The sequence below is a fragment of the Carassius carassius genome, chromosome 50 (genome assembly GCF_963082965.1).
Source record: "Carassius carassius chromosome 50, fCarCar2.1, whole genome shotgun sequence".
Taxonomy (NCBI): domain Eukaryota; kingdom Metazoa; phylum Chordata; class Actinopteri; order Cypriniformes; family Cyprinidae; genus Carassius; species Carassius carassius.
In genome coordinates this window covers 6,910,707-6,969,743 of record NC_081804.1, presented here as the reverse complement: position 1 = coordinate 6,969,743, position 59,037 = coordinate 6,910,707, and the positions used below count along the sequence as shown (strand labels likewise).

General features: G+C 38.2%; 6 protein-coding genes across 13 annotated transcripts; 4 read left to right on the top strand and 2 right to left on the bottom strand.

Moving 5' to 3' along the window:
- Nucleotides 1-588: 588 nt before the first annotated feature.
- On the top strand, nt 589-25,371 carry LOC132133617 (cytoskeleton-associated protein 5-like). Of its 5 annotated transcripts, none has more exons than XM_059546501.1 (46): nt 589-733; nt 1,995-2,081; nt 3,474-3,667; nt 4,538-4,744; nt 4,865-5,036; nt 5,197-5,329; nt 9,504-9,607; nt 9,730-9,843; nt 9,924-10,028; nt 10,156-10,245; nt 10,337-10,501; nt 10,609-10,737; nt 11,240-11,392; nt 11,484-11,582; nt 11,696-11,806; nt 11,908-12,000; nt 12,090-12,275; nt 12,682-12,776; nt 12,873-12,930; nt 13,443-13,568; nt 13,872-14,008; nt 14,132-14,306; nt 14,453-14,566; nt 14,704-14,832; nt 15,064-15,258; nt 15,483-15,615; nt 15,861-15,958; nt 16,255-16,341; nt 16,849-16,974; nt 17,703-17,852; nt 17,933-18,136; nt 18,240-18,375; nt 18,471-18,664; nt 18,768-18,934; nt 19,122-19,145; nt 20,930-21,103; nt 21,198-21,318; nt 21,448-21,627; nt 21,822-22,009; nt 22,152-22,227; nt 22,794-22,982; nt 23,068-23,205; nt 23,281-23,364; nt 23,466-23,628; nt 23,714-23,856; nt 24,617-25,371. In XM_059546501.1, the coding sequence occupies exons 2-46, from the start codon at nt 2,025-2,027 to the stop codon at nt 24,830-24,832; spliced, it is 6,132 nt and encodes a 2,043-aa protein (XP_059402484.1). In that variant the 5' UTR covers nt 589-733; nt 1,995-2,024; the 3' UTR covers nt 24,833-25,371. The 5 variants fall into 5 exon arrangements, with proteins under 5 accessions (XP_059402484.1, XP_059402487.1, XP_059402486.1 ...); XM_059546502.1 differs by lacking the exon at nt 589-733 and adding an exon at nt 763-903; XM_059546504.1 differs by lacking the exon at nt 16,255-16,341.
- Nucleotides 25,372-29,572: 4,201 nt separating this feature from the next.
- LOC132133214 (phospholipase A2 group XV-like) lies at nt 29,573-36,129 on the top strand. Of its 2 annotated transcripts, none has more exons than XM_059545991.1 (6): nt 29,573-29,887; nt 33,190-33,346; nt 33,926-34,044; nt 34,149-34,226; nt 34,321-34,545; nt 35,502-36,129. In XM_059545991.1, exons 1-6 carry the CDS (start codon nt 29,755-29,757, stop codon nt 36,011-36,013), a joined length of 1,224 nt encoding a protein of 407 aa, XP_059401974.1. In that variant the 5' UTR covers nt 29,573-29,754; the 3' UTR covers nt 36,014-36,129. The 2 variants fall into 2 exon arrangements, with proteins under 2 accessions (XP_059401974.1, XP_059401973.1); XM_059545990.1 differs by having other exon boundaries at nt 29,574-29,887; nt 34,128-34,226.
- A 2,369-nt stretch (nt 36,130-38,498) lies between these two features.
- On the bottom strand, nt 38,499-40,525 carry usb1 (U6 snRNA biogenesis 1). Of its 2 annotated transcripts, none has more exons than XM_059546593.1 (7): nt 40,090-40,525; nt 39,801-40,009; nt 39,547-39,730; nt 39,223-39,276; nt 39,010-39,115; nt 38,841-38,924; nt 38,499-38,710 (listed from the first exon to the last, which is right to left on the bottom strand). In XM_059546593.1, exons 2-7 carry the CDS (start codon nt 39,910-39,912, stop codon nt 38,606-38,608), a joined length of 645 nt encoding a protein of 214 aa, XP_059402576.1. In that variant the 5' UTR covers nt 39,913-40,009; nt 40,090-40,525; the 3' UTR covers nt 38,499-38,605. The 2 variants fall into 2 exon arrangements, with proteins under 2 accessions (XP_059402576.1, XP_059402575.1); XM_059546592.1 differs by having other exon boundaries at nt 40,095-40,525.
- A 588-nt stretch (nt 40,526-41,113) lies between these two features.
- LOC132133679 (zinc finger protein 319-like) lies at nt 41,114-47,473 on the top strand. The gene is made up of 2 exons (XM_059546590.1): nt 41,114-41,438; nt 42,986-47,473. Exon 2 carries the CDS (start codon nt 43,270-43,272, stop codon nt 45,094-45,096), a length of 1,827 nt encoding a protein of 608 aa, XP_059402573.1. The 5' UTR covers nt 41,114-41,438; nt 42,986-43,269; the 3' UTR covers nt 45,097-47,473.
- A 65-nt stretch (nt 47,474-47,538) lies between these two features.
- Nucleotides 47,539-49,943, bottom strand: LOC132133680 (coiled-coil domain-containing protein 113-like). The gene is made up of 8 exons (XM_059546591.1): nt 49,804-49,943; nt 49,421-49,538; nt 48,981-49,136; nt 48,738-48,893; nt 48,419-48,655; nt 48,106-48,213; nt 47,810-47,965; nt 47,539-47,731 (listed from the first exon to the last, which is right to left on the bottom strand). The coding sequence occupies exons 1-8, from the start codon at nt 49,923-49,925 to the stop codon at nt 47,621-47,623; spliced, it is 1,164 nt and encodes a 387-aa protein (XP_059402574.1). The 5' UTR covers nt 49,926-49,943; the 3' UTR covers nt 47,539-47,620.
- Nucleotides 49,944-50,392: 449 nt separating this feature from the next.
- LOC132133117 (casein kinase II subunit alpha') lies at nt 50,393-58,735 on the top strand. 2 transcript variants are annotated; one of them, XM_059545843.1, is made up of 12 exons: nt 50,393-51,307; nt 53,783-53,894; nt 54,171-54,272; nt 54,846-54,896; nt 55,286-55,345; nt 55,453-55,536; nt 55,760-55,870; nt 56,303-56,404; nt 56,543-56,643; nt 57,263-57,411; nt 57,497-57,596; nt 58,244-58,735. In XM_059545843.1, exons 1-11 carry the CDS (start codon nt 51,204-51,206, stop codon nt 57,571-57,573), a joined length of 1,053 nt encoding a protein of 350 aa, XP_059401826.1. In that variant the 5' UTR covers nt 50,393-51,203; the 3' UTR covers nt 57,574-57,596; nt 58,244-58,735. The 2 variants fall into 2 exon arrangements, with proteins under 2 accessions (XP_059401826.1, XP_059401825.1); XM_059545842.1 differs by having other exon boundaries at nt 50,395-51,307; nt 57,497-57,579.
- The last annotated feature ends 302 nt before the right edge of the window (nt 58,736-59,037 follow it).

Below are 59,037 nucleotides of genomic sequence, written 5' to 3'. Positions count from 1 at the left end.
GAAAGTGCGCGATGGGTGGAGTCTGGCTCTCATTTTTGAAAAATGCCTGCCTGTGTTTCGTCAGTTTTTGTTGACGCAACCGCGGCCATGGAAACCCGCGCATGCGCAGCGCAGCTGTTTTACTGCGTCCATATGGCTGGCCATTTAAATACTAATCCACGAGGATCTGTAATTATTAAGTATTTTTGTGCTGACAGAGTTCGTGTACATATCAGTTCCAAAAGCACTCTAAAAGGATATTACAAAGGTACATTTTGTTTATCGCAGAAATGTAATACTATAATTCTTAATAAAGAAAATGGCATTATATATATATATATATATATATATATATATATATATATATATATATATATATATATATATATATATATATATATATACAGCTAAGTATTATAAATTACTTATTACTATTTATTATGAATTTATATTAGTTGTTTTGTTTTGTTCCAACACCATTTACTGAAAACGTGATAAGATGTGAATATGAGGATTAAACATGAACATTCGGAATTGCTTGCTCACCTAATTGATACACAAACATATTCAAATGTTTAATATCATGACAATACACCATAACAAACGAAGCGGTGGTTTGAATGAGAGCTGGGCGTCTCCTCCTCCGTCTCCCCGTCCCGCCCTCGGAGGCGTTTACTTTCAAAGCCTGGAGAGTAATGACCAAATATCGGTCCCAGCTGATGAAGATCGCACCGTCTTCCCTCTCTGAAAGCAGGTAACTAAAATTTATATATTTACTTGTGATCGGGAGAGCTCGGAGATTATTAGGCGAAAGCCGTTTTAAGCTTTTTCTGCCTCGTTGTAGGTTGCTGCGTTTTATTTGAGGGCCTCGGTTTTAATGACGGACTGAATCAAGCCGCTTTTATATCCGTGACAAACAAAAGTGTGAGTCGGGTTTTTCATTTTATCGTCACGTATCAGGTTAGATGAGGTTGCAAAGGGGGATTCTGACATTTTCAGCGTTGTTTTTGTTGGAGAACGTGAATCGCGTGATGGTTTAAGCTGTTGCAGGGCTAACAGACAGTCAGTCAGGGCCGCGTATGTGCTAACAGCTAACCGGTATATTTAAATTTAACCATATTTACACATCGAAGATAAACAAACCATACACGGAAATGGTTTTTATAAAGCTGTAAGGAGTAGATTTGCATCGTCCTGATTGAAGTAAAATCGTATTTAAACGTCTTATCCTGCAAAAAGCGACGGCCCAAGAGACAGCAGCTGCGGGTTACTAACGGCTCTGCTGCACCCCGAGAGCTTTCCACATGTGATGCGTTGCAGAAAACTAACGGTTTTAAAACCCTCAAACTACATAATCTAGAATTATTTCAGCTGCGAACTCATTTAATCGTTTGGTATTTAAATGCCAAACGACACTCCTTATTTGCTCTTTTATGTTTGTTTTGGGCGGGCTGAATTGGCGGCGGTTTCTGCACGCGTCATTCTTCTACACGTTTCTTGGGTATAAATGATTTTAAATGGTGTTTCTCACTTAAAGCCTGGGCTTTTGTGTTTAAGGATTTATTTTTCAGCTCGGATCGATATGTAATCTGAAACCAGCCTCTTCTGGGAGATGCATTAGTGGATGTTGCTCTGCTTTGGCTGCAGATCTGGATGATGTGTGCATTTGCTGTGAAGTGAATCGAGGCATTTCTTCTGTCTGGCTGGAGGGGGTTGTTGTTGAAATGCATGAGGATGATGATCTTGCAATGTTATTGTGAAAAGCTAGTCAGGTTCCCCTTGCCATCCTAATTTACATTTGTTTTTAATATTTTAGATGGTTGATGTTTGTTGCATACATCAGATGAGCTCAAACGTGTGTGTCTAAACTTCAGAACTTTATGTGGTCTTAAACTGTAACCTTTATATATTTAGTGCAGAATGCTGTGAAGAAGTGTAAAAGTTGGTCTGGTAGAGTTGTTTGTTCTGCTTTGTATGCCGTGCAAGCAACCAAAGTTTCCCCTTCTTTTGTTTAGCTGAATATATAAGACGGACAGAAAACAGTCATGGGGGATGACAGTGAATGGATGAAGTTACCCACAGACCAGAAATGTGAACACAAGGTGAGTGATCCTGGTTACTTTTATATTTTGGCCCGTCCAAAATTCCCCTGATGTAAGAAGCACCAGCTTGTGGATGTAGAACTAAACAGTCAGCGAACGCCTCACCCTAATTGTTGCCTTTAGAGATGAATGCATGCAAAGCACTGAATTAAACGCAAGCAACGTCTTTATGGAAATAACAGCCCTGTTGTCAGCAATTTTATTTACAAGGGAAAAACCACCTTCCTATATGGTTGTCATTTTGCGTCACTTGCACCCTAAAATGCTTGGAGTTTTTTAAAAAGGAAAAAGACTAGGATTTCAGACATACGTTTTATTTTTTTTACTCCAAGCCACTGCAAATCTTGGACACTATAAAATTATTTTTAGATGTTTATTTGATAGAATTTGATTTTAAATATATTATAACGCATGTTGTTCAAAAGTAATGTTGTTAAAATAAGTCTTTCTCTCACCAAGCCTGCATTTATTTGTTAAAAAAATAAAGTAAAAGAGTAAAATTGCTGAATATTTTTTTCCAATGTTAATATTTTACATTATTTTACCTATTCCTGTAATGGTAAAGCTGAGGTTTCAGGACACATTACTCCTTCAGTGTCACATGATTCCTCAGAAATCAATCTAATATGCTGATTTACTGTTCGAGAAACATTTATCAATGTTGAAAAGAGTTGTGCTCAATATTTGTTTTAATATTTTATCAGGATTCTTTGAATAGAGTGTTCAAAGTTCAGAATTTATTTGAAATTGAAAGCTTTTGTAAAATTAGAAATGTCTTTACTGTCACTTAGTCATCAATTTTATGTATCCTTGATAAACAAGTAATTTTTTAAAATGTACTAAATCCAAACTTTTTGAAATGAATAGAATATATAAATGTATTGATGTGTTTTCTTGAGTTAATTTTCCTAACTAGTTAGTAGAGAACTTTACTGAGGTGAATATCAGGGGGTGACTGGTTGTTTACATGTGACGTCATCCCACAGTTTAAACTGATTGGATGATTGCATGATAGATTTCATCCAGTTGTTTTGCTTCTTTCATCATACCCTCTGATGTTCATTCATTTTTATTCATGCTGTAACTTGTAGTAAAGAGGCGGGACAATCAGGGGGAGATGGTAGTGAGCAGTGCTGCTGTTGGAATCTTTTAGTTCATTCTGACAGATTAAATTGTGGATTGTTAAATTGCTACATCAATTGCTCACACCACATTGAAGAGCAACACATCTTTTGCTCGAGTTTCTTAATAATGAATGAATAATGAGTCCCTTTATAATGAATAATGGTTGTTAAATATATATTTCAGCCCCTGAAGAAAGTGGGTCAGTTCAACAAGTAACAAGCTCATTTATTTGGTTGTTCGCTGTCATGATCTTCTGGTTTCCCTTAGATTTGGAAAGCAAGATTAAATGGATACGAGGAAGCGTTGAAGCTCTTTCAGAAGATAGAAGACGAGAAGAGCTCAGAATGGGGGAAATACCTTGGACTTGTCAAGAAATTTGTAACAGATTCAAATGCTGTAGCCCAACTCAAAGGACTGGAGGCAGCACTAGTTTTTATCGAGAATGCACATGTGGCTGGCAAGTAAGTAGATAATTTTTTTTTTGGTCCCAAAAATGGCACAAAAAACATCATAGTAGTAGGAACAGAAGTCTTTGAATATATTCCTAGTCATGTGTTTAACAAACCACTGATTTGTCCTTGGAGGATTGATGACAATGTTTGCTTTTTCCCTTGATCCCTGAGCAGCTCTTTGTGTTTCTGTGACCTGTTTTATATGGAATAATGCTTGGCAAGCTTTTTTTTTTTAACAACGGAGTTATGGAACAAAGCAGAAACTTGATACCTGGTAAAAGTCTATTTCTGGATTGAGTGAGTCATCGGACAAAAAAAGTGTCCTGTTTAGTAACACTGTAGTTTTAGCCCATTCAGAAAATATGTATGCCAAATTTCCTAGTTTCCATGAAGAACACTGATTCCTTGCATTGAAACAAGCATCTGAGGGAAAGAAGTCAATTTCTGCTGCTCTCTGTACCTTTTGTTTTTTTTGAGTTGATTGAGTGATTGTCTAAATATAGCTGGATAGAATCTAGTCTGTCATTGTTAACGGTACAATAAACTCTTTTGTAGAGTATTGATTGTTTTAAATGAGCTTGGATGGAGCGATGTGAAAACAAATAACAAATGATTCCATGATCTTTGTGTTTTGATGTGGTTTACTCTTTGCTGTAGAGATACAATCTACAATTGTCAGATTGTACAATAATATTTTCTGTTGAAGTAAGAGAACTTATTTTTAGCTATCTGTGACCAAAATTGTCCAATTTGGTGCTTTAAACAGGGAACATGCTTGGCACAGTATAGAAGAATTTTCTTGATACTGATAGTGTTGATTTGTGTGGCCTTGTATCTATAATGTCCTAATGGGATCTAATGGAAAGTCTTGTCTTGCAGGACAACAGGGGAAGTGGTTTCTGGAGTAGTTGGCAAAGTCTTCAACCAGCCCAAAGCACAAGCTAAGGAGCTGGGGAGTGATATCTGCCTCATGTACATAGAGATTGAGAAGGCAGAGGTGGTCCAGGATGAGCTTATCAAAGGACTGGATAACAAGAACCCCAAGATTGTTGTCACTTGCATTGAGACGCTAAGGAAAGCACTTTGGTGAGTAGGCAATTTTTAAACCTGTTAACCAGAAGACTGAAGAAAATGCGGTAGTCAAATTATCACTTACTTGCTGGCACTTATTCAGCATAAAATGCTTTTACATTTTTTATTTTTCAGTGAATTTGGATCAAAGATCATTACTCTCAAGCCTGTAGTGAAAGTGTTGCCGAAACTGTTCGAGTCTCGAGAAAAGGCAGTTCGAGATGAGGCCAAATTGCTGGCGGTGGAGATCTATCGATGGATTCGTGATGCTCTGCGAGCTCCCCTTCAGAATATCAACTCCGTACAGGTGAGTCTGCTTCTGATGAAGTTTTCAAATACATAATGTTTCATTTAAAAATATGCATTGAGATTCATAAAGATTGGGTCTTTTGAGTTAAGTGGTATTCATATCTCAATGTCCAAAAAATGGTCCAAACAGGTTGAAATATTTGATGCTTTTCTTTTAGTTGAAAGAGTTGGAGGAAGAATGGGTGAAACTGCCAACTGCAGCTCCTAAGCAGACCAGGTTCTTGCGCTCTCAGCAGGACCTCAAGGCCAAGTTTGAGCAACAGCAGGCTGCTGGAGGAGATGAGGCTGACGGTGAGAATACAGCTTCTACACCAGTGCAAAAAGAAGTCAGTAGCTCAAGATAGTAGTGAAAATTCAGCATTCAATTTTAACTCTTATGAAGACAATATTAGTAGTTATATTCCTGCAGATTTATACATTTTCTCTCAAATCCTGTTTTTGTAACTGACAGTCCCTACTACCATTTTGTATGTAATGAAATCAGATCTATTTGTCCAGTTTGTGAATATCTGGTATATCTACATTGTGCTGGGTATTAATTCATTACTATGGCAAGCAAAGCAAGGAGACTTTCTAACTGTTAGTAGCTGTCAGTGAGGAAATAGTCAGTTTACTGACTCTTTTAACATATATAATTCCATATATTAGGGGTGGAATGGTATACAGATGTTACGGTTTAGTAGATTACTCAGTTTGGGGGTTACAGTTCGATACGATCTCGGTACAACAGGGGAAAAAAAAAAAATCTTCTATGCTCTGTTTCTTTTTATTTATTTTGAACAGACAGTATTACAAATTACAATTTTTTTTTTCACCTTGATGTGAAATTCTAAATATTACATTTATGTATGTATTAGAGCTGCAACTAACGATTATTTTTTTTCTGTCGACTAATCTAACGATTATTTTTATTACAATAAATAATCTAATGTTCTTTTTTTGATTAGCTAATGAATCCTTTGGATAACTTTACAAAAAAAATAAGTACAACTGCTAATGTAATATTTCAACCTTTTATTCATTTTCAACCAATGTGGTTGAAGTTTTTACAGTATACAAAAATAGAGGCAAAGAAAATTATTTTACTATGGTAAATATGAGTTTACGATAGCGCTTCTAATTAAACCACAGTAGCCAAAAATTTACAGTTGTCTGAGACGTCATGAAATGTTCTTTTAGCATCACAAACCATAAAATGTAGTCAGGGTTCTGCTATGGTTTAGCATGGTTTCCAGAGATCTGGAGCTGATTCTGGGTAGCTCCGTAACAACATTGAAAGCTCAGCTAAGATGAAGGTACTGCTGATCATAGCTGTATATGGATTGCCATTTTGAAATAAATTTAATAGCAGAGCTACTGCAAGTGAAATCCATTTATCCTTTGCTGAAATTTCCGCGTCTGCATGGATCGAGCACGTCATGGTTGCTTAGCAACGGCAGACATCCCAGGGGCGCAACTGCCCGAGCGCTTTGGAAAGGAGAAAGCGGCGCGACTAGCGCTTTCCACACGTTTTTAGGCGCGATATGTGAACGGCCCCTAACACGTGTTCGAAACCCGCGCCAACACACTTTATTTTTTATTTTATCCTTCAGCCGCTACGGGTGATCATAACAATAACTTGTAATCTTTACAAGAATATCAGAATCATGCAATGAGCAAGTCTGCGTTTATTAGACACTTAATGATATCACATCAGTTTCTACTTTTAGAATCGCCGAATCTGCTGCGGTCGTTCCATCACATCTGCAGCAGAGACCTGAACCAGGAAGTTGGTCACCAGATCACACGGTAACCAGTTAAACCGTAACACTGGAGAGCGCCAGGATGGCTCGTGCATCGCAGTTGTGCTGCCGTGGTACACCATATCAGTTTTTCAAAGGGAACAAATGGCCATTTTATTTGGCCTCTGTTTGAAGTATTCCCATACTTTTGATAACAGTGGTCTCTGTTTTTGTAATAGAATGCAACTTTCTCCATTCCCAGTATGCCATTACGCGAGATGTAAACAGTGTGACGCATCACGCATGTCACGCACGTGGACGTATTTTTGTAGTCGACGTAATCGATGACATCGTTGCAGCACTAGTATTTATGTATGTATGTAATGTGCAGTACATACAAGAAATTAATTCTTGAAAGGAGAAAAGTGCGCCACGTAACAGCCTATATGCTGAGTTTCAGTTCATTTTTGTGACAGGCTTCATTGGTTCACAGAAAGGAAACCCAAATGGCAGAAAGCACATCCTATTTGTTCTTTATTTTTAAAAACCACAATGTTTTATTTTCATTGTGAGTGTACACCGATAATAGCAGACCTTTATACAGTGATGCATAATTAATAAAACAATTTGATTCTGCTGGTTTAAGGAAACAGTTTAGTGATGGCGCGTGCACACAAAACACATCAGTTCCAGCATTGATAATTTGACAGTGTCGTTGGTATTTTATCAAAATAAAATACAGTAAACCAAACATCAGCGCGCCTGCCTCTGTGTCACTGTTGGAACGCAACTGAAACACAAAGCCTATAATTTACATAATAAATAATAGTTTAGTATTCAGATACATTGCAATTTACATCACAAATATGGAAATTATTTATATATATTATTATATATTTAATTAAATATTATAATTCGTGCTCTGCATTTAACCCATCCAAAGTGTGCACACAAACCGTGAACACACCCAGAGCAGTGGGCAGTCGTTTATGCTGCAGCGCCCGGGGAGCAGTTGTGGGTTCAGTGTCTTGCTCAAGGGTTCCTCAGCCGTGGTATTGAGGGTGGAGAGAGCACTGTACATTCACTCCCCCCACCTACAATTTATGCCGGCCAGAGACTCAAACTTGCAACCTTTGGATTGCTAATCTGAATGTCTAACCAATAGGCCATGACTCCCACGAAAATGCTTGTCGTCTTTTTTCAAAAAATTTTAACCATGTAAAATATTTTTCTCAGGACAGTACTAAATAAAAAAAATATGTGTGTGTGTGACAATGTAAAAAAAAAAAAAAAAATACAGAAAATCACATTGTAGGATTTTTAATGAATTTATTCGCAAATTTAGCTGGAAAATAAGTATTTGGTCACATACAAACAAGCAAGATGTCTCTCATAGTTGAAGTGTACTTAGTGGGTTTCGCTTTTCTGAAATTATTTGCCCCGCAAATACAGTAAAATTTCTTTACCCGACCCGCCCTGCGCATCAGGGACATCACAGAAGTTACGTTGCTACTTAGACATAGACGTATTGTAACCTTATCAAAAAACCCAATAAAATATGAAAATATTCCAAATATTTAATATAGGCTATAGGGAATTGTACTAGTGATGGTTTGTTTGTGAATGAATATTTTAGGTGAATGAATCGTTCTCGTTCATGTAATCCACTGACACATATTTCTCATTCCCTGAAGTTCCTCCCTCCACAGCAGCGCGTGCTGCGCGAGCTCTGCGCTATTAGAAGCGCATGCGCAGCTCGTGAACAGCTCTGTAAACCGTTTCATCCTGTCAAAGAGTTACTCAAGATGTGACGGAGCATGTGATTTGTTGAATGTAGTGAACAAATACGATATTCCCATTTGTGAACGAGTTGAATGAACTGATATATAGCTCGTTCGTGAATGAAATTTATGAGTATACCGGGTCAGTTAGCCAAGCATGTAAATCTCAATCAGCAGATACAAAGCGCAGTTATAGGTGCACATACGCTTGTTTTCATATTTAGCATACAGAACATAACTCCACGTTTAATCCACGATTTATTAATGTGAATATATTAAATATGAACAGTCTGACCAAACAATTAAAATGTTTAATTATGCAAGAAAACCTTGCGCTTTGTTCATCTGAACAACTTATTTAGACTATTTATTTAATGCGAACATGCACACACTTTAATAAAGCTAAATCAGTTTTTGTCACAAGTAAATACGTTCGTCTACTTAAGCCATAACACAAGACACTCTTTTTCGCCACCTGCTGTGGCGTACTTGTGTATAATATGAAGAAATGGTCACTGAACAAATCAGTGAACGAATCTGAATGAATCATTTTGGTGAACGAACTGAAAATCAACGAATCTCTTGAAATCAATTTCCACCATTAAATTTTTGTTTTTAGTGACCCGCCCCACAATAAAGTGCCAATTTCTTAACCCGCCCCAACTCGACCTGCGGGGCCCGCGGGTTATGAGATGACCCCGCATCACTAAAGTGTACCTATGATGAAAATTACAGGCCTCTCTCATCTTTTTAAATGGGATAACTTGCACAATTGGTGGCTGACTAAATACTTATTTTCCCCACTGTATGTATATGTCTGTGTATATATGTATGTGTGTATATATATATATATATATATATATATGTGTATATGTATGTATATATATATGTATGTATGTATACGTGTGTGTGTGTGTGTTTGTGTGAATTTTTTCTAATAAATTTAACTATTTCTAACTGTAGGAGACGATGATGATGAGGCTGAAGTTGCTCAGGTGGATCCTTATGAGCTTTTGGAAGCTGTCGAGATCCTTTCTAAACTTCCAAAAGACTTCTATGAAAAAATTGTAAGTTGAACAATATAACACTTTTATTATTATATTATATTATTTTATTATTTTATCTTTTTCAAATAATATTGGAATTTGTGTCAATTTCATTCCTGTGTCATGTCACTTTCTAATCACAGGAAGCGAAAAAATGGCAGGAGAGGAAGGAAGCATTAGAGGCAGTTGAGGCTTTGACTAAGAACCCGAAACTAGAGAACGGAGACTATGGGGACCTGGTTCGGGCTCTAAAAAAGGTAACGGTACTAGTGGGATTCTGGGTAATGGGATATCCTCTGTGTGCAAGGCCATTAGAAAATACTCCTTTTTGTTCTAGGTTATTGGGAAAGATGCCAATGTGATGCTAGTGGCCATGGCAGCCAAATGCTTGGCTGGACTGGCAGCAGGATTGAGGAAAAAGTTTGGGACATATGCAGGTCTTGTAAGTGCTCACTATGACAAGAAATTAACTCCATGGGAAAAGATAAGCAAATCATGATGGTGGTTCAATTTCAGACGCCTATATCACCTTTTTTTTTTTTTTTTTTTTTTTTTTTTGTTGTGTGAAGGTGGTGCCAACCATCTTGGAGAAGTTCAAAGAGAAGAAACCTCAGGTGGTTCAGGCCTTGCAGGAGGCCATTGATGCAGTCTTCCTTACCGTGAGTGATCAAAATGCATGGTGGCAATTTTACAGAAATGATTTAAAATTTGATAATTTAGCAATAACTTGGAAAATGCCAACTGTTGCAGACAACCTTGCAAAACATCAGTGAGGATGTTCTGTCAGTGATGGACAATAAGAACCCTTCCATCAAGCAACAGGCTTCACTGTTCCTTGCCAGAAGCTTCCGTCACTGTACCCCGAGCACGTTGCCAAAAAGTGTTCTGAAGCCCTTTTGTGCAGCATTCCTCAAGGTACATATTCCCCACCAGTCAATGCAGGGAAACGGTTTTTGAAACATGTCAGTACTGGTGTCTTTGGGTCTTGAAATGAGTAAGTTGTCCCTCTTTTCTCTGTGTAGCAAGTGAATGATTCTGCTCCGGAGGTCAGAGATGCTGCTTTTGAGGCTTTGGGGACAGCCATGAAGGTGGTAGGGGAGAAAGCAGTCAACCCATTCCTGACAGATGTTGACAAACTCAAGTTGGACAAGGTAAAAAGAAAAAAAGTTTTGCTTTGCATTGAGATTTAGGTTGCGGTCTTTAGAGGTACAATATTTGTAATATTTGGATGAATACTGATAAGCCAATAACCAACAAATGACCGAATTTAAAATTTCTATGCTGTTTTGGTCCAAAATTAAAAACTGTCAAATCTAGGCATAACATTGTGCCGTATGATTTGCCAAGGTTTTTTCTTAAAAATTGTTTTTTTTTTTTTTGAAGATTTAAGTGTTTTACAAAATGTAAAACTGAGAATGAAACTTAGGATCTCTGAGATATTCATTCAATTTAAATTGTGTATTACATTGTTTTACAAAAAGTAAAGTTTCTAAAATGGCATAAAACCAGCTAGTTGAAGGTGAATGACACACACTTCCTTTGAATTAACTTACCAGTTTTGCATGCAAATGTGTATCAGGCGGTCAGCCTACAGACTGTGGGTGGAACAAGTGCAAAAGTTCATGACTTATTTCATGTTTCATGCATAAATAGATAAAAGAATGTGCTGATAAAGTGGAGCTTGCTGGAAAGAAAGGAGGCGGCGGTGGGGGAGAGAAGAAAGCGAAACCTGCTGCAAAAGCACCTCCACCTGTTGAAGCACTTGCCAAACAATCCGGGGCTCCTAAGAAAGCTCCTCCTGCGAAGGTACAACCAGTTCGTATTTTGTTAAATCAGTTATTTTAAAGCAAGACGAATGATTTTGTACTGATTTGTTTGTCTCGTTCTTTATGAACAGGCTGCAGGACCTCCCAAGAAGGGCAAACCTGCCTCCGCTCCGAGTGCAAAGTCCAAGAAAGCTCCAGACACAAAGGAAATTGTCGAGACGGAGTTGTCTGTACGTCTCCAATTTTACATTGACACTTAATATTGTATTGAACTGAAGACTTGACCAAAAATAATGATATCATGCAAAATTGTCATGTTATTGTGATCTTATGTGTCAATCAGCCGGAAGTGTGTGAGGAGAAGGCTGCCGCTGTGCTCCCAGCCACCTGTATGCAGCTGCTGGACAGCGCTAACTGGAAGGAGAGACTTGCTAGCATGGAAGAGTTTCAGAGGGTGACTGGCTTTTGTGTCTCTACCTTTTGTGCTGTTTTCGGCTTATTTGTAATGATTTCAACTTGAGGAACATGCTCTAAACTTGAATGTGTTCTGTTCAGGCTGTGGAGCAGATGGACAAATCTGAAATGCCGTGCCAGGCTTTAGTCAAGATGCTGGCTAAGAAACCTGGATGGAAAGAGACCAACTTTCAGGTAGTCCTCTTTACCGTGTAGGGCTGTTCTCAATTCTAAATGTTTGGCATTCGATCTGGTGCTAGGTTCAAGTATCTTTCCATCTCCAGGTAATGCAAATGAAGCTCCACATTGTGGGTTTAATCGCACAAAAGGGATCGTTCTCGAAGACGTCTGCACTGGTGGTTTTGGATGGTCTGGTTGATAAGATTGGAGACGTGAAGTGTGGAAGTAATGCTAAAGAGGCTCTCACTGCGATCGGGGAGGCCTGTTGTCTGCCGTGGACTGCTGAACAGGTTGGCGTTTGTGGTGTGGGGCGGTTACCGCATTTTGGCAGGAAATTCGAAAAATAGTTTCCATTTTGCAAATTTTTTGAAAGGATTATTTGTGAGCTTTATTTTATAAAAATAATAGTAGTAGTAATAAAAAGACACGTTTAATGTTGTATCCTTATTTGAATGGCAAAATAGTTAGAATAAGTTTAGTATATGACTATATAATATATGTTCTATATAATAAATAAATAAATATATATATAAGTTTTTATATAAAAAAGTGTAAACTTGTTGTTATAGACATTTTTGTCTTTTTTTTTATTTTTTATTAATACTAATAGTGGTTTATTTAATAATGAAACCCCATGATGATGATGTAAAAAATTATTTTGGATTTAAATAATTGCCCTTGTTTCTTAATTCACAGGTTGTCTCGATGGCTTTTGCTCAGAAAAATCCTAAAAACCAAGCAGAAACATTGAACTGGTTGGCCAATGCCATGAAGGAGTTTGGATTTGCAGGGTGAGCAGTGTGTATATACATGGACTTTTTTTCTCTCTCTTCATAGTTAATCTTTTCCTTATTTTCTAAATCTGAATCCAATTCCTCTTAATTCAGAATAAATGTCAAGGCCTTCATCAACAATGTCAAAACTGCTCTGGCTGCCACAAATCCTGTGAGTAATTTTCTGATATATGCATATATTCAATATGCATAACCATACATCTCTCGTGCCTTTCAAGTGGATAGGCATGTTTGAAGTTCACTTCCAGAATGAAAATTGTCATCTACTCACCCTCCACTTACATACAAAAGAAGATATTTTGAAAAATGGCAATATCCAAACAGCTGATGGACACCACTGACTTCCATAGTAGGAAAAAAAATACTATGGAAGTCAATGGTGCCCATCAGCTGTTCAGATACTAACATTTTTCAAAATATCATCTTTTGTGTTCATTCCGGTTTGGAACAATTGGAGGGTGAGTAAATGATGACAGAATTTTCATTCTGGAAGTGAACTGATCTTTTAAAACTGCCTTTATGTGCAACACTAATGATAGTGATTTAATAAACATTCTTTGTATGAAATATTATGACTTATAGAGTTTTGCTTAAACTACACTGCAGATCCATTTGTCTGATTGTGTAATTGTGTATAATGAGCTGTGTTCGTGTTGATGTAAGGCTGTGAGGACCTCAGCGATCACTCTGTTGGGAGTCATGTATCTGTACATGGGCGCTCCTCTGCGCATGTTCTTTGAAGATGAAAAACCAGCCCTCCTTTCACAAATTGATGCCGAGTTTGAAAAGGTAAATATGCTCTTTTAAAATACACTAATTGAAAGTGGGCATTTCAACGAGTTGCCTTGATCATCAGTGGGGCTTGCATTAAAAACTGGTTTATGTACATAATCGTTTGAACCATTATTTTTATTTGGTATTGCCTGTCCCTCCCTACCTAGTTTGTTACATACATACATAATAGGGGTGTGTGTTTGTGTATATTATTACTGCTTCACTGTATGTATTGCCTGTGTTTGTCCATCAGTTATTACACCTTGTTTATCAAAGCAGATTGTTTCATAGTGCACATTATCCTAATTTCACCTAAAGATGCAGGGTCAGTCTCCTCCTGCCCCCATTCGTGGTACCAAAAGAGCAGCACCGGATGAAGAGGGAGATGCAGCTGAAGAAGAGGTGGACAGCGGAGCCGGAGACATCATGGACCTGCTGCCCAGAACTGATATCAGGTCTGAGCGAGTGTGGCAGTGCTTCAAAAAACGTTTTCTTTTCAAATTTGAAATTTATCAGGCAGTTTTGGGATCTCGGTGTGAACAAACAGTTCAGATTAAGAGTCTGATTCTTGTTCACAGTGATAAAATTACATCGGACATGGTGTCAAAGATCAGCGACAAGAACTGGAAAATCAGGAAGGAGGGGCTTGATGAGGTGGCAACAGTCATTTCTGAGGCCAAATTCATCCAGGCCAGCATCGGTGAGCTGCCAATGGCACTGAAGGGCCGTCTCAGTGATTCCAACAAACTACTGGTAATTCAAGTTACTTAAAATACACCATATTCCAACATTTTATTTCTGACTTTAGATAGTTTAAGATCTCTTCATTGCCATTCAGGCTTTTCAGTTGTAGCGTTCAATTAAAGGCATGGTTGTAATCATGTAAAATGTGTCTGTAGGTCCAGCAGACTCTCAATATTCTGCAGCAGATAGCTACTGCCATGGGGCCATCTCTCAAGCAGCACGTTAAGAACCTTGGAATTCCTGTGGTTACTGTTCTTGGTGACAGTAAGGTATGAACCACTTAAGAGTCTATTTGTTACACTTGTGGTGTGGCATCACGCACACCTGTGCTGCTTGTCTGGCTGTTCAGATAACCTACAGAAAGAGAGACAGTTGCTTGTAATTTGCTTGAAATTTGACTTTTCAGCCTAATGTCCGTGCTGCTGCCTTGTCAACGCTGAACACATGGGTGGAGCAGACTGGAATGAAGGAGTGGCTTGAAGGAGAAGACCTATCAGAGGAGCTTAAAAAGGAAAACCCCTTCCTCAGACAGGAGGTACTGCATTTGTGCTTTACCCTATAATGCCTAGCTTATGAAATAAGACCGTCAAATTTTTTTAAATGGAAGAATTTATTGAACCTATAGACAAAATATTAAAAAGTAGAATAGAATGGACCATAAGAGAATATGGAGCTCATGCTTATGGAAAAGACTTAACAAAAATAACCTTAAATGAATTGTATGTGATCAATGATCACAAGCTAAAATGCTGTTAAAATTCTACAGCTGCTGGGCTGGCTTGCTGAGAAGCTGCCCACCCTGCGTACAGTGCCTGCAGACCTCATGCTGTGCGTGCCTCACCTGTACACTTGCCTGGAGGACCGCAGCGGAGATGTGCGCAAGAAAGCTCAGGATGCACTTCCCTTCTTCATGATGCACCTGGGCTATGAGAAGATGATCAAGGCTGCCGGCAAACTGAAGGTAAGTGGGAGAAGTGTGTTCCATTATTTATATAATTGTCAAAGATTCATTTATTTATGCATGTCTTTACTGTCACTTTTTGATCACTTAAATTCATTCTGAATAAAACCATGATTTTCATTCAATGTTATTGTAGATGGTTCATAAGGCCAAAACGCATGGATCAACTTTTGACCATAGAAAAGCAGTCATGTAACATCAGTCTCCCTCTTGTCTTTCTGCAGCCGGCCTCAAAGGACCAGGTGGTTGGCATGCTGGAGAAGGCCAGGGCCGTGATGCCAGCCAAGCCTGAAGTTCATGTCAAAGCTGCAGCTTCCAAACCCGCCTCCAGTGCCCCTGCTGCAAAACCAGCCTCAGGTTCATGCACATTTAAACCTTTATATTTGCATGGTTGTTAATGTGAACATATGCACACCATAAATTTACCCTTTCTGCACCATACATTTACCCTTTGGGGGGGGGGGGGGGGGGGGGGGTTGTGTCTTTCAGAAAAATACAATTACTTTTTCGTTCTTTATTGGTTTAAGGAAAATGTAAAGTAAAAACTCAGATTTGAGATCTTTCAAAGATGCTGGACTCAACTTGATTGTCTTTATTTACAGCTCCAGCCAGGAACCAAAGTCCCTGTGAAGATTTCAGTGAACCAGAACCCAAACCAGACACAAAGAAAGCTAAACCAGCAGGTCCTGCAGCTAAAAAGGTGTGGCACATTTCAATGTTTCTGCTTTGCCTGCTTCGGTAGGGAGTTGCTTCTCATGAAAGATTTAAAACCTTTTTTCCCAAAATGTGATCTGAAACATCAGGTCCATAATACACGAGGGACTGCTCATGGGAAGACAATGACTGTTCTTTTGCCGTTCAAAAATAACAAGCCTCTATTAAATGTGAATTTAGATTTTGGCCTAATTTCTAAAGTATGAAGAGGCTAAGGTTGAATTGGGTTCTGCCTTTGTTTTAAATGAGTGTTGCTCTCTAAAGTGTAATTTTGTGCACTAGAGAGAGAGCATGGAGCTCAAGGTGAAAGGAGAGAAAGATAATGCTAAACAAAACAGGCTCTCAAGAGGGACCCCTAGCAGTGAGAAGGTATATTAGAATCTGGTATGAGGTGGCACGGTTTGGTGTGGAAGCACTGCATGTAAACTGATTCACAATCTTTCTGTAATCCCATCTTCCTTATTCAGCTGTAATGGTCCTATCCAAGTTCGGTAGTCAGCAGAAATTATTACAATTATTGTAATGAGAAACTATTATAAACCTGTTGCCAACAAAGAGAAGCTTTAAGGACTTCCTGCTGTTTTTAGCTAAAATAAAAGCCTGATTGATTGAATGAAATAGATATTTATGATTGTAGGTTATATAATTTCAGACAGCATTTTTATTAAAGCTTTGCTAATGATGAAGTTGCGTGTTAATATTAATTGTAAGAGTTAGAATCCAACGTGAGAAAATGAATATCCCTGAGATAAGTAGCAAAATTCTTAATTTTGAACCCATTTAGCAAACGGAGTCAATACTATCAAAATAACTTGACATGAAGTAACAGAACTTGAGACTGATTTAGTGTAACCATTGTTTCCCTGGCCCTTTTAGGGTGTTGTTGGTAAGAAACCTCCAGTTAAGGCTGGTGCAAAGGATGAGGAGGACAGATCTGGTCCCATCTTCATCCTCGTTCCCAACAGCAAAGAGCAGAGGATCAAGGAAGAGAAGACATTAAAGGTGAGCAGTTTTCGAATCATCCTCCTGAACATTTGTCAGAGCTGTTGACGCCTAGTCCACACGCAAAATGGTATTTTATAAACTGAGTTTTTCCTCCTTTTATTTGAAAAAAACAAAATACATCTCATCCACATGAAAATGCAAAAAAAATGCTATGAAGTGCTGTAAAGAGCATGCCAAACCAACAGGTAGCGATATAACCCTAACCGTAAAGTTATAGACACGCCTCGTGGAAATTGAAAGTCGTGACATTTGCCAAGTATGGTAACCCATACTCTGAATTGGTGCTTTGCATTTATCCCATCCAAGTGCACACACACACAGCAGTGAGAAGTGAACACACACCCGGAGCAGTGGGCAGCTATATATCCAGTGCCTGGGGAGCTCAAGGGCACATTAGACATGGATATTGAGGGTGGAAGAGAGCGCTGTTCATTCACTCCCTCCCAACTACAACTCCTGCCAGCACCGAGACTCGAACCTGCAACCTTCTGGTAACTAGTCCAAGTCTCTACCCATTAGACCACAGCTGCCAAGGGAGATGACAGGCACACTCTGACTTCACAAGCTAAAATCTCCTACACTGAAACTGGAGTTTTCAAAAAAGGTTTGGGTTTCGCATTGAAAATGCTGCAGTTTTAAAATACCAGTGTTTGTGTGGACGGGGCCCGAGTATCAACTTGAGGCTTTTTGGCATGTTTGGTGACCATTTCTCAACTCCTCTCCAGATTCTCAAGTGGAACTTCATCACTCCTCGTGATGAGTACGTGGAGCAGCTGAAGACTCAAATGTCGACATGTCTGCCCAAGTGGCTCCAAGACGAACTTTTCCACTTTGATTTTCAGCGCCACGTAAAAGCTATTGGAGCCATGATTGAGGTTAGTCATGTCGCAATTTGCGAGTCAAATCATATCAATCTATACAAAACTAATATCTTGCTTACAACTGTATTTTTCAGCACATGGAGCCAGAGTGTGAGGCTGTGATTGGCTGTCTAGATCTGATATTGAAGTGGTTTACTTTGCGGTTCTTTGACACAAACACCAGTGTGCTGATGAAAGCCCTGGAGTTCCTCAAACTGCTCTTCACCATGCTGAGCAGGAAGAACTACCAGCTCAATGACTACGAGGCCTCCTCTTTCATCCCCTACCTGATCCTCAAGGTGGGTCTTAATCCATCCAAACATTAGTTTTGGATAGCATGCATGTATTTTGTTAAAATAAACCACAGCCTAACATGGTGCTTTTTGGCGTCTTGCCTTTCAGGTTGGAGAGTCAAAAGATGGGGTGCGTAAAGATGTCAGAGCTATTCTCACAATGTTGTGTAAAGTCTACGCGGCCAGTAAAGTCTTCCCCTTACTTATGGAAGGAACCAAATCCAAAAACTCCAAGCAGAGATCTGGTAAATAGACATGGATTTTGTTTCTCAAACACAGAGCCATCTTTACAGTAGAAATGGTCTTTATCGTAACTGTTTACGTCTTATTCGATCTTAAGAATGTCTTGAGGAGCTCGGCTGCCTGATTGAGAACTTCGGGATGAATGTCTGCCAGCCGACTCCAGCCAAAGCTCTTAAAGATATCGCTGTACACATTGGAGACCGTGACACTACGGTCCGCAACGCTGCGCTCAATACCGTCTTGGCTGCCTACAACGCTTGTGGAGACCAAGTCTTCAAACTCATTGGCAATGTAAGATGCTAATTACCCTCATATGTGAACCTTTCCATTTTATTACCATCTTTGGATGTGATGTCGGGCTACACTCAAATTTGAACTTTTTATCATTGTCAAGCTGTCTGAGAAAGAAATGAGCATGCTGGAAGAGAGAATCAAACGTTCGGCCAAGAAGACGCCTGCAGCCTCAGCCAAACAGGAGCGACCACAGAGAGAGCTTCCTGCAAATCCCAGTGCAACCTTCCTGCGTAAGCCTGCTCAAGAGGAAGTGCCCAACAAGCTCAAGTATGTACTTATAATTGTCAAGTAACGCACTCTTAAAAGAGTCCTGGTCCATGTGTAATACTTTCTCTATACACAGTCTCATTCTGTCTCGTTCTGTCCTCTTGAGTCATTGCATGTTGTTTCTTAATCCTGAGCCTTTCTCTTCTCTTACTATTCCTTTCTTTTCTTCGCTGCCCTCCATGGACAGAATAATGTATCGCACTTACAGGATGTAAGTACTGCTGTAGCCACTGTTCACATGGCACCTGACATCCTGGAGGTCTAGAGTTCACTATAAAACTGGACTGAAATATTTGAGAGATTAGTAGATCATATAGATGACTGATATAACCAGATATTTTTCAGCCTCATATTTGATATCCCTATTGGTTTCACTCTTGTGATTTTTATAAAAGGAGTATATAATGGTACAAATGTATTTTGAAAGTAAATCATGTTTCCACACTTTCAGAAAATTAACTTGAAAAAAATTATTGATGCACCAGTATAAAAAAAATGTATACACTACCATTTTAAAGGTTTGGGGCACATGAAATTTGTATTTAATTTTGCACAAATGCATCAAAGCTGTATTTATTTGATTCAAAGTTAGTAATTCAGAATATTGCTGTTTTTATTCTATTACAATTTAAAATATATTTTAAAAATGTAGTTTATTCCTGTGGTGGAACTATTTTCAGCAGCCACATATTACTGTTTTGTTTTTTTTGTTTTTTTAAGGATTCTTTGAATGGAAAGTTAGAAGAAAAAAAAAAACTTTTATTTGAAATGGAAATCCATAGTAGCATTACTGTGAATATTCAGAAAGGACACATTAAAATTGATTACAAAAAATCTTACTTTTGATCAGGGGTCCGTTCTTCGTACCTCATTTTGAGATAATAATTTAAGTTTGATCAGGGGTCTGTTCTTCGTACCTCATTTTGAGAATAATTTAAGTTTGTGTGTTAGAAGCATTTAGAGATTTAAGAAGTGATCTGCATCTACCATCAAAGTCATCCGCATAAAAGCTTATTGTTCAAATTAATGCACGACTCGGACATACTCGATGTGTGACTGTAGTAAAATTGAATTATTCCTTCACGATTAAATATCTCAATGAGTAAAACTGGTCATGTCTATTATTATTATTATTATAGATTTACACAACATCTTAACTATTTTCAGAGTAACTTTTTTATTTTTATAAAATATTTTTCCTGGTTTAACAAGGTTACCTTGTAAGAAAATGGCAGTGGTTGAGACAGTTTCAGTATCACCTTCACTTAAAATTATGCAATCTAATCCTGTTTATGTGAAATAAGCCCGCTACTGAGCAGGTGTGAGCTCACAGACCTGTTGCTATGACAGAAACTCCAGGCTGAGAAGTTAACAATCCTGATGTCCAATCGTCAACAATAAAAAAAAAAAATTATAATAATAATAATCAGCTAACGGAGTAATCAATGTACGAAGAACGGACCCCAGGAGTGTGAGTGTATATACTTGTGCAGTGTTTTTAATGATAAATACTTGGAATGAGGGAACAAATTAATGATAGAATCAGTTTCCAATCATTTCATATGAAACCGTGAACTTCACAAAAGAATCAAAGTGTTACAGTTTTTTTTTTTTTTTCTATGTTAAATGCTTCCTACTTGAAACTATTCCCTTGCCACTGGTTTGTAAACTTGAGACAAAGGCACATTAAAAAAGGATGATATTCATGCAAGTTGCAAATTTTATATTGCAAGGAAAATCAAAAGTGCCAGGGTTGCCAACTCTCACGCATCTGGCGTGACACTCGCGCTTTCAGCATCAATCTCACGCAGAAGTCCAAGCGTGAGTGTCGCGTCAGATGCGTGAGAGTTGGCAACCCTGAAAGTGCACATATGCTTTAATACTTGCTTTCCTTTTTGCTTGTAATGAATCAGGATTTTGGGGGCTCTTATTCATGTTGTGGGCAGTAAATAACAAAAATGCACCAGAAGTGACCTTTTTCTCAATTTTCCACAGTCAAGCTCGGGCACAGAATGCTCACTTGGAGCAGTCCACTCCGTCCATCCCAAAAGAATTTCAGCTGGATCTGGATGTGTTCGAGAACAACCACACATGTGCCAGCGACATCCCTGACCTGGTGCAGCATAAACTGGATGAAGTTCTGGAGCCGGTCATGATTCCGGAGCGCAAGTAAGAGTTTAGTCTTGTCTGTCTGTTAAATGTATTACATGACAAAATATTTTGGCTTCTGAAATGCTAAAGTGTATTAAAATGTTGTTTTCAGGATTCGTTCAGTCTCTCCTCATTTTGATGACATTCACAACAGCACTGCCTCCACCATCAACTTTGTCATCTCCCAGGTGGCCAGTGGAGACATTAACACCAGTATCCAGGCCTTGGCACAGGTGGGCATCCCGCATCCACTGTTTGGATTCTTGCATCCTCGTGTCAAGCAAAAAAAAATCACTTTTTAATGTTTTATTAAATGAAGACATGAATACATCAGTAAGACATTTCCTTGTGACATTCTGCAGATCGATGAGGTCTTGAGGCAGGCGGACAAAGCGGAAGCCATGTCTGGCCACATCGACCAGTTCCTCATCGCCACCTTCATGCAGCTGCGGCTCATTTATAACACGCACATGGCTGACGATCGGCTGGACAAGAAGGACATCTTCAAACTCTATAGCTGCATCATAGGAAACATGCTTTCTGTGAGTTCTGTTTTGCTTTTTTGTTAGGGAAATTAGCTTTTGCGTCAACATAGAGGATCGCAGGAAGTTAAGGCCTAATTTCTGAACACATCTAGGATTGTATTGCCAGAAACAATACGGCTTTTATTTGCAAAAATGCAAGGAGAGTCTGCAGAGCAAACAAAAGTGCTGAGTCACTGTGTGACTGTTTCCAGCTTTTCTCTATGGAGAGTCTAGCACGGGAGGCCTCTATGGGCGTCCTGAAGGACCTGATGCACGGTCTCATCACACTGATGTTGGACTCCAGAGTGGAGGACATTGAGGACGGACAGCAGCTCATTCGCTCTGTCAATCTGCTCGTGGTTCGAGTTCTAGAGAAATCTGACCAGACCAACATCCTAAGGTTAGCAGTGCGGCTCCGCTGAGCTACAAGTCCTTAACAGGAACTTTGTTTTGTGTACTGTTCTGTATACAGTTGGCCGACACTGCAGACTGACTGTAATCGATGGTTGTAGGTTAAACCAAGGTCATTGTTTTCTTTCCAGTGCTTTGTTGGTGCTGCTGCAGGACAGTCTTATCAGCACCGCTGGTTCCCCCATGTTCTCTGAACTTGTCATGAAGGTAAGACTGGTTCATTTTGTGCCTGTATATGCATGTTGACATTTAAACTACAGAACTCTTAGGTCTTGTTTTGTTTTAATAAGCCTGTAGGACTTTTAGTTACTTTCCACGACCCAATGAAATCATGATGGATAACATTTACTTGGCTGCTAAATTTTACAGAATTGTATCAAACACCAAAAAGTCTGAACACTATGCCATTTTATTAGTTGATCGTCTTTTTATGGCAGTGCTAATAATTTCCAAGTCAATGTTGTAATCTCAAACAATTATATTTCCAATAATTGAAATAAAATATAAAGAGGGGAAAACTTGACTTTAATTAGTTGCCAAGATTTATATATTTTTTTTGAAGCTGAAGAACTAAAATGTAAACGAAACAAAAATGAAGGCTGAAAAAAATAAAAATAGAAGTAAATTAAAAATAAAAACTAATTGTATGTACATAACACTGATGTAATAGGGCTAAAAATCTTATTCCAACATAGATTCAGTATTTTATGAAAATATGACCTATTTTGCTTTTATTGTCCTCTTTAAATAACACCGGTCTCTGTCCCATTCAGTGTCTATGGAGAATGATCCGTTTCTTGCCGCAGACCATCAACAGTATTAATCTGGACCGCATCCTGCTGGATGTGCACAACTTCATGAAGGTTTTCCCTAAAGACAAGCTCAAACAGCTGAAGAGTGATGTTCCCCATCGGACGCTGAAGACGCTGCTACACACGCTCTGCAGGCTCACTGGCGCCAAGGTACACGTTTGAGACCTTCATAGAGCATGAAGGTTCTTTATGAAACTTTCTTTATGAAAGTAATCTGTGAATGTCTCTCTCATAGATATTAGATCACATGTCCATGATTGAGAACCGCAACGAGTCGGAACTGGAGGCTCACCTGAGGCGGGTGGTCAAGCATTCGGCAAACCTCTCCGGAATCAAGTCCGACAAGAGCTCAGAAAAGGGCACGCTCAGATCGGTATGTCCCTAATTATACAGGGAGAAAATAGTAGTGGTCGATCTGGTTTCTTTAACTGAATTTCAATTTGGATAGGATGATAAAGTGATCAAGGCCAAAGTGAGTGACATCCTGTCTGAGATCTTCAAGAAGATTGGCTCCAAAGAGAACACTAAAGAGGTAACACTACAGCTTGTTAAAGACTTTTCAAATTTTGTGAAATAACTGGAATTATTTGCAGTTCTCAGTGCTACCATTAATTGGAGTGTGTTGTTTCTCAGGGTCTGACGGAGTTGTATGAATATAAGCAGAAGTACTCTGACGCAGACCTCGAGCCCTTCTTGAGGAACACGTCCCAGTTCTTCCAGAGTTACGTGGAGCGAGGACTCCGCATGATTGAGTCGGAGCGTGAAGGAAAAGGCCGAATCCAGCCCTCCACAGGAGGTGAGTTGCACCAACTTTTATGTAACCTCAGTGTTTTGTTGGCTTGATTTTGTCTTGGTGTACTAAGGTCCGTGTTGTCTTTCAGTAATCCCTCAGCACAGCACAGACTCGTATTTGCCGGGCTCTAGCACCGTGCCCGTCAGTAATAATGGAGAAGATATGAATGCCGCTGCCTACTACGAGAGACTGAAGATCTTACGGAAACGGCGCGGCCTTGAGAACTCAACGGTTTGTCTCTTATTAAAACTTAACTTGGTTATGAAAAAAGCTGAATTATGCAAATTCAGTAGTGTTTTTCCTTATGGTACATGGCTTGACATATTAAAAAATAATTAAATTTGACTACTAAAACAATTTTCTTTTTTTTTTCTTTTTTTTGTTAAATTGATTTACCAATACCTTCAACAGCAAATGCATTTAAATGCAAATGTATTAAAACAAAACTACTTATATTTGATGTATTAGCTAATTCTTTATTACACTAAGAATTGTATAATGACAATAACAGCGGTTTTAATGTAACTATTTATAACAGTAAATCAAACAAAATTTGATTAACTTTTTAACAAGTAAATCTTAGTATTTTGTTTATTTAAAAATGATTCTCAAAAATCAATAACAATGAAGCTGTTTTTATTTACTTGTATTAAAATATTAGTCAGTTTTATTATATTCTAAAATTTAGAAAAGTGTAATTATAATGCATCCAATATTATCAATAATAAATATTTCCTGTATTTGGTAAATATTAGTCTAAAATATCATGATTGTCTATAATTACAGTGAATCTGAGTTTTAATCTATATTGATTGATTTATGTATTTTTTTCTTTTTATAAGAATGGTAGTTTCAACAAAATATGATTCTAAAAATGACTTTTCGTTTGCTTTTTGATAATTGATGTATTAATACTTTCACAACTAAGATTTTAGAATTTTAGTTACAGTATATAAAACGGAGTTGTAAATATTTGCGTGTTCTCCTGCAGCCGGAGGAAGACCGGCCTCCTCTCAGTTCTCTGAGACCGTCGGTGGCCTCCTCCACAGACATGCTCCACAGCAAACTGTCCCAGCTGAAGGAGTCCCGCGAGCACTTCCAGCAGGAGCAGTCCCACTCCCACAGCCCCACCCGCTCCTCCTCCCCCGCCTCCAACCTCGACGACCTCAAAAAGAGGCTGGAGAGGATAAAGAGCAACCGCCAGTAGATCAGCGCCTCGCCTTCATATGCTAATGCACTAGATAGTCAGCCGACTTCCCCAAACTCCACCATCCCAACGTTTTTCAGGGTAAATGCCTACATAGATTACAATAATGCGAAATAGGATGAAAAAATATAACTCGGTCTGTCTACATTGTATAATATTAAGTAAACATTTTCTGTATGTTAGTATTGTTGTTTTTGTACATACAGTGGCTAACCATACTAGGCTTTTACGTGTCATCTAGGGTTTTCCGTGTACAGTTTTTCCTGTGCAGAATGCTTTAATATGTGTAACTGACGCTTGTTTTTTTTGTTGTTGTTTTTAAATGGACATTTCAGAGAAATCTAAATTAATGTCGCTTTCACTTGGTCTCAACTTCTATCTGTTCAAAACTGTTTGCCATTTTTGCTGTTTTCTTTTTCTCTCTTCCAAGCATCTCTGAAGCTCTCATAACGTTTGAAGGATTGATTCCTTTCTTTTAAGGAGCATTGCATGAAGTACTGGATCTTTCTTTTTATGTAAATAAAGTTTGCATTACTAAAGGCTGTTAATTCCGTTCTTCTTTTAATATCATTCCCAACATTTTGCAAACTGTAGTGGAATCTTGGTTATTGATGCATTGTTTTGAATTAACCAGCAGGGATTAATGTTGAACTGTTAGTATTAAGTTTTAAGTGTATAATCTACAGTAAAAATGCCAATAAAGGTTTTTTATATATATATATAATTTAACAAAATATACCTTTAATGCTCTTCTGAATTTTTACTTCAAGGGGCTGAATGTGTCGGGCTGTACAATGCACAATACTATTACAATATAGATTCATGTACATATCCATATTGTAATAGTATTGTACAGTCGTGGCCAAAAGTTTTGAGAATTACATAAATATTGGAAATTGGAAAAGTTGCTGCTTAAGTTTTTATAATGGCAATTTGCATATACTCCAGAATGTTATGAAGAGTGATCATATGAATTGCATAGTCCTTCTTTGCCATGAAAATGAACTTAATCCCAAAAAAACCTTTCCACTGCATTTCATTGCTGTCATTAAAAGACCTGCTGAGATCATTTCAGTAATCGTCTTGTTAACTCAGGTGAGAATGTTGACGAGCACAAGGCTGGAGATCATTATGTCAGGCTGATTGGGTTAGAATGGCAGACTTGACATGTTAAAAGGAGGGTGATACTTGAAATAGTTGTTCTTCCATTGTTAACCATGGTGACCTGCAAAGAAATGCAGTGGACTGGGGCAAAGTCATATTCTCCGATGAAGCCCCTTTCCGATTGTTTGGGGCATCTGGAAAAAGGCTTGTCCGGAAGAGAAAAGGTGAGCGCTACCATCAGTCCCGTGTCATGCCAACAGTAAAGCATCCTGACACCATTCATGTGTGGGGTTGCTTCTCATGGACAAACAAAAACCCACTAATTCTGACAAACTCCAAGAAGTGATTATGAAAGAATGGGTTGCTATCAGTCAGGATTTGGCCCAGAAGTTGATTGAGAGCATGCCCAGTCGAATTGCAGAGGTCCTGAAAAAGAAGGGCCAACACTGCAAATACTGACTCTTTGCATAAATGTAATGTAATTGTCGATAAAAGCCTTTGAAACGTATGAAGTGCTTGTAATTATATTTCAGTACATCTCGGTGTTCATCTTCAGTTCTCTCTTCACAGCAGTTCAGTCAGTGTACTGTTTGAGTACATGAATTACTCCGGGATATTGGTTTGTTTTAACTCTGAGGGAGTGTCAGCCACATTAAAAAAGTTAACAACTTAAGTCGCACGTCCTGTTTTTTGGCACGTTTTACTCCAAAAATGTATTCTTGACCATATCCCTACACCTAAACCTAACCTTAACCATGAGTAATCCCTAAAATCAGAGGAATTGATAGATGAATGACACTGATGTACAAGCACCAAACAGTGATTTTAAGCGTAAACTTCACAAAATCTATAAACGGGTTCTTCAAATCTGATTGGTTAATCACAATGTTGTTCCAGGGACATGTCTCACTTGGTAAAATCAGGTTCTGCGCTTAAGTCATTTGTGGATTAATGCGTATTGGAGATGAAGATATCAGCAAGAAATCAGCACATTAGAATGATTTCTGAATGATCATGTGACACTAAAGACTGGAATAATGACTACTCAAAATTCACAGGAATCATTTACATTAAAATATATTAACATTTTAAATTAAATATATTCCACAATATTACTCTTTTTACTGTATTTCTGATCAAATACTGCCTTGGTCTCTTAAGAGACTTCTTTCAAAAAACATTAAAAAAAAATCTTAACAGAGCCCAAACATTACAACAGTTGTGTTTTCTTGTGGCATAATGTGGTATAATTTTCCAAATAGTGTATCAGATATTGTATCCGTTTCTTGACATTAATCAGATCAAAATCACCCATGCCTACATAGAACATTCTAACTCGCCCCCACGTCTACGTCATGATGTGGGAAGATTTTCATAATGCTGCTCAAATGTTTACGCAAAGAAAGCATGACATTTATTCTTTCTGTAATATTGTTGCCACCCCATATATATATATATATATATATATATATATATATATATATGGATGGGGAAACAGGAACAAGCTGTGCATGTGACAGTTCAGGGGAATGACTCATTTGGTCATGGTCTTAAATCAAAAGATTCTCACAGCAATCCAGAGAAATTTTGGTGGGAAAGTACCAAGAGAAAACAAACAACAGCTCTGAAGATCTCTTAGCTCTTTTTTTGTATTACATTTTCCCAGCTACATTATATCTTGATATCATGTACAAAAGTATGTCTTGCATGTCCCTTTTTATTGGTTTATATTAATAGGCATGATATAGTTGTTTTTCGCTTTGTTACAGTTTATTATACAGAATTTATCAAATATATTTAATCTGTACATTAAAGATTATAGCCACCTCTTAAAGTGTGTTTAATGTACAAGATGTTTCATTTTTTTGTATTACATAGCATAACTTAAACTGTCTTTAGTACCATAATGTTAATTACATACATACATATAAATATATATATGCAGGTGCATCTCAATAAATTAGAATGTTGTGTAAAAGTTAATTTCAGTAATTCAACTCAAATTGTGAAACTTGTCTATTAAATAAATTCAGTGCACACAGACTGAAGTAGTTTAAGTCTTTGGTACTTTTGTTTCATTAATTTAACTTTTAATTTTGATTTTGTCTCACATTTAACAAAAAAATTAAGCTATTCTCAATAAATTAGAATACTTCATAAGACCATTAAAGAATAAAAATAAAATAAAAAAATTTTTAGTGAATTGTTGGCCTTCTGGAAAGTATGGTCATTTACCGTACATGTACTCAATACTTGGAAGGGGCTACTTTTGCTTTAATTACCGCTTCAATTCAGCGTGGCATGGAGGTGATCAGTTCGTGGCACTGCTGAGGTGGTATGGAAGCCCAGGTTTCTTTGACAGTGGCCTTCAGCTCATCTGCATTTTTTGGTCTCTTGTTTCTCATCTTCCTCTTGATAACTCCCCATATATTCTCTGTGGGGTTCAGGTCTGGTGAGTTCTCTGGCCAGTCAAGCACACCAACACCGTGGTCATTAACCAATTTTTGGTTCTTTTGGCAGTGTGGACAGGTGCCAAATCCTGCTGGAAAATGAAATCAGCATCTTAAAAAAGCTTGTCAGCAGAAGGAAGCATGAAGTGCTCCAAAATTCCTTGGTAAACGGGTGCAGTGACTTTGGTTTTCAAAAAACACAATGGACCAACACTAGCAGATGACATTGCACCCCAAATCATCATAGACTGTGGAAACTTAACACTGGACTTCAAGCAACTTGGGCTTTGAGCTTCTCCACCCTTCCTCCAGATTCTAGGACCTTGGTTTCCAAATGAAATACAAAACTTGCTCTCATCTGAAAAGAGGACTTTGGACCACTGATCAACAGTCCAGTTCTTCTTCTCCTTAGCCCAGGTAAGACGCCTCTGATGTTGTCTGTGGTTCAGCAAATTCCTTGACACGTCTGTGTGTGGTGGCTCTTAATGCCTTGACCCCAGCCTCTGTCCATTCCTTGTGAAGTTCATTACGCAGTTGCTGCAGATTATTGGGCTGCACATCCATGATGCAAATCTCCCGTTCCACCACATACCAAAGCTACTCTATTGGATTGAGATCTGCTGACTGTGGAGGCCATTTGAGTAAAGTGAACTCATGCATGTTCCCGAAACCATTCTGAGATGATCTGAGCTTTGTGGCATGGTGCATTATCCTGCTATAAGTAGCCATCAGAAGATGTGTATAGCGACTGTAGTCATAAAGGGATGGACATGGTCAGCAACAATACTCAGGTGGGCTGTGGCGTTTAAATGATGCTCATTTGGTACTAAAGGGCCCAAAGTGTTCCAAGAAAATATCCCCCACACCATTACATTACACCACCAACGCCGCTCACTGGATATTTTCGAATCATTCTCTGTAAACCCTAGAGATTGTGCATAAGAAAAATCCCAGTAGCTAGATCTGCATGCGTCGTCTTTTTTCTTTTTTTTTTTTTTTCTTTTTTGTGGATTAAGTCATTATCACGAGAAAGTTTCTCATTATAACGAGAGGTTAAGACATTATTATGATAAAGTTTCTCATTCTCATTATATTGATCAACTTTCTCGTACGTGATAAAGTAAGTCAATATTAGGAGAAAGTTTCTCATTATTATGAGCAATTAAGTCATCATTATATGAAACTACGTCGTTATCACGAGAAACTGAGTTTTACGAGACTTTCATAATGAGAAAGTTTCAGAGTCTCCGCTGAGGCGGAAACGGGCTTTATAGTTCAGATCATACCCATAATTCACGACAGACAGATGAACACAAGTGCACCCTGAATCCTGTGAGCCAGCAGAGGTGTAAGATATTGAAAAAAGAGATGGATTCCTGCCATCGGTTGATCCTCGCGTCGCTCCAGCTTTGTTTGTTGTTGTTGGTGTCATTTACCGACAGCAGAAGTCTGAAATGCTCACCGGGGAAAGTGTGCCCAGATCGACCGCCTGTGGTTCTCAGTAAGTTCGTGTATTTGCACATCCTCTTGTGTTGAAATGTCCTGTTGCTTTTCTGTACGTTTCTGTCTCATACTGGCTTTAGTGAGCTACCTACCTAGACAACATTTTTGCTGTTCAGGTAGGCAGCTAACTAGTTCAGATGCTCAAAAATTGTGATGGCCAAAATGTTGAATAGATGCGTTTGTATGAACATTGGGCATTGACATGATGTAGGAGTCCGCTTTAATCTCATATTCATGCAATTTATAGTATTATATGGGGTGTTTAATAGCTGAATGCGTTTATAACCTGATCTCATCTCAAGTGGCTTAACACGTCTGTGTTACGACATGTGTCGATATGGCAGTTTAATTAACGAGCGATTAAATTATTTAAGCCTGTTAATTGTCGATGAAACCTAAATCCTGTCAAACAGTATAAATGATCCATCGTATAGGAGGCTCTTGGTGTGTTTTCTGGCATTTTCTTTTTCTTCTTTTTTTTATCTGTTTATTTTCGCATTTTCTCGTATGACACTGTCATATGATCTGAGGGGAAAAAAAATGTTTTTGCAACTCTTGTTGTGTAAGATTCGATTCCTGTAAGAGACAGACTGGGAGGAAAAAAACACCCCTGTATTTTCTCCCAAATAGGCTACTATCTCTCAATATAACATGACAAAACCCATGGTTACCATGCTGAGAAAAAAAAGATTGTGTAAGCCTGGGGAAGGCTTGGGGCAAAAATTCAATTTAATTGGAAAAAAATGCGCCTGCTCAAACAAATATAATCTATTACGTCTGTTGCTAACAAAGTAAGTATTATGGCGTTATTTTACAAACAAATGTCGAGAGCGCATTATTGTAGCGCGAAATACAATGCGCGAGAGCGAAACTCTCCCCTCACGCGCGGATTTCCTTTGCTAGTACAAAACCGGTCGCGCGATCTCGCTCAAACTGTTCCTGTGCACGCTCAAATCTCTCTGGGAACATGCGCTATAGATAATTATTTTTGCACCCGAGTTAAACGTTGTCAGAGGTTATCATTTTTAAAAAGTAGTCTCAAAACAGAGTTGTGCAGGGCCTTTCCTTGACTTTTTTATTGTTGTATTTTTTGTTTTAACGGTTAATGTAGCTCCTTTGTTTTACTATAGGCCTATCTCTTGTATTTTGATATTTTCTTTGCACATATGCATCTGTAAAATATGCTACTTTGTTAACACTGTTTTAAAAGGTACTATAAATAAAGCTTTAACCAATCAACCTTAAAATCATAGCAACAATTTTCAGTTAGTATGATGGCAAAGTAACTCCTAAATCAACAACAAATGTAAACATAGATTTAAATGATGCAAGATATAACAATAAATGCTCTAATAGCATCGCTGTTTAATTTCTATTGTTATTTTTTAATCTAGTTGTTTGTTTTCAGTTCTGATTTTCTTTTTTCATGAAAATCCACTTAATATTAGCTATACATTCAAAGGCACTTCAATGGCTAGTGATATAGATATATGTAATTAAGTTATGTTATGGCAAATATGAAAAATTCATTATATTGTTATATTTGGTTTCCTAATCTTAAGTATAGGTTTATGGAATAGTGCAACTGGCCCATCTAAATAGTTCTGTCTTAAATCAGAATATATATATATATATATATCTATATCAATCCAAGTACACAATATATATAGGCATATGACACAGGGCCGGTGTCAAGAGGTTGTTGTGCCCCGTAAACAGTTTTTAATTAAATATATATCAAGAATAATTAAAATAAGTGAAACATTGAATGTTCCATGATTTGAATGTATTAAAAATGAGAAAATATAGTTGATATAGGTTTATTTATTTATTTTTATTAAAATAAACCCGTTTGCATTGTGGCCTCTGATGAGTCATTACGTCTTTAGCATATTGATGTGACTTAATGCTAGCATTGAGGTTTTTTTTACTGCATTTTATTGATTGTGTTTTCTATTTGAATATATTTTAAAATGTTAATTATTGCTGTGATCAAAGCTAAATTTTCTGCGTCATTACTCCAGTCTTCAGAGTCACATCCTTCAAAAATCATTCTAAAATGCTTATCAATATTTAAAACAGATGAGTACTTTTTTTTCAGTATTCTATGATGAATAGAAAGATCCAAAGATCAGCATTTATGTGAAATAAAAAGCTTTTGCAACATTGTACACTGTATCATTCAAAAGCTAGAGTCAGTATAATTTTTACTTTTTGGAAAATAAATGATAGAAATGAATACTTTTATTTAGCAAGGATTCTTTAAATTGATCACAAGTGATGATAAAGACACAATTTTACAAAATAATTATATTTCAGATAAATGCTGTTCTTCTGAACTTTATATTCATCAAAGAAACCTGAAAAAATTCTACTCAGCTGGTTTCAACATTATCATAATAATTGTTTTTTTTAACAGCAAATCAGAATAGTAATGATGCTAAAAATTCAGCTTTGAAATCTCAAATAACATTTTGAAATATATTCAAATAGAACACAGTTATTTTGAATAGGCTAGTAAAAATATTTCACAATTTTACTATTTTGCTGCACCTTATGTTCAAATAAATGCAGGCTTGGTGAACAGAAGAGACTTCTTTAAAAAACATTAACAAGCTTACTGTTCAAAAACCTTTGACTGGTACTGGATACTATAGGCAACTAACATTTTTCTCTAATTTCTAGCTTTTAATTCGATTAGAAATCTATAACTGCTGGACAATAACAAATAATAATGATTTGTTTATATACTACAAACATTTTTTATCTCATGAGGCAGAATAGTTTCTATACTGTAATAAATGCTATGTCAATTAGCACTGCATTGTTCATATACTTTATTTATTACCTGCTTTAGATGACTTAAGAAACATACATTGTTGCAATTATATGTTCAGTGTCCTCTTGTTTCCAAAAGTTTCTGTTTTTCTGTGAAAACAACTGTGAAAATTAATTCTGGATGTGGTGACTGATGATAAAGACATGCAAACATTGCAGAAAATTATACTTAGAAGTGTAGTAGGGAGTTAAAATGAAAACCAGAACAAACCAGCTGAGATTAGTGATTATAAATGTTTAAACAGTATAGGTGAGAAGTATTCAATCTCTTTTGAAACGTGATTATTTTCAAGTGTTTTTATCAGTGATTCTTTTATCATATATATCATTTTAGCAGTTTGTGAAGTGCTTCTCATTTATCTTTCTGTGAAAACTCATTAATATTTGATTAATCTCTCTTGTATTTTAATTCATTGTGGTTAGCTCTGATTGGTTAGCTGGCCTAATTACTCTTCTCCATAGTTCCAGGAGATCTTGGGAATCAGCTTGAAGTGAAACTTGACAAACCTAGTGTAGTGCACTTCTTCTGCTGCAAGAAGACCAAGGACTACGTCCCAGTATGGCTGAACCTGGAGTCGCTGTTGCCAGGGTTCATTGACTGCTGGATTGATAACATGAGGTAAGTTGTTGATGTGGCAATTTAAACCAATACCATTTTCTGAAACAAGCATACATTGTACAAGCATTCTTCTGCAACAACCTTAACATTCAGGTTCCGGAAGTGTAAATGCTGTTCATTTTTCCATAAGAATATTGTAATTATAATTTATAAACCTTTAAGGACAGACCTACTGTGAGTTCCGAGGTGTTAATCAGTGGTATATACTTTTATTGAAGCCATCTGTTAAAAGAATTTGTTTAACAGCCGAATTTGTAGTAAAAACTACATTACCCATGATGATAAACAAAAAATTCAATCAGAGTTGGAGTCAACAAAACTTGCCAAAAAAAACATGCAGTAACTTTAAATATATTGTTTTCAAAGATATAATTTACCACTTTAAATGATAAATACAATACAATAAATACAAATATAATTTAATTTGCAATGCTTCATGGGATTGTAGTTTTTCTCTCACTAAGGCCATTAAGTACACACTTTTGTACCTTTTCTCTATTTGTTCAAGTTTAAATTTGGAAGCTGATTTTTTCTGTTTTGAATATGCAAATACATAATCAGCATATTATTTGTTTGCAGGCTACTGTACAATCGTACAAGCCACTTCACTGAAGCTCCTCCGGGAGTGGATGTCAGAGTGCCTGGGTTTGGACAGACCTATAGTTTGGAACATCTGGATACTTCTATACGTCCTATGAGTGAGTGCAACCTGGGTGTTTATCTCATTATGTCGATGGGTTGATTGGTAAAAGTTGTTTGACAAAAGCTTTGTCTGTTTCAGTAAAATACTTCTTCACTATAGTACAAGCATTGGTTGAAATTGGTTATACCAGAAATGATGATGTTCGAGGTGCCCCCTATGACTGGCGTAAAGCCCCAAGTAAGTATCTTCATGATCTCTTTGTGCACACAAATGTGGACTTTTTTCTTGATGTGTAACTTCTTACGTTTTTCTCCTGATCTGTTATTTGCAGATGAGAATAAGGAGTACTTCTTGCGTCTGAAGCAGATGATTGAGGAGATGGCTAATAAAGCTGGAGGTCCTGTAGTTCTCATCGCACACAGTATGGGGAACATGTACACACTCTACTTCCTTCAAAAGCAGACACAGGCTTGGAAGGACCTGTACATCAAGGCATTTGTGTCTCTAGGGTCCCCATGGGCTGGAGTGGCCAAAACTCTGAAAGCTATGGCAACAGGTATGGGCCAAATTTGTTGTGGAAAGGAGATTTTGTGGCAATGGATTTGTAGGTAAATGATGTAGCTCTCATTTTTGTTCTATTCATTTATACAAAATTAATTAAAAATGCATTCACATATACACCTTTATTTTCTGAATCATAATTCAATTAATTTCACTAATATTTTTGAGGGCAAAAAGTCAAAACTGTCATAGTGATACAACTGTCCTTATTTTATAATGAAGAAAAAAAAGATTTTTTTTTTTTTAAAGAAAACTTCCAAGTATTATGTCATAGTCTTGTATTATTATTTCTGAGGAAATAGTATTTAATAAATATGCAATTAAAAATTATTTTATCAGTAATGTTATTTAATAATTATTTCTTTAACAAAACTCATTATAATATTTATATTAATATTTTTAAAAGCTTTTTGTCATGGTTTGCCAACTCAAAAATGTAATAACTTAATCAAGTCATTTATTTTTATAGCGCAGATAAAAATTAAAGATATTTTTAAAAACGTATTTATTTTATTTTTTTAAATGTATACACGTTCCAAAAATACTGGTCACAATTACAAAGAAACTTGTTAAATTCAACTTGAAATTTTGAAGTAAAAAATCTGAAATTGTATTTTCTTGTAAAACAAACTTCAGTAATCTGTTTTACTTAAAACTTAAAAAAAAACATTTTATAAAGTGTATATTAAACATTATTATGTTTATTTTATTTTTAGAATATAAAAAAACAACAACTTGAAAATGGTATAAAAGGTTTTCAAAACCAGATGCAATACAATACAATGCAATACAAATAGATACGTTTCCAAAAACAGACGAGTGTAACAGTCAAACATGTCTGTCTAGCATATATTTACATGGAAAAACAATCCCTAAAAACATGGCACTAGTGTTTTAAAACCCATTTACGATCACTGGTTTGACCATTTCATGGTTTCGGTTCCATCACAGGCGAAAACGACCACATTCCTTTCATCAAACCACTAAAAATCCGCACCCTGCAGCGTACGGCCGTCTCCACCGCCTGGCTCTTACCCTTTGCATACACCTGGCCCAAAGACATGGTCCTGGTTTCGACCTCCAACACCAGCTACACTGTCCAAGACTATAAGCGCTTCTTCAAAGATATCGACTATGAGGACGGCTGGGCCATGAGGCAGGACACAGAACCACTGGTCAATGCACTTAATCCTCCGGGTGTTACTGTCCACTGCCTTTATGGCAGCGGTATCCCCACACCTCAGGGCTATAATTACACAAACTTCTCAGACACAAATCCCACTGTCATCAACGGGGATGGAGATGGAACAGTCAACCTGTTGAGCGCGACACTGTGTAAACACTGGGAGAACAATCAGAAGCAGCCTGTCTACACATTCGAGCTGCTGCGAATTCACCATATCGCTATTCTGTCTAACGAAAAAACAGTTAATTACATCAAAAATGTGCTGCTTCCACCGTGATGGCATCACACTTCCCCTGTTTAACTTTGAACTGAAGATTCAGGTTTGCCAAAGGGGCAGGACTCTGTCCTGTTTTTTGGGCAGGGTGGGTCATGAAATAGTCAGCTTTTGTTGGGCACAATCAGCATTTATAGGAACTGTTGTATTTTTTATTTACTCCTCATTTCAAATCTAACATTTTCATATTATATAGATTTTAATGCACAAATTACAGTTGTTTAATCTGAAATACCAATTGCCTGCCCTTAATCTGTCAATCACATTTTTAACCCTTTAACCAATTTTATCTATTGCTTTTTAATGCAAATTATTCATGCATTGCAGTATTTTTGTTGATCCTGTCAAACAAGCAAGTGGCTTTTTATCAGGCTGTCCATGACCAGTATTGATTTATGTATAAATTGTCTCAAATGTATAATATGAGACGTGACTGCTGGATATCTTATTATTGCTCAATTTATGTCGTCTTAACCTGTGTGACCGCAATTGTGCCAGGACCCAGGATTGGTTAACTAATGTTACTCTTATACAAACTCTGCTCAGATTTTGGAGCTTTTGTTTTTTACATGTACTGACCTTTTGAATACAACCCGAATTCCGGAAAAGTTGGGACGTTTTTTAAATTTTAATAAAATGAAAACTAAAAGACTTTCAAATCACATGAGCATATATTTTATTCACAATAGAACATAGATAACATAGCAAATGTTTAAACTGAGAAAGTTTACAATTTTATGCACAAAATGAGCTCATTTCAATTTTGATTTCTGCTACAGGTCTCAAAATAGTTGGGACGTGGCATGTTTACCATGGTGTAGCATCTCCTTTTCTTTACAAAACAGTTTGAAGACGTCTGGGCATTGAGGCTATGAGTTGCTGGAGTTTTGCTGTTGGAATTTGGTCCCATTCTTGCCTTAAATAGATTTCCAGCTGCTGAAGAGTTCGTGGTCGTCTTTGACGTATTTTTCGTTTAATGATGCGCCAAATGTTCTCTATAGGTGAAAGATCTGGACTGCAGGCAGGCCAGGTTAGCACCCGGACTCTTCTACGACGAAGCCATGCTGTTGTTATAGCTGCAGTATTTGGTTTTGCATTGTCCTGCTGAAATAAACAAGGCCTTCCCTGATATAGACGTTGTTTGGAGGGAAGCATATGTTGCTCTAAAACCTTTATATACCTTTCAGCATTCACAGAGCATTCCAAAACATGCAAGCTGCCCATACCGTATGCACTTATGCACCCCCATACCATCAGAGATGCTGGCTTTTGAACTGAACGCTGATAACATGCTGGAAGGTCTCCATCCTCTTTAGCCCGGAGGACACGGCGTCCGTGATTTCCAACAAGAATGTCAAATTTGGACTCGTCTGACCATAAAACACTATTCCACTTTGAAATAGTCCATTTTAAATGAGCCTTGGCCCACAGGACACGACGGCGCTTCTGGACCATGTTCACATATGGCTTCCTTTTTGCATGATAGAGCTTTAGTTGGCATCTACTGATGGCACGGCGGATTGTGTTTACCGACAGTGGTTTCTGAAAGTATTCCTGGGCCCATTTAGTAATGTCATTGACACAATAATGCCGATGAGTGATGCAGTGTCGTCTGAGAGCCCGAAGACCACGGGCATCCAATAAAGGTCTCCGGCCTTGTCCCTTACGCACAGAGATTTCTCCAGTTTCTCTGAATCTTTTGATGATGTTATGCACTGTAGATGATGAGATTTGACGTTGAGGAACATTGTTTTTAAAGTTTTCCACAATTTTTTTACGCAGTCTTTCACAGATTGGAGAGCCTCTGCCCATCTTTACTTCTGAGAGCAATGCTTCTCTAAGACAAAGCTTTTATAGCTTATCATGTTACAGACCTGATATCAATTAACTTAATTAATCACTAGATGTTCTCCCAGCTGAATCTTTTCAAAACTGCTTGCTTTTTTAGCCATTTGTTGCCCCCCGTGCCAACTTTTTTGAGACCTGTAGCAGGCATTACATTTTAAATGAGCTAATTAAGTGGATAAAAGTGTAAAATTTCTCAGTTTAAACATTTGCTACGTTATCTATGTTCTATTGTGAATAAAATATTGGCTCATGTGATTTGAAATTCCTTTAGTTTTCATTTTATTAAAATTTAAAAAACGTCCCAACTTTTCCGGAATTCGGGTTGTATAATAAACAATGGTTTGTGAGGCAAGTTATTTGTTGCCTTTAAAACTGGGGTTGTATTATTATGTTCGGTCATTAAAACAAAGGCTGTATTTAAGGTAAAACTGTGGAAAGTGAAACTTAGGATGTGGTGTGTTGCTTGTAAACAGGGTTGATAGTTAAAATGCATTTTTCAGTGGAGTTCAAACCCAGGGCCTGGGTGAGTGTTGCTAACCAACAGATGCCCTGTTGCTAATTGCCATGTTGCAATTATGTACAATAAAATGCTCTTTACCAAAACTTACGTAACAAAACAAAGAGATTCTTCATGCATCAGTTAGTATTTAGTACAAATCTTTATTATATTATATTAAAACACAAAAGTTGACAGGAATACAAGTTAGCAAACCTGAAAACTCAGATTTTATAAACAGAGTTTCAAGATCACTGGAGGGGGAAAAGAAAGACTTTATTTCCTGATTTGCAGCGAAGCTCCGTGCAGTTGAGCTTTATGTAAAATGGCCCATCTTCATGAGCGTCAACGAGACTCTGTGTAAAACAAACGCAGGTTATTAGTTCAGATGTCAACAAAAAAAACAGCCCAACTCCACAACCTCTGCCTTTAATCAGACCTCATCCTTGTTTAGTTTGTGGTGCAGATCTGTGTTTGGGTTCCTACCTGCAATTCTGATAAACATGTATTTTTCAGTGTTTCCACATGATCACCCACACACCAAGCAAGGCTTATGTGGAAAGAAGGATCCTATAATAGACAAGGAAGAGTGTTAGATGATATCTCAATTTGATTGTATTTGAGTCACAAGTATGAAATGAATGCCAGCTTTTACCTTATAAAAGGTGCTAAGGTTAAATTCTGTCATGGTTTCATCCACTATTTTGATGAGCTCAAGCAACGGAGTTTTTCCAGTGGAGATTTCCATACCAAGGAAGGTCCTGCATTAACAACTTGATGCCATTAAATCACTGCATGTCCATTGTTTGAAAGGAAGAAATAAATACACATCCTAGTTGGGTCAAAAAGATTTAGAGTAATGACATACCTAGTCTTTTCAGCATTAGAATAAACCTTCAGTTTATCCGCCAAGCAGAAAAACCTGAGAAAACAATCGGACTTAGATACCCAGCAACTGACATACAGCATAATGAAACAGTAGGGCTTTTCACACTTAAATTAGTTAACCCTGGGTCATTCTAAACCTTGCTTCAGTTTTCAGATAGCTGCAGGTAAAAAAAACAATGCTTCTAATTTACTAGTGTGAAACGCTCCTCTTCCTGGGGTTGTAAGCGGTGGTCAAAATGACGATAACCTGGGGTTAATCACAGTGTGAAAAACCCAAATGAAGTTTTGATTAGATAGTACTGACTTCTTGAACTGTGTCAGTCCAGTCCGAATGGACTGAATAAATGGTTGGATCCAGTGATGGCGCAGAACCACTGTCTTTGAGAGACTGAGGTGAAATTCTTCAGAAAGGGTCAGGGGGATGCCGTGAGAGGCCGCAAGCACCATCATTTCATTGAGTAGCTCCAAAAAGGCCTCCTCTGGGTTATCTAAAAAAGGGTTAAAGGTCATTATGACAAAAAAATTACAGTATCTAAATACCCTGAGGAAAATGCATACAAGGACAGAACACGCATGTAGCCCAGTTGCCCCGCTCATGCTGGAAGGACCGCAGTCGCCCTCCATGCACTTCACTTTTATCAGTCCACTGTTCTTCTGATTCTCTGAACATCTCCTTCACGCTGTCAGGAAGAGGCAGTCGAGGTGCCGAGTGGGCTGATTTGACTGCTTTCCTTTTAACAGATCCATGGTCCAAAGGTTCACTGATGCTATTGAGGTAAAAAGAGGAACTTAGACCCTTGGAAAAGCAAATCAAACTAAAACTAAATCAAGAAACGATCAAACGCACCAAACCTGTTTTCAGTGTCAAGTTTTCCTCTTTTCCTTAAAGGTGAGGAATCATCTTTTGAAGTGTTTTCAGTTTCATCTTCAGAACTGCTACTACTGTAATTGACAATCATCCTTACAAAAAAAACTTTTAAAAAACTGCAACAGAGAATTAAAAAACTTTTCTTGAAAAGCACCAACTCAGTTATGACACTCGTTATTACTGTCTCGTGCAAAGTTGCACGATTTTGGCGCCCCGCTAAAAACAAACCAGAGGATTCATTAATGAATCATTCTTATGAGTCGGATCTTTTACAGTGATTCAGTTGATTCGGTTCACATCTCCCGTCAGAATGATTCATTCACAAATCTAAAGCGGTCCGAGCAGTTTTGAGTGACTTGGTAGTTTTATATCATAATCTATGACACAAACGAAATAGTGAAATATATTTTTATTATAATTATTTCATTTTAGCGGAGACATCCATTTTATTCCTAATCATGGGTTTATTCAAACCAAGGATATTGGATGGGTGCGTAGGTACGTTTTGAATTGGTTCTTTGAAACTAACCATTCGAAAGAACCGATTCAGGAAATGATTCGGACCTCCTTCCACCAGAAAACAAACGGTGCTTCATCACAGCGTCCCACTACAACAAAGATCAACTCAAATTGTTCCGGTTCTTTTCCATTCTGCCCTTATAAAACATTACAGTAGGTCAACATGACATGAAGCCCATATACTCAAACTTAATCTGGCATCCTAGCATAAACACTAACATATAATGTTCTCACGAACAAAATATTGACGTTGATTTTCTTTTGAAGCTTCATATGAACAATTATCCTGACGTTTGCTACAATAATTCCTCAAAGTGTTATAATAAAATATAAATTTGCCCTGAAACAGCGATATACACATATTATGCGTAACAATGACGTTTTTAGTGTGAATATGTAAATCTAAATGCCGGTTTTGAATAAAATTAATGAAGTTCCGGTATGTTTCGTGAGGATGTCAAGTATGAGTTATTCAGGTTCCCGCGCGGCTGTCGGGGGTTTCGGTGGTCACTGATCCAAGCCCGAAATAAAACACAACATGTTTCGGCCTCTCCTCGTAAATCGGCTTTCCTAAATGCGCTGCAAACGCCCAAAAGGCTGTTATCGGTGTTTCGCGGAGCAATCCAGGAGAGATCCGGGGACTTGGCAGGGTTTTCAACTGTTATTGTAGATACTGACCAGGGGGTGCGGCCTAGCCGAGACCGAGGATCAGTGGGAGGATTCACGGCCTTTAGAAACACCATAAGCTGTTTTTTGATTAAACTTATATTCCCGAGAATGAACATGCGTGGAACCCGTTTATGAAAAAGGTAACGTTAGTATGCATATGTGAACAAAACGTAGCAGGATGTCTGTATTGCAGAGCTGCAGTTAGCCTGTTAGCCATCTTGCAAATAATTGTTAGCCATATTGCAAAGCTGTGTGCTTACGTTTTTTCCCCCCATGTGTCTTGAAAACCCGCCTGTTTTATAAGTAGGGTTCTGTGTAGGGCATTGATATAAGTGCCAACATACCTAACGATACAATTTTCTCACCGGCTTTTATGCTCTGCGGAAAAAACGCGAATATGTGTGCGCCGATGTATTGCGAGTAAACAAATAAGCGGCGATCGAGCGTCTTTCAACATTGTTGCGTTATAACATTGTCTTAACCATAAATGCATGCTTGCTTTGGGACATGTGTACCCCTTTTGTACACAGTCTATTAAAGAGGTGATGGAGACAAAAGGACTGTCTTAAAACATCTGGTGCATATGATACTGTGTTTACTGATTTTTAGTTTACTAGGTGCTCAGGTAGAATATAAGTAAGCACTTGAAATTCTAAGTTAGTATGACATGATTTGAAATGTACATTCAGGTGATCATTTGATGATGCTTACAGAGCATCCAGCCAAGACTCAAAGCCAGCTGTTGCAGTAAAGATTAAGGCTGTTCACATTAACAGTGGTTAAACTGCCAAGGTCGTCAAGTTGCTTTGCTGATGTAGTAGGATCACCAGCAATCTTTTTAAACTCATGGTGCCTTAAATAGACAGCTTTCTTTATGTCTTCTGGTCAATTTTAATGATGCAAGCTCTTGTCAGTGTCAGGGGTCTTATCGTTGAACAATCGAGAGTTTTTATTCTGTCCCATTCAGATCAGTAGTTTTTTTTTTAAATATATATATACTTTACTTTACTGGCCAAACACATTTTAATTTCAGCTATGTTTTCTATATGCCAGAAGATGTAATTATTTCATAGAATCTTTTTTTTCTTCAATAAAAAAGGATAGATTTGCAATTTTTAACCTTGTCTTATTAATGTTTCCAAGATTTTTTTTTATAGCTGTTTTAACAAAACCTCAAATTTACACTTTAAAGGTGTCACATAAGTGCTTCTAAAGTGGTAGTTAATTGTCTTAGACTAATTAAAATGCTACTCAGAGGTGGCATAAATCCATTAACACAGCAATTGCAACTATTTAGTTTGATACTTTGGTATAAGGTGGGTCAGAGCATGCCTGGTTTTATGCACCATTGCATCTTTACACTGTATTTGAAATGGGTACAGAGCAGCTTAAACTTGGCATGTAAAGACTCCCTTTGTCAGCCAGTTAGATAATGTTACCTTGGTAACATTTAAATCAGCAAAATATGCAATGACAATACTCATCTTAATATTTAGTTTAAAATTGCAAGGCATAAAATGACATCTACAAGATCAACAAATGTATGATGTGGCAAGTGATGGTTCCATCAACAGGCTCAATACTGTTTCACAAGCCATCCTTGTTGTGGAGCCCTGAGGTGTGAATGCCCCTAAAGATGTGTTCCATTGCATGTTTTTCATTCAGTTCTCTTGTTTTTCTCTTACAGGGCTGTACCAAGGTGATGAAGAAGGTTAAGCTCCTTTTGCACTTTTGGCTGATGCTCACATCCATGTCAGTTGGCTGTTTATATCAAGCCACAAAGTGTTCCTAAAAACATTATTATATATAATTTTTTTTCTTCATTAACAGTTCTCACGAGCTGTCAAAATAAGTTCCTCTCTGCCTCCCCACCTTTCCCATCGTGGGCAGCCCAGCATTTCCTTGCCCTTAAATTCGTCTGGAAAGAGGTTCAACTACGGCTCAAAGCTGAATCCGTACAGCCGAACCCGGATGACGGAGGCGTGGCAGCAGCATGATGTTGCCCCGCCTCCAGTGGTGCACACCATCCCACCAGGGGCGGACACACTGGGCTGCACTGTCTACGGTATCGTCCTCCAGCCAGACACAGCATTGCAACAACAGCAGCAGCAGCAGCAGCAGCAACAACAATCCCAGCAACAGCAACATCACAGTCAGCAGCACAACCCACAGCAGCATTCGGCTCAAGCGCAACAGCCCTCCTTGCATGTAGGGAATGAGGGGGGACACAAGTGTGGTGCATGTGGCCATGACATCTCCCATCTGGCTAATCCCCATGAGCACCAGTGCATGGTGAGCCAAGACCGTTCGTTTCAGTGCACGCAGTGTCTGAAAATCTTCCACCAAGCCACTGACCTGTTGGAGCATCAGTGTGTGCAGGTGGAGCAGAAACCCTTTGTGTGCGGGGTGTGCAAGATGGGCTTTTCCCTGTTAACTTCTTTAGCACAGCATCACAATGCCCATAACAGTGGCAACCCCATGAAGTGCTCCATATGTGAAAAAACATATCGGCCGGGTTCTGGAAATGCCACGCCAACTTCATCAACGGGCACTCCAGGGCAACCATCTAATGACGAAGCATCGTCCAGTGGCAGCGCTGCTGTCGGGACATCAGGCCAGCCTACGTTTGAGCCTTCACAACCTGACAGGCCCTACAAGTGCTCGGTGTGCTCCAAGGGCTTCCGTCACTTATCTGAGCTCACCCGTCATGAACGCGTCCACACGGGTGAGAAGCCTTTTAAATGTGAAACATGCGACAAGAGCTTTAGCCAGTCCTCTCATCTTGCCCACCACCAGCGTACCCACAGCTCAGAACGGCCGTTCAAGTGTGCAGTGTGCGAGAAGAGCTTCAAGCACCGATCCCACCTAGTCCGTCACATGTACGCCCACTCGGGTGAGCATCTGTTCAAGTGCAACCTTTGCGAGTTGCACTTCAAAGAGTCTTCCGAGCTCCTCCACCACCAGTGTCAGCCGCAAGGTGCTCGGCCTTTTCGCTGCGCCACGTGCGGGAAGGGCTTCAAGCGTCCGTCCGACTTGAGACAGCACGAACGCACTCACTCGGAGGAACGCCCATTCCACTGTGAAGACTGCCAGATGAGCTTTAAACAACAGTATGCCCTGGTGCGCCACCGACGCACGCACAAGCCCTCCGCCGACCGCCCCTTCAAATGCAACCTTTGTGACAAGGGATTCCTGCAGCCATCCCACTTGTTGTACCACCAGCATGTTCATGGCATGGATAACCTTTTCAAGTGCGCCTCATGCGGCAAGGGCTTCAGCCAATCCGGTGAGCTGCTCCGTCACAAATGTGGTGAGCCCTCCTCAACACCCACAAATCCAGACAAGCCCTACAAGTGCGACGTGTGCGGAAAGGCCTACAAAAAGGCCACCACACTACAGCGGCATCAGAATTCCCACTGCACCGAGAAGCCTCTCAAATGCTCGCTGTGTGACCGACGCTTTCTGTCCTCCTCAGAGTTCGTGCAGCACCGATGCGACCCTTCCCGTGAGAAGCCCTTGAAGTGTCCTGACTGTGAGAAGCGCTTCAAGTACTCCTCGGAGATGCAGCGGCACAGACGCGTCCACACCGGGGAGAAGCCCTACAAGTGCGCCAGTTGCGACAAGGGCTTCAAGCAACGCGAACACCTGGCCAAGCATCAAAGCGTGCATGCGAGGGATGCCCAGTTTAAATGTGTATGGTGTGGAGAGCGTTTTGCTGATCTAGGAGCCCTTCAGGAACATACTGTCCAGCACACAGCTGAAGGTGCGGGGTACCCTGTGTCCTCTCTCATTCAGTAACTTGTGCCCCCAGTTACCATTTGCAGAGTATAAGCAATTTCTACCCCAGTCAAAATAATTCTTACAAAGCCCGGTGACTTCATAGTACCTAATTTTGTTCTAAACTTGCATATGATCAACAAGTATAGTTATTCCCTTTTTGATATCGAGGCATACTTAAATTGGATTTGATCAGCGAAAAGTTATTGAACCCTGGGAGGAGCGAACAGGAGATCTCAAACTCTATCCCAGATAACACTGTGACCCTAGTTCAGTAGGGTGGCATTTGCCCTGCATTGTGGTTCCTTGACCCGACATGGCTCACAATGCCCCCATCAGATCTTTAGAGCACAAGTCAAAAAATTATTCGGTCTTGATCATTCATATTAAATCAGCTATACACTTTTGTTAGTACCTAGTATGGTTGAAATACTGCTTACTGTGGGCCTCCATGTAATAAGTCTACTCCGATCACTAGCCTTGGTCCAGTGTTCACATATTTGGAGCACCTCCGTGTGCCTACTGTGTGCATTTAGTTCGCCCCACAGCTAAAGACAAAACAAAAAGGGGGACAAAATTGTGCTGTTATAAACTGATGAAACTGTCTGTATATGTCAATGTTGATGTTCCCCTAATTGTGGCAACTAATGGTATGTACCAAAAACCATCATTGTACTGTACCACCAAATCGGACAAATCGTTAACCAGCAGAAGTATGACGACCTCAGATGCTCTACAATTCACTGAGATTATACGTAAATATATAGAATCTATATAGAAATGTAAACTTCAATCTTGTATACAAACAGTTCATATTACCACGAGAATCAGTACAGCTGTCCTGAAAATTGCCTAAAAAAATGGAAAAGGCTTCCTTTATTACTGTATGTACATAGTTAGTATGTATGCAACTTGTTTACCAGTCCTGTCATTAGAAATTGCATTGTCTTTCTTAAACTGCACCACAATTTTATAAGTAGCTTTTCACATGAAGTTCTGATTCCTACATTCTTACGTTTTGTTTCCGATTTGCCTTTTTAAAATTCATTTCAGCCTCTTTGTAGATGTAGTTTGGATTGTAATTGGTGTGTTCAAGGTTGTGTGAAAGTTGAGTCTGATTTTATAAAGGCTTTTGCCCCATGCCCTGACCACCCCACCCCCACATACAGGACTCATGTACTTGATGTGTATAATAGTAGCCTAAGTGTCATTCTTCCTCTACTGTATAGATTTATCCATGTGTTTTTATTTCTAATCTGCCAACACTGTCTTGCCTGCAGTCATTTGCCTTTCGCAACATGACTGATTCATTTTGTCTGTTATTCTTATAGAAAAACCATAAGATCAGAGCCTTTCAAAATGGATTTTTGGTTTCCCCCAGAATCCAGGAGGGAAAGTGTTTGTTTTGGGCCTCTAAGGCCTTGACTTAAACGCACGTCACTCTGATGTTTTTGTTAGTGAATGTCTGTGTTGCATACTCCTCAAACTATAACCAGTACGTTCTTTTGAGAAACTGATTTTTAAACTGACACTTACTACAATTGTAGTATATACATGTTTAATTTAGAGAGTAAGTGGTACTCATACAAGAGTAATCTTTGGGTTTAGAATCACGTACTCTCCTTGTTTTAATGTTAGAAATTTTTTTTATTGGTCTACAAAGCCGTTTTCTGTCGAAGTCTTCATTTGCCTGCTTTGTTTCCCTCCCACCCACTTCACAATTTTGCATTATCTTACTTGGGGCAAAATGATATTCTCGGCTCTGTTGCGTATGCAGTATTACATGTTGGCCATTGGCCCTTGAGGAGCATCTCCCTATTGCAGTTAGGTTTCGCCTAGTACTGTACAGTGGAAAAAGGTTAGAGGTTAGAGGTGGTAGTGACACTTTGGCCTTAAGCAGGGGCGTCTAGTTTCTCTGCAGAGCCCTTTGCCTCCAATCTTTTTCCCATTTATTGTATCTATTTATCCATTGTTTTAAATACCAAGGGGCTTTTTTAAACTGTAGGCATTAAAAATCTGAACCGTTTTTTTATGTTTTCACATTTTTTGTATATTATTATTATTTTTTATTAATATTGTTTAAAATCTCTGTATAAATATCTATATTCTTGGCAGACGTGTCAGGACCACAGGGGAACTTTAAGATTGATGGCCTTCCTCTATGGTTTTGAGACCTCTCCACCCCGTGCATGCCTGCTGTGTTAGTTCCCGTAATCTGTTCCAAGTATGTGCGCTTCCAACTACACATACTTCTCCTTAGCTTTTTTTCAAACTGTAGATTGTGAATGAGCTAGTAAGAAAACTTAACGTGGTGGTTGATGTGACATTCATGCTGATATATCTGTATGTAGCATTTAATATACACAGCACTAACTAATAAACATTTTCATTAACACTGCATTGTTGTGTGTAATTTTTATGTTCATTTTTATTGTGTATGTTAACATTTGTGGTTAAATGAAATTTAGCAAAAGATGCTAAATATATGGGCATCTTTGACATCATCCTGGGCACTGATGTTATTTAGGACATAGTTCTAGTTGTTTCAGAACCCATACAATCCTGCATCTATAGCTGCATGTTGTGCAGGAACTGGTCTGGCTCCAGCAGCGATCCGAAGCTTGGCCCAGGATTTTGTGTGTGTTTTTAATGCCATCTGGAATAATTGGGTAATTAAAACACAGACACAATGATATGATTGATTCTTGGGGGGGGGGAACCTTAGGTTAATCACCTTTGCAATCTCCACCTTGCGTTCCCAATCTTTAACACTCTTCTGCAGCTGGCCATGAGACTCCTTAACTTTGATGTATTGTAGGACATGTGGTACGTGAAAATCGTCCAACTGGCCCCTCAACTTCCTGTTCAGAGCCTCTGCTTTGTTTCGTTCCTATCAGAAAAAACAAATCCATATTATGGAGTACTACCCCAATTAGTAGACTACCAGAATTTTTAAATTGTAAATATTAAGCCATTTACTGCCATCATTTTGGATATTGAGGAACATATAAGTAATTTCATTTTCCTTACCTCCTCTGCTTGTTTAGTCTCCTCCTCAATCTTAACCAGTAGGTTCATTCGTAAAGCAATGTCACTGTTCAGCACATCTGACTCGTGTGTCAATGTCTGAAGCTTCTCCTGCAAGACAGAGATATTGAAACAATTCTCTATACACTTACAGTGCCCAAAGTTTTCGGTTTACCGCTCAAGGCCAAGGGTTTCTTATAGTAATGATCCTTAACAAGATCTGTCCTATTATTACTGTGGTGTGTAGCTCAACACATATTTGATATCTCCAGCTGTCAGGCTTGCAGACCACTTTATAGTAGGTTGAGCATCTCACCTTCTCAGAATTCAACAAATGCAAGGTCTTCCCTGCAAGCAGTTTGAGTTCCATATGTTTGAGGTTTTGCTCATCCAGCTGCTTCCTACATTTCATATTCACAAACTTGAGCTGCTCAAAGTCCATAGCCGTCAGCCCTTCACCCATCTCCTCTTGTTGTTTCAACTGGATTTGTAGTTTTTTCTTGTATGAGAGGAGTGCTGCATTCTTCTGATACAACTTCTCAATCAGGTTCTCCTGAAAAAATGTGGGAGCTTGATTGTGACTTTAAATCACAATTCCTGTTGGAATAAACAGGCAATCTTAAGTTTTCTTTTACCTTTGCCCTTATTTTATCCTCAAAGTATCTGCTGACCTTCTCAGCACTCATCGTCACACCCTTTTTGTCTCGCAGTGCTTTACCGATGTCCCAATCAAACTGGCAACATTCTTTTTTAACCTCTGCCAAGTGGATATCAGCTTCTTCCAGAATTGCCTATAGAGGGTATAATCAATTACATGAACATATGAAATGAATTTGTCATAGCCTCATGGGCTTGTTCTCTCTCTTTTGACTAATGACCTTGTAATTGTCCAGCTCTCTTTCTGAATGCTCTTTTGCTTTCTTCAAATCTTCTGTAATCTGTTTATGCACGCTTTGGGCGACATCACATTTCTGTTCCAGTGTCAGGAGCTGTTGTCTCTCTGGAGTGTGTACTTTGGTTTTCCTTCCTGGACTCTGATATCACAAGATGGACAGTGAACGAATGACGTCATGACTGACGATGATGAACAAACGAATGACGTCATTGAAATGTATTATTGAAACGTCATTGAAAACGTTTAAATTACAAGATTTACATACACAGGCAATATTTCACTCTTAAAAAGAGTGGAAAGAGACAATTAAGACGTCACGACTTTTAACATGTAGCCTATCTAATGACCGTATTCATTTAACATTAAATACAAAGATAAAATATTCAAATTGCGAATAACATACGTCGACTATAAAATACGTACAGTTGCCATTTCCAGCTGTGATGCTGTTTCAAAAGACTCCGAATGAGTTTGTGGGTCCAGTCGATTAATATATCGCTCAGATAGATCGATTTCTGCTTGTTGCGCTGCATTGGAGCGTCTTAAATTGAGGGAAACAAAAATTAGTTATTCAAATTTAAATATAATTTATAATAGGCCTATACAACAATATTTGTCGACAGAATACTAAATGATACGTTTAGGGTCCGTTAAAACATTTCTAATCCGTCTCGTTTTCAGCCAACCACAAAACAGTATTATTAAAAAGAATAATATGTAGGTTATAGGCTATATTTAGGCAAATTATGTCTGCGAGAATAAGTCAAGATTTTGAGAGAGAGAGAAAAAAAGATTTTGTGCTTTACTTCAAGTCCTCCAAGAGTTCAACAAGTTGTTTTTTATCCGTGTCGATTCGACCGTCCTCTGTCGTTTCTGCCATGGTTGTGAAGGTAAACAATGCCATAGTTTCGTGCCTTTGCTTTGCCATTAAATTAGTTATGTTAAAATAATAAACATTCATTTATTAGTGTGATACTCTATGAAAAACAAAAACATATTTTCTATTTAGGGAAAGATTATACCAGACATTTTTTTATTAAATATCTTTAAATAAAACAGTAAATTAACAAACAACATCAGTATTGTTATTTAATATTGTAAACATTTATCTTATTAGGAAATTTACATGCTAGATTTAACGTTACTTATTCCGTTTCTGTTTCCCCGAGTTCATCGTTTATTAAGATAACGTAAACAGCTTGCACAAAACTGCAAGTCTGATGATACATTTGAGTGAAATGAGTGAAACAGGAACAGTGAAAAATGCTGTCATACATTTCCTCAAAATGTATATGTTTTTAATAGAACTTGTGTGGATATGCAATCTGTTCCTCTGTCATCAGAGGAAGCGGAAGTCTTTCATATATGGCCGCTTAGCAACGGACGGACATGCCCCAGTGGCCATGACAACTCGTACTTCCGTCAGTTTCAACGCTAAGCTAGCTTGCGCTTCCGGGTCGAACCGTTGCAGTCCGTTTTTTCCTTCTGCAGCACGGGGGGGGGATTGGTCCGGAAAACCCGAACCTCGACCACAAGCGGAACGCTGCACGGGATTATAAACGAGTTTTGCGATTATTGCATATCGACTTTACGCAAGGGACCTCACGGTGACACGGTTTTTCCACGGGGGTTGAGCACAACATCGATCTGTAGTCCACCGCCTCTCGCTCTCTTACACACACACACACACACACACACACACCACCAGTCAATCAATATCCTGAAGCTTAGAGACTGGTTAGTTATATTCTACTCAGTTACGGTGGGCTGTATTTTCCAACATCCATTGTTACAGACTGAAGACTGCGAGGAAACACATCCTGGCTTTTCTTCTGGGATCTCTATGCTTCGGATCTAGGAATTTTAGGCCCCTTTGGGGTGGTGGGGGGGTTTAACCCACACGAATTAGATTAAAACAAACCCCCCCGCCTAAGACTCAAAGTCTATTTTTAAACCAAATGACTTTTCACATACAGATCTAAATTAGATCATTTTAGCTCTGCGTGCGACATTAGCACTGCCAGAGCATTTCACAGACTATCCACCGTTCATTTTTACGCTCGGGTCTCCAGATATTAGACATCACACGCCCGAACCGGACACCGTCAGACCTCCGGGTTGGTGTACTTCCGATCGGTGTGTTTGTGTGTTTTAAATTGGATTTGGCGATCGGGTTTCTCCTACATCCTGAGCCCCGTTGCCCGCCATGCCCGGCCCGGTGGCCGGTAGTAAATCTCGGGTGTATGCCGATGCCAACACTTTGAAGAGCAGGGAATACTGGGACTACGAGGCCCATGTGCCCACCTGGAGGTGAGAGATTTAAAGATATAAAAAGCCCAAGTGCATCATCACCTGATTTGTGTCTCAAAACCTAGTAAGCTGCACACCAAGGCGCGTTTCGTGTATGATTTTGTGCATGTGCCTACTGGTTTTCTTTGCGCAGTGGTTCTTCACATTTATACGCTCGCTATCGATCGTGCTGGGAAAGTCATCAATCTGCGTGATCGAGCAGCCCCTGTGTGAGAGCTGATGATGAGAGGATGACATGAACGGATGTACAGATGCTGTGTTAGAGAGAGGAGTGTGTGACTGGCCACAGCATCCACAGATTTTATGCAAATGCGCTGCTTCCCTCGAGTGCGCGGTGCACGTCCAGTAATTACCATTCTAAACCAGTGCACAAATACAGCATTTAGTGGTTTTAATGGTTAGATTCCCCTGGAGTAGTTAATGTGCTTTCGTTTGAAACAGTGCACATATATTATTGTAGGTGATGATGAATATGCTGTCGTTTTTTATTATCTGTATTTTCTTTTTCTGTATTACACAAAATGAGAATTTGTTTAGCAATTTTCACACAGCTCTTTTTCATACAGTAAAACATCATATTGACTGTCAAAAAAAAAAAAAAAAACACCATGAAAGCACCATAAAATTGGCAACTATTGTGCTTGATATCAGTTTAGTGGAGTTATTTATTTATTATTTATGTATATAACTTACATTTTTGTGTGGTGATTCAAAATTAAGTCATAATTTACTGCCAGGTTCCACGACATTGATGTTCGATGCGATATGCCAGAAACAGAAATTACTAATATAACAATTTGTTTTTGTTACTTGAAATACATTTGAAATAAAATATGAATATTAGATTAAACTGTCCCAAAAATGAGAAATGATGCTTTTAAATAAGATGAAGTACTAATGTAACTAAAACTGAAATAAAAATCAATTAAGACTTAAGAAATATTAAGAAATAAAACTAATTGCAATATTACAAAAAAATTATAGGGGTTATATGATGCTTTTTTTAAAGATCATTATTTTGTGTATTTGGTTTAACAGAATATGTTGACATTCTTTAATCATCAAAAAACACATTGTCTTTCAAATACTGTACATTATTGTAAGTCCTCTGTGCCCCGCCTCGTTTTCTACAAAGTCCCTCCTTCTGACAAGCGCAGTCTGCTCTGATTGGCCAGCTGGCCCAATGCATTGTTATTGGATGAACACCGCAAGCACTCTTCGGAAATGTAACGCCCCTTTCCAAAATCGCAAGCTTCATCTTTCAAAATAATTGTAAAGACAGTTAATAATGTCCTTAGTTTTACCATCAGTTCAAGCCTGAAAGGGGAACAGAATCATGTGACAAACACTGATGAAGCTCTGTGTTTGCAGTACACAAGCCACGGATGGTCAAGACCGCTAACTCCACTGTGTCACCCTGTATCTCTCTCTCATACACACACACACACACACAAAAGACATGTAAAACTCTGCATTTGAACATTCAATAGCTAATATTTAAACTCGCAACAAAACGTACTTCCAGTAGCTGATTCAGAAGCACCACTAATTTACGAAACAGTCGTCCATAAAATGCGTTGCTGTTCTGTTGTAAGTAATCTTAAAAATTCCTAAATGTATCTACTTTCGGAAGGCCAAATAAAGTGCTTTTGCTTTCTCCTAGATACACACAGAATCTCCCTGACATGTCTGCTTCAACACTAACTGCGGTTACTGAAACCATGCTTTCTTTCTTTGCGTGAACATTTGGGCGGCAATATGCAAATATTTCCACATAGTGACACAGACATGTGGGGGCGTGTTTGAATGAGCCATGAGGGGGGCATGGCAGAGCCTTAACTTTGATAAAGAATATCTCTGGTTTTGAGACTTTAGTCTTCCCAACCTTACAGATCTTCTTCTGCACCAAGAGCTTGTAACACTCCAAAGAGAAAGGAACATTTTAAATCACATCATATGACTTCTTTAAATATAAAAAATTTTCCCCTGAAAATATAAAAATAAAAGCTAATTTAAAATATTACTAGGCAATATAATGGTATATAAAAAATACTAAAATAGGACCGTTGGATGGAGCCGAAGTTTTTTATTTTATTTTACATCGTAATGTATATATTTATTTATTTATTGTAGCTTACTGCTTTAAGCCGTTTTGATTCAGAGGAAAATGTGATTGTTCATGTACAAAGCTCTGTAAGAATAGTGTCATTTGCCTCATTACTATAGTTAAGAGCGCTTTCAGACAGGAGGCCATTGCTGAAAATGTCCATTTTGGCTCAGTCACTTGGTAGAGATGTCAGTCAGCCCTCAGCTGACAGGGGGAATGATGGGCTTGGTCATTTTCACAGATGGTTGAATGTGTTTCAGCCTCTTGTTGCTCGCAGATGCCTGGTGTCTGTGTGCTAGGTTGGAGATGTTGCTTTCTGGTCTAGATTCTCGATCTGACTGGCATGTGAATCTGTGTACCACCTGCAGTAACCAAGAGGATTACCAGCTGGTACGGAAGCTCGGGAGGGGCAAATACAGCGAGGTCTTCGAGGCCATCAGCATCAACAATAATGAGAAGGTGGTGGTCAAAATCCTCAAGGTGAGTTTGTATTCAGTGTGTAGTCAGTATGACCTTCTAGAATGAGAATTTCCCTCCCCTTAATATTCTTACTAGCAATAGCAAACTATGTTTTTGAAGTAAACTACAGGCTATTGGCTGATTTCATACAAAAAGACAAGCCTTTTGAAATTCCTATTTCAACTTTCTATTTTACCACAGACAAAAATGTGTTTATCAAGCCATGTCATGAGGTTTTTACTGTTGTTTACTGTTGATTAGGTGTTTATATTGTTACATATTTGATTTCTAAAATAGCCTGTCAAGAAAAAGAAGATCAAGAGAGAGATCAAGATCCTGGAGAACTTACGAGGAGGAACCAACATCATTCAGCTAATGGACACAGTAAAGGACCCTGTGGTACATTGTCCATCTCTCTCCTCTTCCGTTGATGATACTTGTCCAATCAGGGCACACAGCTTGTCCCAGGAGGACTTTGATTTTTCCTTTTCTGAAGATTGTGGGTGGACAGCATTTGAGACAAATTGCTTTTTATAGCTTACAGATGCGTATTTGTGTTTAGGCCGGAATTAGTTGTAAGAAGTTTTTATATCTCAAACTTGTCAGTGAAATTACATTGAAAAAAAAATCAGATTGGAAATGTCACCGATTTACCGTACAAACATAAGCAACCGGTAATAGAGTGATTTCAAAGGATTATATGGACACAAATGAGATCATATGAAAATTACTGAGAAGCGTAGTGATGATTATTTAAACAGCAAATTAGATTTCACATCTGAATAATGAGTTGCAGTCGGCCATGATCCTTTTGTAGTCCTTGTGCTCGTGTTTTATTCCTGATTGCCATCACAATGACTGCTTGATTGTGTCTGTTAATGCTTACTATTGTTGATTGAAGGACTTCCTGTTTTCTGATTGTGCATCTCTTTTTCTCTCTGTTTTTGCGATTCCTCCCCAATCATTCTGCAGTCTCGAACGCCTGCGCTTGTCTTTGAATGCATCAATAACACAGATTTTAAGGTATATTCTATTTAATGTTGTCTATTTATCTGTCTGTCTCTCTTTAAATGTCTGTCGTCCGTCCGTCTTTCTATCTATCTATCTATCTATCTATCTATCTATCTATCTATCTATCTATCTATCTATCTATCTATCTATCTATCTATCTATCTATCTATCTATCTATCTATCTATCTATCTATCTATCTATCTATCTATCTATCTATCCATCCATCCATCCATCCATCCATCCATCTTCTGTCTGTATATCTGCCTTTCTACCCATCTGTCTATTTCAGGTAATGAATAATTAATTGCATATTATTAGATTAATAATGTAAGTAGCATTTAATGCTTTTAAGTTGCATTAATTCTTCAAATTTAATATTTTTTGTTTCCTTCCTCTTTAGGAGCTGTATCAAAAGTTAACAGATTACGATATACGTTTTTACATGTATGAACTACTAAAGGTAAACTCACAAGTGTGTGCTTCACTGGCTTGTTTTGGAGACTTGTATGCATTGCTAAGGTTTTGTCTTGTCTTGTCTTTTGTTTTGTTTTGTTTAAACACGAGCAGGCTCTGGACTACTGCCACAGTATGGGGATCATGCACCGTGATGTCAAACCCCACAATGTTATGATCGACCACCAGTTAAGGAAGGTAATGATGCCATTATTAATTCTTCATCTTGAATTGCATTTAAGACCTTCAGAATACAAATCAGAGAGACTTTCAGAGAAAGAATGACCGTAATGTTCACTGTGTCATGTAGTTATTGGCTTTGCACACCAGCAGAGGGCATCAGGTTACCACTTTCTTTTGAGTAACAAAGTGTTTTTCAGATGTTGATTTGCAGCATCATGTTTGTGTTTGTCTGATGCAGCTGAGATTGATAGACTGGGGTCTCGCTGAGTTCTATCACCCCGCACAAGAGTACAATGTCAGAGTGGCTTCACGCTATTTCAAGGGTCCAGAACTGTTGGTGGACTATCAGGTAAAACGCTCTTCATGAATCACGCAGAATGATTTAAAAAAAAAAAAAAACGCTGAGCTACTTTGACAGACTCCTCTATTTTATGACGACAACAAACAACAAACCTCTTATGTAACGTAAAATTCCTCCGATTTTTCGTCAGTAACTGAAAATATTTCTGCATCACTAATCTCGGTCTTTTGAGGAGTTGCGCAATGTCATTGTTTATATCGAAAGTCTTTTGAACTTTCCTTCTCTTCAGATCATAAATATTCCTGACACTGTTGTCACATGAAAGACAACTATAAAAAGCTGTCAGTAACAGCCAGACTTGCATGAAATAAACAATGATGGTGTTTTGAACATCATTTGCTTAAACATCCTTAAACGTGGTACGTTTGATATTAGACCGATGCTTAATAATTGTTGTCGATTGTTTTTGTGTGTGAACAGATGTATGATTACAGTCTGGACATGTGGAGTCTCGGCTGCATGCTGGCCAGTATGATCTTTCAGAAAGAGCCCTTCTTTCATGGCCAGGACAACTACGATCAGGTGAGTGACATTATATACATCAGGAATAGATGATTCATTTTTATAAGTATATTTTAAATGCATACTATGCATTTAACGCTACCAGCTAAATTCTTTATCTGAAGCATGTGACCATGATTTCATTTCCTTGTTCTCCAGTTAGTGCGGATTGCAAAAGTTCTTGGAACAGATGAGTTATTCGGCTACCTGCGCAAATACCACATTGAACTGGATCCACGATTTAAAGACCTGCTTGGCCAGTGAGTACCAGCAGATGGTCATAGAGGCATTTCAGAAATTGAAATGGATTTTTTTTTTAATACACAGTAATAAGAAACACAAGACATGAATAGAAAGCAAATGTATTATGGTATGCTGTGTTCTATTATATTCACAAATAAAATACCAATTATTTGTTATCACAGTATATTGATTTATTATTTGAGGTAATTCCTCTAGTTAAGTAAATGAATATGTATCGTAAAATGATATCTGGCCAAACTTAAGTGTTAAGTACATGGATATTAAAATACAAAGCAGTGTTAATATAGTCAAATAAACTGAAATTTAAAACCATAAAAATTGTATTTACATGAAATAAAATAGATGTTAACTGAAAAAATAAATAAATAAATTGAATTTTTTTTTAGCTATTTACCAAGGCAACATTTCTCATTTTTCCACTTGATGTTATAAAATGACTCAAACTGAAATAAAAAATTTGATAAACTAATGAAAATGACAAAAACACAAAACCAAATAAAAACATAATAGGATATTAATGATACTGAATTAACACTGATACAAAGTACCAATTGCTTTAATACTAATTGTGCCATAAGTTTGACCAGTTACTGAAACTCCTGCCGTATCCCACAGGCAGACGCGGAAGCGCTGGGAACAGTTTGTGCAGACGGAGAACCAGCATTTGGTGAGTCCAGAGGCTCTGGACCTTCTTGACAAGCTGCTACGCTATGACCATCAGCAGAGACTGACCGCCACCGAGGCCATGGAGCACCCTTATTTCTGTGAGTCAGTTACCTCACTGCTGACAGCTTGTATACACACAACTAATTTACTCAAATTCTAGAATCATACATAATTTGTCTTTAGATCCAGTGATGAAGGAGCAGTCTCACACTAATACAGATGGCACCGTAGTGTCAAGTGGAACCAACACACCCCGATGAGAGCAGGTACACAATTTAGAAGTGTGTGTGTGTTATTTATTTATCGGCTATTTAATGGTACATGCTTATTTTTGCATATAAATTACCAAAGTTTCTTCAAAAACACTAACAGTTTAATAATGCTGATAAATGTAATCTTTAGAAACTCAATATTTTCATACTGTACTTCAGTGTTATTTATATACTATTGTAGTATTCATTTTAAATGAGCTTTTATTCGTATATTTTCAGTCATTTAGGTTAGTTTAGTCTTTTTATTAAAAGCTTCTGTCATTTTGAATGCTTAGTTTTCATTTTAGTATTTCAACTGACTTTGTGTCTAATTAAAAATTGTCTAATTTTAAATCTAAAACAATTTTTTGATCTATTATTTATTTTACTTAAGCTTTTTTTTTCAATTACCGAAAATTATTTTTTGTCATTTTAATTAACTAAGACTACTCTGCTGTACATTATAGTGGTGTGATGCCTAAATATTCATTGTATTTCTTTTCATATATATAAATATTGGTATTGACCAGAATTTTAATATCTGTGCAACTTTAAAAATGATTAATCACCAATTACAATATAAAGGCAGTTCTGTTTTTAGTCTTTGTGTAGCATGTTTTTTATTGTCTGAAATCCAAAATGTATCATCTGAAATTCCTTTTTTGGTATTGTTTTTCAGGAACCAGAAAAGGAAGGCGTTTGTTACCTCAATTTTTTTATCCCTCGTGTCTGAAACCTCTTCAAGTGTACAGTGAAAGTTGGATCAAAGCAGCACCTGTTACACCTCTTCTCTCAGACACACACACATGCACACTCGCATACACTCACACCGACACAGACATTTCCGCTTTCCTGTGTCTGTCAAGGTTGGTCTGCCCCTCTATAACAGGTCTGTTCCTCTAGCTTGAAGATTTCAAAGCGTTCCCTTCCTTGACTCCACCCCCAAGTACACTGGCCCCTCCCACCTTAAACTAGGCTTGGAGAATGAAGACCAGAATGAACCCCGCTCCCTCTCTCCTTATTGGTCTGTGTGTACGTCTGTTCAGTATTCAGACCTTGGCGCAGCCTCCACATACTATAGTAATAAAGTGGCATGGTGGACCTTTATTTCTTTGCTCTAGGTAGATTGATTACTATATTAATGAAAATAAATGATTTTTATTTAGATTTATGTTCCTGGTTGTTGTCTGTTAATTTGGGGGTTGAAATGTGTGCCTAATTTTTTATTTTTATTTTTATTTTTTTGACATGCATAAAGGAACAGTCTTCCCCTCTTTACGTCATTCCAAGTATACTTTTTTTTTTTCTTTGCAAAAAAAATTCTGTAAATAATGACGGAATTCAACTAGTGGCCTAATGGCGCTCTGGGAGGTGTCTCAAAAGCACCAAGGGTTCATGTATCCACTGTTGGCTCATGGGATGATGCGATTTCTCCAAGACCTCTTGGTCTGTGCAGTCCACATCGGTCCAGCC

Bases quoted from the DNA above. Each gene is read 5' to 3' on its own strand.
- LOC132133617 (XM_059546501.1), top strand. From the start codon at position 2,025: ATGGGGGATGACAGTGAATGGATGAAGTTACCCACAGACCAGAAATGT. The intron at 14,567-14,703 runs GTATGAACCACT...TTGACTTTTCAG, and splicing joins CTGTTCTTGGTGACAGTAAG to CCTAATGTCCGTGCTGCTGC. The intron at 23,365-23,465 runs GTAACACTACAG...GTTGTTTCTCAG, and splicing joins CCAAAGAGAACACTAAAGAG to GGTCTGACGGAGTTGTATGA.
- LOC132133214 (XM_059545990.1), top strand. From the start codon at position 29,755: ATGGATTCCTGCCATCGGTTGATCCTCGCGTCGCTCCAGCTTTGTTTG. The intron at 34,045-34,127 runs GTGAGTGCAACC...TGTCTGTTTCAG, and splicing joins TACTTCTATACGTCCTATGA to TAAAATACTTCTTCACTATA. The intron at 34,546-35,501 runs GTATGGGCCAAA...GTTCCATCACAG, and splicing joins TCTGAAAGCTATGGCAACAG to GCGAAAACGACCACATTCCT.
- usb1 (XM_059546592.1), bottom strand. From the start codon at position 40,201: ATGATTGTCAATTACAGTAGTAGCAGTTCTGAAGATGAAACTGAAAAC. The intron at 39,277-39,546 runs GTCAGTACTATC...TTGTTTTCTCAG, and splicing joins GGACTGACACAGTTCAAGAA to GTTTTTCTGCTTGGCGGATA. The intron at 38,711-38,840 runs GTAGGAACCCAA...TGTTTTACACAG, and splicing joins CATGTTTATCAGAATTGCAG to AGTCTCGTTGACGCTCATGA.
- LOC132133679 (XM_059546590.1), top strand. From the start codon at position 43,270: ATGACGGAGGCGTGGCAGCAGCATGATGTTGCCCCGCCTCCAGTGGTG.
- LOC132133680 (XM_059546591.1), bottom strand. From the start codon at position 49,925: ATGGCAAAGCAAAGGCACGAAACTATGGCATTGTTTACCTTCACAACC. The intron at 49,137-49,420 runs GTACGTATTTTA...TTGTGATATCAG, and splicing joins CACAGCTGGAAATGGCAACT to AGTCCAGGAAGGAAAACCAA. The intron at 48,214-48,418 runs GTGAGATGCTCA...TCTGTCTTGCAG, and splicing joins ATTTGTTGAATTCTGAGAAG to GAGAAGCTTCAGACATTGAC.
- LOC132133117 (XM_059545843.1), top strand. From the start codon at position 51,204: ATGCCCGGCCCGGTGGCCGGTAGTAAATCTCGGGTGTATGCCGATGCC. The intron at 56,405-56,542 runs GTGAGTGACATT...CTTGTTCTCCAG, and splicing joins GCCAGGACAACTACGATCAG to TTAGTGCGGATTGCAAAAGT. The intron at 56,644-57,262 runs GTGAGTACCAGC...CGTATCCCACAG, and splicing joins TTTAAAGACCTGCTTGGCCA to GCAGACGCGGAAGCGCTGGG.